Source organism: Camelus bactrianus, chromosome 10 (assembly GCF_048773025.1).
Source record: "Camelus bactrianus isolate YW-2024 breed Bactrian camel chromosome 10, ASM4877302v1, whole genome shotgun sequence".
Lineage (NCBI taxonomy): Eukaryota > Metazoa > Chordata > Mammalia > Artiodactyla > Camelidae > Camelus > Camelus bactrianus.
In genome coordinates, this window is record NC_133548.1 from 53355872 (window position 1) to 53427960 (window position 72089).

Here is a 72089-nt window from a genome sequence, read left to right on the forward strand (position 1 = left end):
GTGTGGCCGGGGTGCAGGGCCATTACCTTCATACCTCAAAACAAAGTCCGATGTGAGTGAGACAGAGGAGTACCCAGAAGGCCTGTCGTAGCAATTGCTCTAGAAGATTATCCCACCTTTTTTGTTGTTTTTGTTTTAATATTCTGGGTTCTAGAAATAAAATACATTCATATTCCTTCATCAGCTGAATTATTTAGAAACAGCAGGAAGTTTCTCATCTAACACACTGGATGATTCACATGGCCCCTACACTACAGTGATATAAATTTTACAGCATTTTTGCTCTACCTCAGATTTGAAATGCAACCAGTTTTTCTATTCGTTTTGTTGTTGTTACTGGGTTTTTGTTGTTGTAAATAGTAAAATAAATAGAAAGTAAATAGAGTAAAAAATAGCAAGCAAATAGGGTAAAAGTAAAGTAAATAGATCAGGGGAGGAGAAGTCAACTGAAATTGGAAGTGGAAGGTGGGGAATCAACAGGTTTGATAATGGAAAGTTGACACAGGTGGGAGCACAGGCTGAGGCTCTACTCCAGCTGCACTGGCTCGCATCCTGCCCTCGCTCGTTCTGGGCCAGGAGAACATGGGCAAGTCAGTACCGCTGAGCTTGTTTACACACCTACAAAAAGCAGAGAATAATAATACTAACTCCGCAGGGATGGACGTGTTAGGGTCTCACCAAACACCTTAATGTGGGAAAAGCTTATTCCAGTGCAGGCATATAGTAAGAGGGCAAATTAATATTATTGTTTATTAATCATTATTAATCAAAATACACAGAAAATACCTCTATTCATTTATTTCTCCTCTACACACCCTCAAAAAATTAAACAAAATGAAACAAACAATAAACTAGTGATCTTGCTTAGACCAAGACCTAACTAACATAACTTTGGAGGATGAGAGTAAATCACATACAGATTAAGGACACATGAATATGTGTGTATGTGTGGATGGACAGTTAAAGTGGCTGTCAATTTTAATGACTAAAATTTCTCATGCTGTTTGAGAAAAGTTGGGTTAGCTATCTAAACTCCCCACTTCACAGATGAAAATACCGAGGCTCAATTTTACACGCACAGTGAATACTGGGACAGGCATTGCATCCAGGTCTGCAGGCATCCGTCACCCTGCACGTCACCATGATGTACCTCGCAGAGAGAAGCGGGGAGGAACAGGTGAGATGTAGCTGGAAGACGGAGCTGAGGGAAACTGAGGGGATAGGACTCCAGTAGCCCATCTCCTCAGAAGGGAGAGGAAGCCATCTGCTCCAGAACAGATGCCCCACATGAGGGGCTGGTTGGTCAGGAGCTGGGCAGAGGAAAGTAGTTGGAATTTAGGTTAGCTACTGAGGAGAATGTGAGAGGAAGTTAACACAAGAGGAGGGACGGCCAGTCATACCTGGAACTTTCTGTGTGATCTCTTCAGAGGCTGTCTTTTATTTTATTGTTTTAAAATTTAGTTAATTACATAATTAATTAATGCATTTATTCTACATACTTACTTTTTGCTGAAATAGCACCACTTCTCAGGAGAAGGGCACATTTTCCAGTCGTTCTCCCAAGCGTCACTCTAACTTGAGTAAGCGAGAGGCCCTGGCTTAGTAATGGGTGAGCTCCCTAAGTCCTAAGAACCAGAGACGCAGACACCTCAAGGGCTTGGCCTCTTAGCAGGGGGAAGACTGCGAGCCCCTGGGCGGGCTGCCCCAGAGGGCCTCACCCACATCCTGAACGGTGGCCCCCGTCAGGTCAGATTCCTTCACTGAAGTCATCTTTGTTCTGTCATCTGCCACCTTTCTCTCCTTTTGAATTTTGGGAGTTGGAAGAAAAAAGTTTCACTGTCCATTCATATATTTTTCATTCACTTATTCAACAAACACTTTTTCGGTATCAACTGTCGACTCAGTGTTTTCTATACAGCATCTCAGTTTCATCTCAAACCAGTGCTGTGGGATGGGTTTGCAGCCCACATTTCACAGGTCAGGCAGGAGGTTCAGAGCTGTGAAGGGATGTGGTCACTCAGGAGCATAGTGTGAGTTGATCTGCCCCTAGGCTTGTCCGCCGGCCTCCGCTGCCGGGGCTCTGGCCCCTGCGCTGTGATGGGCTGCTCCCCCTGGTCTGCCTGGCCTCTAGGACCCGAGGGATTGGACAGATGGTGGTGCTGAGCTTGTTCCTGGAGGGCAGAGAACCACACCGCAGAGTCTACAGCACTGGTGGGACCAGACATGTACTTTTGCAACCTTGGCCTCCAATTCGGTTTTGCCTCAACGTCAAGGTATTTCCACATTCTGAGCCCTGTGGGAATCTCCAAGGCGCAGACTCGGGTGGTTTCCAACCCTGAGAATTATTACAGTAGCTAAGTAATTACTGCCCCATTAATTTGGCATGCATTTGCCACTATGTCACTTGAGACCTGCTGTGAGGCTTTTGGGTGAGCTTTAACTTCAGGGTATGTGATTTTTATCCACAAGGCAGCTTCGCTTTTCTACTGGATCAGAAACATGCTGAAGAAATATGGAGGCCAGACTGAATAAAATGGCCTCCTTTAAATCTTCTTTTCTAATTCTATTATTTTCTCCTTTACTAAGTTTAGAGCTACCTTAGAAACTCTAATCATCAAAGTTTTGGCTACTTCTTTTGAAAAGAGGGACTCAGAATTACTTAATAGGACAGAATTGACTAATCTTTCCAGGTCACCTGGACTCCTTTCCAGGTAAGTCCTAATTCTTTTTTTTTTAATTGAAGTTGATTCACAATGTTGTGTTAATTTCTGGTGCACTGCACAGCGATTCAGCTGTACATACACACACACATACATATATTCCTTTTCATATTCTTTTTCATTATAGGCTATTAGAAGGTATTGAATATAGTAAGTCCTAATTATGAGTGTGTGTGTCTGTGTGTGTGTGTGTGTGTGTGTGAGAGAGAGACAGAGGTAGGGAGGGAGGGAGAGAAGGAGAAAATGGGATGAAATGAGGGAGGGAGCAGTAAGACAGAAAGAGGGAGGGAGAGAGGCAAGGACCCTTCCCTCGCCTGCACTACTCCATGCTCCAGAGCGATCTTTTCTAAAGTACAAGGATGACTGGTCATGTTCCTCTCCTACTTCCTGGTTCTCCATTGCCCTTTAGTGAAAGTCCAGACTCTTGGACACATGACAAGTAAGGCCCTTCCAAATCTGACCTGTCTACCTCTTTACCTCTCCTGCCCATCTCTGGCCATCACTCCCTCCCTCCCTATGTGACAACCATACCAAAGGGTCAGCACCCTTCCCGGGAAAGGTCTTCATGACCATACACCCAAGAGGGCTTCTGTCTCCCCTCATCTGCCTCAAGCTCTGATGTACCCTTCAAGCCCCATGTCAAACACCGCCCCCTCCATGAAGCCCTGCCTTGATTTCTTCAGTCAGACCATGGCCTTCTTTTCTATAAAACCATTGCCTTGTTTACACACCTTCATTCTGGCCAGACCTTCATGTAACAACACACATGCCTGTTTGTCTTTCTGCTTCTCCCACTAGGCTGTGAACCACAGAGGCAGGATCATGCTTCCATTTATTCTATGCCATCAACCTTAGAACAGTACCTAGAATGAAAATGGCACCCATGAACTCTTCAAATATGGGTGGGAGGAAGGGAGGCAGGCAGGAGGAAAGGCAGACACGTGAGTGAGAGTCAGTCTTTCACAAGATGCTCCAGGCCTGTGTCAGGCACTGAGCACGTGCGTTAGAGATGGCACCTTCCTCAGTCCTCACAAGAGCGTTTGCTGTTAATTATCTGGACCAAAATATCAGCCGTGCTGAGGCTGAGACACCCTGCAATAGCCCTACAAGTTTGGGATTAGCACTTCGGTTTCCAGATGAAGGCACAGAGATCCAGAATATGACTAAGTGCACACATTTAGTAAAAGAGAACTATTTCTTTGTAAAAAATACAGACCTGGAGCAGATGCTTTTAGAGCCTCCTAAGTCAATGTGTATGAGAGCAGCACACCTGTATCTTCATATGGTTGGACTCCTTTTTAACCTCTAGGGCTATAAACCAGCTTTGAGCCAGCATTGTTCCTGAATTTCAATCAGAAGTGAAGTCCCAGAGGAGGCCATTCAGTCATGAACTGTTCTTTGCAGAACCAGTGGAGTCACACACCACTTGTGCAATTCAAATCCCCTCAGACAAAGGCAGGGCAATTATTGTTTTTTGAGAAAATGAAAATCTAGATTAGAGTGTGGGCTTCAATGCCTCTTTCAAACCTTGCACAAATGAACAACAGGAATCTATTATTATTATTTTCCAATCACAGCATGGCATATGTAACACCATCTGCAACCCCCTTCTCTTTTCTCTTTTGATTCTATAAATACTTCTATACCGTCACTGTCTCTCTCAAAACAAAGTATACTGGTTAAAAAATTTAGAGATAAAATCCAAAACTTCTCAGAGTGGTTCATTCAATTCAAACTAACCAGCAACCAACCAAATACATAAAACCATAAATAAAAATCAACCTGTAACAAAATAAAACTCTATGAATTTTTTTTTGTGCAAGAGGTCGGGCTTTACTTGGCTCTATCACTAATTAACCATCTGATTTCCTCTTCAGAGCCGAGTGTTGGTTTATATAACATGTAGTTTCTAGAGTTCCATGGTAAACTGTGGAGGGAGTACTCAAAAGAGGAAGGGACATGCTAGAATGCGTTTCCTGTGTCAGATTGGAAAACCTTCCATCTAGTTTTGTTATTCATGAGGGCCCAGAGGACCCTCTATTTACCAAAGTGAAAATGAACGCTCTAGTTATAAGAACACCAGTATTATTGAGGAGATCAGTAACAGCCGTTCTCTGAAGTCTTGGGTTAACAGTAGCAGATGCATGTATAGAAATGAATTTCCCAATTAGAATTGAGGTAACAAAATCACAGGACAGCAAAGGCCAAGTGGTAGCATCTGACGTCCAGTGAGCACATTCAGTGTAAGGGAAACAAAGTCAGAGTGGCTGCCAGGGGAGCCATCCCTTCAGAGAGCTGCGGAGGTGACTGCCAGAGCAAGCCGTTCCTAGGGGTAAGAGAGATGGCCAGCCAGTATGAGTGTTGATTAATATATACAACCAAGCGATCAGGAATGGATAAGCAGAAAACTGAGGTCAGCTGAGCTGATAAAAAGCTGCGACGTCCTGCCAAGTTTCTAGACATGCTTCAGTTCTTGAACCCATATTCCATCAATGGGATGAAAGGTGGAGTCCCCATGTGGAAGGCTTCTAAAGCACCATAGCAAATACCTAAAATAGTGACTCCCCAGTTCTCCCCCAAAGGAAACTCCAGCTATTTATTAGGTAACTTTAAACTGAGAAACATGAATACCCAGATCTTCTGAATAATGTTGGACACAGGGTGACGTCTGTAGACTCAAAGTGCTGTTATGGCCCCTGTTAGAGCAGGGGCATAGCAGAATCAAGTAATACATGAAATTCTGCTGCAGGTTTATTTTGCTGTGTGTTCGTCTGTGCTGTGATCACCTCCCTGGTTCCCTGATTGAAAAGGACATGTTTGGAAGTTGGCAGAATACTCACTGATACTGGATTTGTGGGGTAAGAGCAAGGGTGGCAGGAAAGACCAAGTAAGAGCTCCTAAAACTATTATTCCTATCTCCACCCTGGCCAGGATCGTAAGTGAAAAAACAAGCAAACAAACAAACAAAAACAATATTGTAAATACTTTGCTTGAGCCCAAGTGTCTGCAGGAGTTGTTGAAAGCAGCTGCAGTCTTATTATGAAGACTCCTTCCTGAAGTTAAAAGGAGCCATGGCCTAAGGCCTAAAGGTACGTCAGACCAAACTCATCACGTGAGTGTCCTGCCAAGTCAGTGTTAGATTGTGGTAATTTTGGAAGAGAATGGTCATGCGAAACCCTACAGATAACAACCATAAAATACTGGACACAACTTTAAAAAACACTGGAACATATGCAAAAACAGGCAGACTAGAGTGTTTAATTTAGAATAAATGCAACTAGAAGGGTAAGCATTGGAATCTGTTGCTTTCTGGCCCAAGGGCTGGCCAACAAATGTAGCTCTCATTGTAGAAACCATAGTAGGAAAATCTATAGTTCAGAAATGGAAAAGCAGCTGAAATTTTAAAAGAAAAATTCTGGCAGAAAAGGAACTTCAGGAGGGGTGAAACCTGATTTCAATTCATAAATGTCTAAATTGCTAGTTGGGAAACAAACTATGCACATGTGGAAGAAAATGCAGGGATTCCTGTGGTAAAGGAGAAAATATCTGAAAGGTATCTCCTCATGGAATATAGAGGTATGTGGAACCAGGTATGTGAATTTGATGTTTTCCATTACTAAGTGTATTCCTCAGCCATGAGCATCTCAGGTGGCAGAAATCTAAAATTTGACATTCTTGAAGTATCAGAATATGAACCACAAAGCTAGCAGAACAACTGAAAATTACGGAAATCTCTAGAGGCAAGGAAACCATAGAAGTGAGCAAACACTATTTTTGCCCAAATCTTTGCCTGATCTCCAAATTTCTCAAGCACAAGGAAGATACACAGGAGGCCAGACTAGCAGATCAGCAGAGGATGCCACAGGAACTGATGTCAGTAGGTATATGCTCTGGGGGAAAATAAGTTTGCAATTTGAATGTAAGCAACTTAGCCACCTAACAACCCTAATAATCCTCAAGAGAACAGGAAAAAATCCTGAGCCAATAGTGTATTACCTACAATGTCCAGTTTTCAACCCAAAATTACTAAACCAGCAAACAGAAAAGTATGACATATATTTAGAAAAAAGAGAAAAAGGGTGGCATAGAAATTGAAGCTGTTCAAGAGAAGGTGCTGACTTTAGCAGAAAAAGTCTTCAAAGCACATATTATGCATACACTTAAGGAAATAAAAGAAAATATGCTGAAATGAATGAAGGGGTATAAAATTTCAAACTATTTTAAAATGGAGAATCTAGAGCAGGAAAATAAAATAGCTGAAATAAACCAATTTCCCAATCCAAAGAAAAGAGGAAAAAAGTTTCATGAAAATTAGACTCTCAGAGACCTATCAAACAACACGGAGCCCCTGACATATATTTAGTTGAAATCCTAAAAGGAGATGAAAGAAAGAAAATGCCATACAGAAAAATAACTTACAGAAAACTAAATTTAAAACTAGATTCATGAATTTGGTTGAAAATACTAACTAATATTAATAATATTAAATAGTATTAAAATATATAACAAGTAAGAAATCTCAGTGAATCCCAAGTAGAATAAATACAAGAAAACTATCTTTAGAAATATCAAAGTCAAACCACTAAAAGATAACAAACAATGAAAAGAAGATCTTAAAAGAACCCCTCCAAAACGAACAAAGAAACGAGCAAGCAAAAGAAAAAGCCCAAATCAACGACAACAACGAAAACCCAACATGTTACCAACTGGGAACAGTGGTAAAAATCGTGGACTTCTTATAAAAATTATGGAAGCTGTAAGATATTGGGAGACTAGAGACAAGCAGAAACAGCCCATAATAGCAGAAAGGTAAAAACACTAGGAACATGTAAAATTATAAATATAAACGCATGTTAAACAGAACTTCAAAATATGTGACATCAACATTTATATAACTAAAGCAATGCTTATAGTTTTTTATACTCCCTCCCAGTAATTGGTAGAACACTTAGACAAAATATAGAAATATATTCTATATATAAAATACAGAAGATCAATCCTCTTAACCAAACTGGCATTTATAGAAAACTCTGCAGAGTGTACTTTCAAGTACATATGGAATTTTCACCAGTATGGACCATATTCTAGGGCACAAAACAATTATCAATAGATTCTGAAGGATTGAAATCTTAGAAAGAATGTCCTTCGGTCCCAACTGAATTTAAGTAAATAAAACATCTAGAAAAGCTCTTAAATCTGGAAACTATAAGTGACTTATTTAGGGGAAGAGATTGACTGTTGGGACATGAAAAAATACCATTGTTGTGGTTAATGATCATATATTTGTCAAAACTCATCAAATTGTACACCTGAAATTGGTGACTTTTACTGTATATAAGCTACAACTCAATTAAAAAACATTATGTATTGGGTAAATGGCTATTCAAGGATGCAATGCAGAGTTGATATTCCTTCTGTTTCTCCCATTGTACTCCCCATTCAGTGAACCCCTGCACACAATCTAGTGGAATCTGATAGACTACGACGTGTAGACTACCACAAACCTAACCAGGATTTAGCAGCTTTTTAGCTGCTATGCAAATGTTTATCTTTACTGGAAAAACAAAGCCTTTGGTTCCAGGTATGCAGCTATTGATTCTGTGAATACTTTTTCAATAGCTGTCGTGAAGGACAATCAGAAATAGTTCACATGCACACGGCTAGAACAACAAGGTACATTCATGGTCTTGTCCTAGGGCTACGTTGATTCTCTGCCTTTCTAAAACAATGTAGTTTAAAGAGACCAGGACCATTTAGACATTCTGAGGAATATCACATTTGTCGGCTATACGTTTGATATTTCAATGTATCTGATGAGAAAGTATTCTGGATGCCTTGATAAGACACACATTCTCCAGAGGGAAGGAGATAAAACCTACAAAAATTCAGGGCCTGATACATCAGTAAAGTTTTAAGGGTCCATGTTGGTACCTTGTTCCAAAGGACAAACTATTCCACGTTGCTCCTACCATTAAGAAAGAAGCACAATGCTTGGGAGGTCTCTTTGGATTTTAAAGGTTTCATATGCTGCAATTGGGAATACTGTTTTAACTCATTTAATGGGTGATGCATAAGATGCTAGTTTGAGTGGGACCCACAGCAGCAAAGACTGTATTTGAAGCACGTATGCCGCTGGACCATATGATTCAGCAAATTCTGTGGTACTAGAGGTATCTATTGTGGGTAAAGATGCTGACGAAGCCTCAGTGAAGCCTCAGTAGAAGAGTTGCAACACAGAGTCTTATAGCTCTGGACTAAGGCCATGCCGTCACAGCAAACAGAATTAATACATCATTTGAAAAACAGCTGCTAGGATGCCCCTGAACTCTGTCAGAGACTGAGTATCTGACTACAGAATATCAAAAGACCTTGTGACCAGAACTGCTCATCATGACCTGGGGGGTAGTCAACTGGTCACTCAGGCTCGGTTAAAAAGCAGTGGGACCAAAATCATGAAAAGTTTGGAGTGGATTTCGGTTTAGATGCAAGGTGAAACCCCTCTGGAGACGCTCATCAGCGCAGTGAGGGAAGTCAGGGATAAGACAAAAGAGAAGGAGCCGGCAACTGCCGACACAGCCGCGGGTGTGTGCAGCCAGGCGGCAGCATGTCAGGGAGCGAGCCCAGCCCTTGGGACAACCTGAGCTTCCAGTCCCGCCGCCATAGCCTGTCAGCCCAGCCTGCATTCTTCTGCCCTGTGCTCCAGTTGGATTCCATCACTAAAAATCCATTTGTAGTTCTATTTACTGCATGTGGGGTGTCTGCTCATAGGATTACTTCAATTTACTCAACCACGACACACCAGGAAACTCTAAGCTGGGCTTGTTGAGCCACACTGAATAGTTAAGGAAGGTGAGGAAGAGAGAGGTGAGACGACTTGCCTAGTGTCACAGATAGTATGTTCTGGAGCCAGGACTCTGAGATCTATTGCTCAAACCAGTGACCATTCTGGATGAGCTAACAGGTATAATGGTAATGTGCACAAGACTGTAACTCCTCAAGCGCAGGGATTTTTGTATTTTGGGTTAATGATGTTATTCCAAGGGCCTCCAAAAATGCTAGTCATGTGGTAGGTGTTCAATAAATATGCACTGAATTTGAATTTATCTTTCGTAATATTATATGGAGCCGTAATATTATATGGAGCCGTAACATGGTACTCACGGCTGCCTTTGATAGGTCTGTCACCTAAGAGCTTGGCACGAGATCTGGCTCCATCGCCTGTATATATTAGGACACTTCAGAGTCTTGCATTATTAAGAATCTATAAAAAGGAAACAACAAACCCCTCTATCCAGAGTAACGTGAAGCTAAAGTATATGAATGTGGTAACATGTCACTCACTGACATGTGATAAAAATTACTTTCATTCTTTTCCAAACCCTTTTCTAACAGCTTCTATCCAGGATTACCAGGTATGAGTATGCAGGTTGTACATCCATGACTCTAGGAGATGTCATTTATATCGCAGTCTCTGTAAACAGTGACCCTAATGTTTTATGGAACAACCCTTAAGGCTTTCCAAAGCAGTTCTGAATCTACAACAGTAACTGGAGCTTAATGAGAACACAGTAAATAGTTTTCAAGTGAATCATTCATCACTCAATGAATTAATGACACATATTATTAAGACGATCTATTTGACCCTAAAATGTTACACACTCCAGAATATCTTCAAATGTAACAAGTGCTAAGAGCCCGTTCAACCAATTCACAATCAAGTACACATCCAGCCCTGTGCTACGCAGCAAAGAAAGGAGACGACTGAGTTAAAAACAAGATTCGCATTCACGACACCGTAGAAACTTCCACTGTGATTTCCACCAGGAACTGCCACGTCACCACATCCATTGATCACTTCTCTGCTCTGATTTTACTTGGCCTCTCAGCAGCATTCAACAGCCTTTCCTTAGGAAAACCCATTTTTTCTCTCTTGAATTCTGTGTTTTTCCTCCTGTTTCAAAGATGACTATTTCTCATTCTCCTCTGCTGGCTTCTATAGTGGATTCTAAAAGTTGTGAGTGGCCCAGAGCTCAGTTCTTGAATCTCTTCCATGTACATTTTCTCCCTAAGTCAGTGGTTCACAACCTTGGCTGGAGATTAGAAACATACAAAGAACATTTAATGACACGGATGCTCAGGCTGCACCTGGGACCGATTACATAAGAATCTTTGAAAGTTATTGAAGCAACAGTATTTTTTCAAAGTTCCAGGTGGTCCCCCTGTGTAGTCAAGGTTGAAAGCCACTGGCTGGGTGACCCCATTCATTCTACATCCATATGCTGTTCATTCCCACAGTCATGATTCCAGCCAGGGGTCAGATTCTTAACTCTGATTCCAGTGCTGGCATCCGTCCCTGACTGATTCCATACACTTCTGAGTTGTTTTGGGTTTAGTCCTGGCACAAGCTTTTCAATTCTGGATGAGAACTGCCTGGACCCCACGTATGACTACCCAGGAGCTAATTCAGCTTCTTATTGACATTCCCTTCTCTACAAGCATGCCCCTAACCCCCAGCAGGGAAGACATTCAGACAGGCTGCTAATAAAACATTAGAGGCTCACTTTTATTACATGTCTACCATGTGACAGGTGCTGTGCATGGGGTTTTATATATTTTATCTCATTTAATCCTCAGAACAAACCCTTTGAGGGAAGTATTACACCCAAACTTACAGAAAATCAAGGCTTAAAAAGGTGAACACAATTATCCAAAATCACATGACTAGTAATGTGGAAGGTAAAAGCCTCAAGCCCAGGTCAGTTTTACTCCATAGTCCTGCATACTCACTAAGCATCCTGCTGCCTGAGTCTCCGGACTTTCCGACTAATGACCCATACTCCCCTCCGAGAACGCACTTTCGTTTTCTATCATTATATGCCAGCAAATCTTTGGAATTCTAGAAAGTTAGGTTTAGACGGGGCTGGCAAGTTCTTAGAATTCAGTCTCTCATCTACAGATGAGGCTTGGCAAGGTTTTGAGAAAGAAAGTTACTCTCTCAAGCTCCAACAATTAACTAGTGTCCAGGCAGGGATTTAAACTGGGTCTGCTATGAATCCAGTGCTCTTCCCAGAACATAATGTTGCTTCCCACTCACGTGGAGCAGTTCTAATAATTTATTTTTCCCTTCAACTTATTCAAGGACCCTTCATAAAACAGGCTATGTGTTGTGCAGCTGCGTGAAATAATTATTTGTTACATTTGCTGCACTCTTTTTACCTTTAATTTCACTCAATTCAAATAGCCCTTGCTCGCCAAGCTACTTTAACCACAGAGCCCTTATGAGGTTTATTTGTCGCTGAAGTCTTATTTTCTGAGGTAAATTAATGATGTGTTATTCCTAGAGATTTTATGGTGCTTATCACTATATTAACTCACATCAAAAAAATCACACCGCGCTATTTTTCAAGCCCTGACAAAAACAGCCTAGAGAAATCCTAGTGAATTGGGGGCTTTGAAATATAAACGCACATATGGATCGCATATTTCTCATAAAGAAAATGTCTTCATTTCACATTAGGTAAAAGCTTTCTTTAAAAAGTTGTCACTTAGCATGGGAAAAGATTCATTCCTTCGCAGCCTGGTTTCCAAGAGCAGAGGGACCGGTAGTTCCTTTGCGAACAAGAATTATGAATTGTAGGTGGTGGTTTAGTGTGGAGTCAGAGAGACTGCAGTTTGAATTACTGATCTTCTGAGGACTAGTTCTGCATCCTTCAGTATGTGATTGGAATTCTCAGTGCCTCAGTGCCTCATCTGTAAAATGGGTATGGGAATATTTCTTCAAAGATGAGGGAATTGAGTGAAATAAGTAATAAGTAATTAAGTGAAGCAAAATACTCTCAGTGTCCTAGACCATAATAGAGTTGAATAAATGTCATTTATGACAATAAATGTTGTTTTTATTAGCTTAAAGAAACTCATCACTTTTCCAAACTATTCTAGGTAAGTTCCGCCCTTTTCCTTTCATCATTCACTTACTCATTAAACGCCCCTTCATTCTGTGCCAACCACGCCAAACACTGTATAAGATGCTGAGTATCCTACCTCCTTCTAAGAGCTTGGGATCTAGGGTGGAAGACAGACCAGGAAACAGGAGGTTGCAGCCAAGCTCAGTAAGAGCTCTGATGAGTAAGTACCGGGCACGTGCAGCCCCAAGAGCATCTCTAACCAGGCCTTTTTATTGCGAAAGATTTCCCCCATGGAGTAACCTCTAAACTGAGCACACAATAACACTCTTCCAACTTTGGAACAGACTAATCAACCCAAGTGGTTCCTTTGGGGTTAGGGTAGGTGGACAGAGTATTTCTCATAAAGCTAAAGGTAACTGTGAAGAGATACTGTTTGTGTAAGACATAGCAGTATGTGTGAAAGCTCTGTTGAAGACCCCAACTCAACAGCAGCAGTCAGAGAAGCAGAGGGGGGGTCCAACCTCCTAATAAAGGAATGCAGGGCAGGAGAATTGAGGCCGTTAACCTTTACTTGAAAGCCAAGAACTGTCAGAAACTCTGTTTAACACCATTTTCCTCTCTCTCTCTCCACCCCTCTCTCACTCTTGCTTTCCATTTTTTAAAGAAATTTAATCACCATCATAAATTAGGAAGGCTGTGTTATCCTCATTCTACACAGGAGAAACTACATTCCAGAAAGTTCATGTTACCTTGCCCAGGGCCACACACTAGTAAGTGACCAAGGCAGGAACCGGGATTCACCCAGGCTGGCTGTGCTGTGGTCCCTCTGCCTGGCTATCAGGGTCTCAGCTAAGCTGGCTGGGTACGGGGCAGCAGGTCACAGGACCCAGAACTGCCCTGTCCCACCAGGCAGGGATGTATGGCCCAACAGTTTTCCCCAGGCACGCCATGAATCATAAAAGCAGCAAGACTAAATCAGGACTTGCCTTCTGCTCAGCGGCGGGACCTTCGCAGAGGGCCAGGCAGGCTGTCATTGGCTCAGGAACGGGCGGTGCCGGGGCAGGTGGGGAAAGACCTTGTCTCATGTTGGGAATGCGGGAGAGGCAATGCGGGGGTCCTGGTCTCACATCCTTGGGCTGTTAGGGCAAACCTACTCAAATTGGCAGCAAGCTATTTGTGGCAAGAAGGATTAAAAGGGTTCTTCCTTATTTTAAAAGGGGAGGATGAAGTTGCTGACTGAGATAAGTTGTGGATACTGAGAAAAGGGCCTGGAATAAAGGAAAAAAAGTGGAATTGGGATGGAGAAGGTGGCAAGATGCCGAATCAGCTCTCTGGCAGCAAATGGAACTAAGGGGTTTTCTTTCTCTTTCTGACACGACGAATGTAGAACCTTCTTTGCATTTCTTTTTCTTTACACATCTAAAAGTTCTCTTTAGGAACAATGCATTGGAAATGCAAACCAAGAAATCTGACCAAAACTCTTGACAAGACAGACAGTGGGGAGGGGGCAGACACTGATACTCAGTTTGGTCCAGAGGGATGAAGAGTGTGTCCTCCTCCTGTGCTAAGGATGAACCTAAGATGTGTGAGTCCCCCTGTATGATGGAAAGAGAGGGGAAGACAGAAGAAGCACATTGATATTCACTGAGTATTAACCGTGGTCCAGCACTATACTCAGTAAAATACAATATTATATAATTTAATCCTCAGAGAAAGCCCTGCTGGGTATAGTATATTGTACCCATTTTACTGAGAAGGAAAACTAAGCAAAAAGAGGTGGTCCAAGGTCACCCTGCTGATAAGTGGCAGGCGGGGACTGGCCGGGGACACAGATCCAGGGCATCCAGCTCCACAGTCCAGGTCCCTGTCACTGTGTCTGATCAGCAGGATGACATCCCTGCCCCCTCTGCCCTCCTCGTGCATTGGAGACGATGAGCCCTCAGGTAGCAGGTAACCCTCAGGTCTCTATCCCATCCACAGAGTCAGAAGTTTTAGTTTTGCTCCTTAATCATAAAGGAGAAGTTTGGAAGAGAGAAAGAATAGTTCTGAAGTGGATTCTGAGTTTGAAGATACCTCTGTTTATGAAGTCAGCAATTTCTGCATTTCTCCCTAAATCCGAACCTGAAAGTGAAGGTGGCTGGTCCCTCCCCATCCACTCATCCCATCCATCTATATGACAAACATTTCATGCCTGCTATGTGACTGACCTCATTCTAAGTAAGGGGCAAATGTCTTTTCCTTCTCTGGTAGAACCTCCCTATAAGTTAGGAGGATCAGAAAAGGCACACCCACTGTATAATGGGGTACAAAGTGATGACTTGTATAATGGCAGATTATCCAAGATCTGTTTGAACCCCAAAGGAGCAGTGATACACACAATCTGGGGGATGGCATGGTAGAGGAAGCTTCTACAGAATGATTTCAGATTAGAGTCATAACAATGATTTGGAGTTGGCCAGGCGGGAAGAGAGGTCAGTGGAAGTAGCAGGCACAGAAGGAAAGGAGGAAAGACGTGGTTGGTTCGGAGAACTAGACGTGGGTGCCCTTTGGATGGGGGTCTGGATGCGCACAGGGGCAGGAGAGCAGACAGTGGGTGGGTCAGGGAGGCCTGTGGGACTTGCTCAGAGCCTTAACCATTCTACTGAGGATGAGGCGCCACAGAGGAATCTTGCTCAGGGCGTGACTGGATGAGATCTGTGTTTTAGGAAGTTCTTGCTCACACATGGCAAGATGCGAGATTCAGGCATGAGCTAAGTATCCCAGTCTTTTAACAAAAATTTTAGGTGACATTCATTCACTCATTCATTCACTTATTTATTGTTTGTTTGTTTGTACTTAATTATTATTTGCATTTAGGTATTATCAACTATATTCATTTGTTCACTCCTTCATTAAACATTGATGGAGTGCCTGATAGCTGTCGGGACTGAGTGAGGTCGACTCAAGGGATATAAAGATGAGTGCAACCAGATGTGATTCCTGCCAACGTATAATACTGAGTCCAGTTGAGAAACCAGAAATTATTCAAATAAGTGTATAAGTAACATTACAGCTGTTACAAGAGCTTTGGAGGGGAGGGCATGGTCCCACCATAGCCTGTTAGTGGAGTGACATGCCCTGAGGTTTGCAGGATCAGCGGCAGTGAACTGAGAGCCACGAGGAGAGGAGAGTGGCCCAGACAGGTGGCCAGGGTGAGAAAACCCTGTTTGCGTGGGAGGATGGAGAAGGTGGGGATGGCTGGAACCTAGAAGGTGAAGGAATCAGGGTGTGACGTGAGGCTAGAGGATCACGGGTTTGGTCTGTGAATTGTCAGCCAACATGATGCAGAAGGAGGTTGGAAACGCGCCTGTGCACCGGGAGAACACACCCACCACAGGAAGAAGATGAGCCGCACGGAGCAAAGCCAAATCACCCAGCCCGTCCCAGCAAAGGCCATCCTATCATCGGCAACAACCCAATGAGCCTGAGCATGGGAGTAAGCCCAGCTGAGACCAAACGAACCACCAGCCAAACACAGCCTTCAGTTGCCAATCTTCGGTCTCCTGTGAAATAAACGCTTATCATTTTAAGCCACTAAGTTCGGGTGGTTTGTTATGTGTGCATGTGGAGTGGGAGGTGGAGGAGCAGACAGGTGTCAAGAATGATTTTTAAATTCTTAATTTATACATCTGGACGAATATTAGAACCATTCTGTGAGCTGGGACCATGATTTAAGGAGACAGGGAAAGAGCACTATAATCACGACCAGGAAAACCAGAAGGTTGCTTTGCCGTGACGATGGACACTGCATTCTGAAGCACCAATTCAGCCAGTTTGGATGGAATACAATTCTCAGATCATTCTTTTGCTCCTGAGTCTAATCAACCTGGGTTCAAATTCTAACTCCGATACTTAATTTTTACGTGTGACTATGGTTACTCAATTAACTTTCCTGAATTTAAATTGGAAAAATAGAAACAAGTTCAATTTGCAAAGTTTCTGTGAGGACCACGTAAGTGGCAGTTGAAGCATGAGCCGCATTGCTTGGCCTTTATTTCATGCCCAGAGCACACCTGCTATTATAATGTAATTACACTACTCTGTGTCCAGGCTGTTTTCCATCTGCTGGCACAGTCTCCTTATCTTTCCAAGTCTTCTTTATGCTTAAACTTCTCTCTAGAGTCACCAAATCCTTGGAGACCTCCCAGGTGATTCTAAAACTCCACTGACTCACTTTTCTGAATGCCTGTATCTCTGTATCTATTCATTCATCATACATTTATTGAGCACCTACTATGTGCTGGTCACAAAGAAGAATAATTACAAGACACTGCTTTGCCCTATTCACAGGGGACAAATTCCCCATGATTTTGTATTTTCATCTCAGAAGGAGTATTCATTTCACATTCCAGGTTACAAATGGCTCTGATACACAGAATTTTATTTCTGGCTCACAAAAGAGAACTCTGCTGTAGAGAGGCAGGGCGAGTGCTGGCAGCCTTATATCCCTTTTGTAGATGAGTGTCAGCTAGCTGGCCATGCCCCTAACCTCCTTGTCAACTGGTAGGCAACTTCACCATGGAGCTTATCAGATTTTATTTTGTAATGTGTTTGCCTTCCTTGATTATACGGTGGCTTCTGAGCTCAGGGACCTCAAGTTACTTATCTCTCTACATCTCTAGTGTCCTATAGTGTCTAAATGCCTATTATTTAGCACCTAAAGACTAGGTACTTAATAAATATTTGCTGTGTGAACTAGGGTCAGAGAGTTTGAAGGATTTGCTCAAATCCTCATGATAAATCAAAAGCAGACCTGGGGTTAAAATATAGTTTTCTTTCTTCCCAATTCAGTGCTCCCTCCACTATAACACGCTGTCTTCTATTAACTTCAGGTTTTTGTGGCTGGTTTTATAAAGCAGATTAAAGATGTCCCGAAGAGAAGGCAATGTGTTAAGAGCGTAGTATGTGTTAAGGAATGGAAGGAGGTGGGGGCCAAAGAAATCATATTTATTGAGGGTCTACTACTCCTATGAAAATAACTTATGTAATTGTCACAGCAACTTGACAAGGTCCACATTATCACTGCTTACAGATGAGAAGACAGAAGTTCACAGGGGTAAACTTGGGTTGGTTTCCACTCAAGTAAGCAGGTAAGTTACAGGGCTGGCATCATAACCCAAGGGGATCTAAATTCAGCTCCTGCTCACCCTTTATTATAGCCTACAGCAAAAAGTGACCATGGGGACAAACTGACCAACAAATGAATGGGTGAATGCTGTATTTTTGCAACTGACTCTCAGTTGAGAGAATGGGCCTGAATATGACAGCTTTTCAAATTCAGAGGCTGAGCCCCCTAATCCTCAGACTGTAATTCTCACTCCTGTGACTTTGTAAATAATGTTTTTTTGTCATTTCATAAAATGACTCTGATCAGGAAAGGATTGATCATTTCCTAAGACTGTTTTGTAAGAAATGCCCAAAGCCACTCGGTGTCCCCTGTTGGTGCTTATTTCTCTGTTTTTGATAAAATATAATTGTCTTAAGTCTCTCAGGATTGATTAGATGGAATGTTCAAAAGGAAAGCTGTCTTATTACTGACCCTACATCCTTTAGTTAATAAGTTTTTTTTTTCTAATTTTACTTCAAAGATGAAAGTTTCTTAATTAACCATCAGAGGTTCTCTGAAGCTAAGTATATTAAAATCATATTATGCCTTTCTAAGGCTCTCCTTAGATTTTTATTAAGCAAAGCTATTGGAAATAAAGATATGAGGATAATTTTATCTATATATAATAAAGAAAGATACACTTACGAGTTTTCTATTCTAATCAACATCCCTGTCACACTGAAAAAGTCAATTAGTTTGTAATATTTAAGAATGCTAATAAAAATGAACGTTATTTAGCTAAATCTTGTTAGCTCTGGAAATGAGAAACAAGAAAATCAGGATAGAAAAAAAAAGATCAGAGCTTAATTCCAAATGTAATTTAGCAAATGTGCATCAAAGCAACTCAATCTGTTTCAACCATAACTTACTGATCACTGTCATATGCCAATCTTCCTTGGCTCTGCGGTAGAAAAATTCAGACACTGACCCTGCTCTCAGCAAGCTCCCAGCTTCATAGGAGAGAGTGATTTTCACTGTATCAAGTAGGAATGGACAGGTGCTGTAATAAAGGCACATGCAAAGCGATGATGTGGTGGGAACCTGGCTCTCCTGAGGAAGGGGGAGCCCTGATTCGCCAATTTCCATGGTGTAAATATTTCCACCACAGTTAATGTTCATGGTCCCAATTAAAAAGCTCCCAGTTTGAAAATCAGCTTAGAAATTATTGAGTGTTTAACAGTTGAGTCTCGGGAGCTTTATAAGCCAGCTCCAACACACCACTGAAGTGTGGGGAAGGCATAAAGGAAATCAGCAATGAATTCTGCCTGGACTGGAGCAGGAGCAGGATTCTGACCAGAGGAAATGGGAGCTAGTCCCAGAGGATGAGCAAGACAGAAGAACTGAGAACAGGGAGGAAGAATGTTCCACGCAGAGGGAATGTCTTGTGCAAATTTAAGCAGGCTGAGAAACAGCAGTGTGCTGAGGCATGAGTGATCTGAGTCCCTGAGGCCGGGGCTCTGGAAGCTGATGTGACACTGGGGCTGGATTGTGAAAAACCGTGAATGCCACACTAGGAGTTATAATCCCTCTCTACAGAAAATTGGAGTCTCTGGAGGGGCTCACAAAACATATTTGAAGAAAAAAACTACTGAAATAGCCTAGGCACAGATGGATACTGCCAAATGGTCAGGCATTCTGCAAACAGTTATTTTCAAAATGACTGATTTCTTGGCTAAATTTTATTGTTTTTCAAAGAATTTGGCTTATTTAGTAGCTTGGTCATAGGAGGAAAGAGAAAGCAAAGGAAAGAAAGGCAGAGGTAAGAAATTGAAATTCAGCTATCATAGAAATCCAGGATTATCTAAAAAAAAAAAAAGCAATGGGTGCTACTTAAGAATAGAGAAGATATAGGTATGAAAAAGACAAAAATAAGAATTATCTGTCATCCCGTCTTTTTAGTATCTTATGTATATATTCATAATGCACGTATTTCTAAAATTGAGAATCAGCTTATATTATGTATGTTGTACTAAAATTACTCATGAACAATTCCCCAGGTCGACATGTACTATTCTACACCCTTATTCCAAATGATTGAGCAGTACTCTATCACATGTAGGTAACTTAATTTGTTTATCAGATCCATTGTTTATGGACATTAAGATTGTTTGCAGTTTTCTACTCTCCTAAATGGTGCTCTGATAAAAATTCCTTTTTATTCTTGGTGCACAATTTGACAGAACACATAAATAGATGTAGATTTAAAATCTTTGTTACTATAGGGAAATAAGAAAATAAAACACTACTTTGCAGTTACCACCTAATCACTTCCACGTCCTTAGCCCTTCCTTGCTCTTTGAAAGAATTTATTGTTGAGATGTCTTCAATATTTTACCTACGAGAACAAGTTCTCACGTGTTTCAGGATGTATGTAATCTTTCTCTAATGACAGCTAAGCACTGGGTTCTGCTGCTTACCTCTCCCTTTAAGCTATACCTGCAGCACAAGGTTTTATGGCAGATATCTCTATGGCCAAATGTCCCCCACTGAAAATTAAATATCACACTTGGGTTAGTGTGAGGGGTTTGCCTGAGAGCTCGTGGATGTTTGGCACATGGTTGGAGGTCCCTGACACAGGAAGTGGATGGTTAGGTCAGCTGATAGCCAGTGGTTCCTTCTGGGGCATCATGGGAAGTAGAGTTCACACAACACTTTCTGATTGAAGGCTTGCTATGTGCCAAGCCTGGGTCTGGGGACCCTGAAAATTCAATCCAGGACCAAGCTCTGGATAGCCCTGGACTTCAGCTTTACGCATTTGGACTTTACCCTACAGCTTACATTAATTCTGAAAGGGTCTTCTACAGGAAAAAAAAAAGTATGTGGATCTAAGCACAAGAGAGAAAAATCATCTCTTACAAATGACCACTCGAGCATCTTGGAAGAACACTTTTCTTTTCTCCAAGTGATATATTGCATTGCTCAAGTAATGCAACAAATTTTGAAAATATGTACCTGCTGTATAGCAGATAACCTATGAGAAAGAGAAGGGAGGCAAAATAAAATCATTGCCTGTCCTAAAAGAAATGCACAGTGTATTTGGGAGTAAAGTACATAAGCAAGTAGTCACAAAGCAACACAGTAAGTGTCATCATAGAAACACATAAAGTACAGAGACATGAGGGAGAGTAGGACAGACAGACTGGTGGGGAGATGGCAAGGAGGGTCACGGACTGCCTCATACCGTGGTGATGCTTGGAGTGGGTTTTAAGGTAGGAATGGAAAGTATTTAGAAGGACAGAAGGCATTTCAGAGACACAAAGCAGTCTGTGCGAAGGCAAGTAGACTTGAAAGAGCCTATATATTTATCATGAAGGGTGTTGTATGTCATGCAAAGAGTGGATTCTGGCTGTAGATTTAAACCTGAAGAGTGATACACATGGTCAGACCCGAGCTGTAGACCAACAACTCAGACAACCTGTGGAAGATCGGTTATAAGGTGATAAGGCTCCAAACGGGAAAAGGAGAAATCTAGCTGGAGAGAGAACGGTGGCCTGGATGAAGGCAATGACAATAGGGGGAAGCAGATGGGACAGATATGAGAGGTACTGAGGAGATACAAATGGAGAGGGCATGGTGACTTAATTAGATGAGTGGATGGTGAAAGACGATGATTTCTGGCTGGGGTGGCCTGGTGGATGGTGGAGATTTTAAAGAGATTGAAAACAGCAGGAGAAGCAAGTTTCATGAGTTCAGCTTTGGACATAATGCTTTTGAGATACTGGGAGGCATCCGAGTGAGGATGTCTAGGTAGCAAGGGCTTGTATTGCTAGATCTTGCTGAAGATTACTGGGATATTGTGAATCATGAGACAATAAAAGGTTAGCACTTTTTAATGTTCCAATTTTTTTTATCAAGATCATAGCTTGTATCTCCCACCATGTACAAACCAGAGGCTAAAGGACTTTGCAGCTTCACAGTTGGAATCTGTGGCTTTTCTCATCAGCAGCAGAGTCCCATAGACTCTCTGGAGTGACTGCTGAGAACTCAATGCAGGACATCCCCTAATTAAAGATCACTACCAAGTTCAGGATGGCCGGAAGCAGGAAAGAGGTAAAGCGTGTTTATTATCAAACAGAAACTCTCACCAATTCTAGCAGTGATTCTGACTGAAGTGCTAGCAACTGCCTTGACTGGCTTTCATTTTCCTTCAGAGAGCTGCACTTTGCAGGAAAACATAAATCGTTGTCTTTTTAGCTTGCATCTTCAGATGAAATAGATTTACATGGTCAATTCACTCATTCTTTCAACCAACTTATAATTGAGTGCCCATTATTTAAGGTTCACCTTTTTTTATTTGGGGGATCAGAGATGAGTAGGAGTTAGTGCTAAGCAAGACATGGCCCTGGGTCTCCAGGAACACAGAGCAATTGTTTTTCTTCATCATTATTGCTGTAGTTACTATGACTGTCGTTAGTGAACAAAGATAATGGTGATACTTTGTGGTTTTGCTCGGTCTCCCTCCCAGGTACGGTGCACATACTGCTGGGTTAAATGAGTATCCATGGGACTCCCTTTGACCAGGGAGAATGCAATGTAATGCAAGGGTTCCTCCCGACCATGCTTAAGGTCATATGTGGGGGACTTGCTTTCATGCAGACTTCCAGACTCAAGTCTGGAAATTCTGCTTCCTTAGGTCTGAGGTATAAATCTGGTAATTTTTCATTTGTACAAGCACCTCCAGGAAATTCTGAAATAAGTGGTTTGTTGGGTACACTTTGAGAATGCCTAGTGTCTTGAACACAAGGACGGTGAGTTCTAGCTGACCATAATGTCAACTCCAACATTACTAGTGGCAAGCTGTGTGACCTTGGGTAGGTTTTCATAAAAAATAATTTGAGCCTCAAATTACTCATCTCAGAAAAATGGGGGCATTTTTGTAGGACTAAATGAAATTTTGTGTATAAAAGAGTTAACATTTAATTGACACTTAATTTTAGGTTTTCTGCCTCGTTTCCCTTTTTATACCCCAATTAGCACTCTGTTTTGGGCTTCTAATCTAGCATTTACCCTTTCTTCCATATTAGAATTCCCTGTGGACCTGTTTTCTTTCTCACTGCACTCTGCACTCCTTGAGTACCGGGATTTGCACTCATTTTATTCCTATGTCCTCAAAACTTGCACACAGCAGGCATACACCAAAGTCCTTTCTTAGAAAGTTAGCCTTCTACCCTGGCACGCACTTTCCTTTATGATCTTCTCCCAATATAATCATGAATGTGTTTGCAAGAGTCACACTTCCTACAACTCACTAATTCTTCTTTGTCTTTTTATAGCACAACATATTTAGCAAAAAATAGGATCACACATGCTTTAATTCCCTAATCAAGAGGAAATGCCTAATTTAAATCAAGGAGTGATAGAATCAAATGCTTGTTTTGACAGTTCATACAGACTCACTCATTGGTTGCTCCAAGAATGAACTGGTGACTTAGGTTAGAGCCTGGAAGCTGGCAAATGTATTTATTATATCAAATTATGTGTTTCACTTGGGAATATCTACTGAGCTCACTTTGTGTGTCAAATACAGTGTTGGGTGGTAGAGATACAAAATGAACAAAACAGTTATTAACTCATGGAACCTATGGGTTCGTAATGATAGCAAACAACTCTACAGACAATTTCAACATAATATGGTGTATACTCATCTAGAGGAAAGTGTGAGATGCTTTGGGCCTCCTGACCTACTGGAAATGGGAGATGGAAAGTTTTATGAAGTTGATTATATCCAAGATGAAAGCTGACGTAGATGGTGGCAAGGTGAAGGGATTAAAATGTGCTCCAGGGAGAAGTCACAGCACGAAGGAGATAAAGAGCTCCTCATGCCATGATAAACAAGTGGCTCCGCCTGGTTTTTAGGGAAGAGGTTGGAGCAATGCATGTGGAATCCTGTCATGGAGAGACTTACTTTGCTCAGGCTACGGAATTAGCTTTGCCCTGAATATGAAGAGATGCCATCAAAAAGTCCTAAGTGCAGATGTGACATAATTCTAATTTTAAAGTCCTATTTTCTGCCCACTGTAAATTTTTCCTTTAACTGATTTTAAAAAAACTTTATTAAATACATTTATATATTTCCCTAAGAAATTTGAGCTTAACTTTCACACTTGCTCGTGAGTTGAACATCTAATAAGAGCTGGTGACACTCAAGAGTTGGATATCATAAAAATGTCATCTCAAAACAGAAGGCTGTTAATTATTTATTTAAAAATAGCACACTGTCTTTAAGATCACATTAGAACATTCTAGTGCAACATGGCTTCTTGCTGGTATCACCTCACACAGCCTCTTCTAACCTCTCAACACTACTGGTCGGGATAGGCTAGGTCACGCTGCAGTGATAAACAACACCCAACTCTCAATAGTTTTAAAGAAAGCACAACAGTATCCATTCTATAAGTTTACTGTGGGTGACTGTCAGTGGAAATGGCTTTGCTGATTCTAGTCTCATGCGCACTCAGGTTAATGGAGAAACTGCCTTCTTAAAAGTTGCTGGCCAGTGAAGCAGAGAAAGGCAGAGCTCTGAAAAATCAGTGCAGCTCACAACACATTACCCAGAGTTGTCCTTACTCAGCCACAAGGAAGCCAGAAACTTCTAGCCTACCATGTACCCTGGAGAGGAGAAAACCAAAAATACTTGACAAAGGTCATCCATTACTGTCACACTAATGAAATAGCTATGAAGCCTAGGAAGAAAGACAGAAGCTCATACTACCACCTGGATCCAAGAATGACCAACATCCTTTCGCTAGAATCTTGAAGAAGGCAATCCCTGGAATGCCTGAAGGCAATGCCTGCCATGCCCGTCAACATTCCAGTCCTACAAGGATCCAATCACCAACCACTGCTGCACCACCACCTGCCACCACCCCTGCCCCAGGGCAGAGAGGAATTTAGGGTAGAGAAAAACAAGAAGCATTCTGTGCTTCTACCAATAATGGCCCTAAATAATTAAAATGCATATCTAAGGAACGATTTCAGTGAGCTCAGATTCTTGCATATTCCCATTCAAAGAAAAGCACTAAAATCTTTAACTTGAGATGTTTGGTTTCTGTGATTAGTAGTAATCTTTGATGCTCAACTACATGTTGGTTTTGCTTTTGTTTTTTCCAGTAAAAAAAACTACTATATATCCTAGCTCTTCCCTTACCTCTTTGGAGCAGTTCCTCAGAGCTATCTGAAAGGCTGTCTTCCAGGATATAGTCCTCAGAAAGGTCCCAGAATAAAACTTAACCCACAACTTTTAGGTTATGCATTTTTCTTTAGTCTCAATGCTTAGAAGGCTAATGATGTTTCATTGTGGGGGAAACAAAATGGGTGGCTTTTGTAATTTTTGGCTTGTGAAACCGAGAAGCCCTATGTGCCTCAAGTTATCTGAGCTCTCTCCATCATCCCCAGGCTCTGTTCCCCTTGGAATGCAGACCCCTGGTAGGTAGCAAAGGAGAACTCAGTAACTGTCCATCTATCTCAAGGTTTCCTCTTTTTGGAGTGTCTAGAGTCCTCCTCTCTCCCACACTTCCACTTTTCATATATAATCAGAGGCTGTGATCACTGTAAGAAGACAGGGCCAAGAGTATGGTGCTGAGTGAGGTACAAATCTTCATTTCTTTTGGCTGCAGCTGTGTTCCAAGGAAGCTAAACACTAGCAGCATTCCCCAGACTCTCATTTCCTCTGTCATGGCCAACAGGGTGCAGTCCTGGAATTTATAATATGAAGGCAAAGTGGTGGCCTTGTGATTTCTGCCTTTTCCCAAAGGAACAACTTCTTCCAGCTGGCAAAACTGAAGAGGACTTGAAGTGGAGTAAAGGTTATGGGAACAGATAGCTATAGATTTAAATTCTGGCTGTAGCTGTGTGGACTTGACAAAGTTACCCTCTCATGCCTCAGTTTCCCCATCTGCCAAATAAAAATAATAATAGACCCACACCCTGAGGTGGTTGTGATAAGACAATTGCACATGTAAAATATATAGAAAACGTCTGGCTACAATTATGAGTACTGTTATCACACTTCACAAGCAGCCAGAGAGTGTGTTTCTTGAGTTATGGTCTATTTATGTCTGAACTTTGGGTGAAAAATAGAATTCTTCCTGTAATACCACATTTCTTGGTCTTCTAAGGACACCACATGATATCCCTGACAACCCTGTGCAGAGATTTGAGTGTTTGTTGCCCCTGAACTTTATTCTAGTAAAAGCCACTTCCAATACCTGCTGCAATGGGCAGCAGCTCAAAGCAGATCATGAAACCAGAAATGGTTTTGTGAAGGAAAAGCTGGGCTGGTCTAACAAGATAACTCACAAGTCTAGGAATGTGGAGAGGCTGGGCTGGGCTGGCAGGATAACTCACAAATCTAAGTATCGGGATACTGATCTGAGTTCTGCTGGACTAACTTGTAAATCTAAGTTAATTAGTGTTGGTTTGCTGTTTATGTTTTTTTGCTAGCCAGCTGGATTTTCAAAGATACATATCTGGCTTTGGAATGTTGGTTTGCTGCCTCCCTGCCTCCACTTTTGTGATGATAATGCTGCTAAAGCTGTTCCATGCCTATTGGCCGAATACCCCATGCTTGTACTTTACCCTATAAAACCTCACATGCACGTCTTGGAGGTGCTCAGAGCTTCACAGCAGAAGCCCCTCTGAGCCCGCCGGCGTAATCTGAGTACTCCAACCCTCCGAGTGGTGCTTGTTTCTTGACTGGCCTGTCATTTCCGTAACAGTAAAATAACAATAAAAATAGTAATTTTTCATTTTCTGATGCCTCAAAGGTTCAGGGAGCTAATTATGAATGAATACAGACCAGGTACAATGTACTAATCTAAGTTTTTCCCCTGTTAGATTGTAAATTCCAGAAATGCAAACATCATGTCCATCTTGTATAGTCTGGACTTAGAAGTGGGTCTGGCATGTGAGAAGGTTCAGTAAGTATTTGAATAAACACTTTATTAAGTCATCTAGCCCCATGCTGGGTACATGCCTGACCTGAAATAGATGGTGACATTACATTTTTCTTAGCTGCAGACTTCTTATCTGGTAAAACAAAGGAGTGTGTCTCAAGGATTGCAAACTCAAAAGTTTTGAGTGGTCTGGTAACATTAAAATAAATGTGTAAAGCACCCGATACAATGCAGGAAGGAGTGGTGGGGACTGCGGCTAATTAAAGAACTGCCCCAAGAGATTTATATACAACCATTTTTTTTTTTAACAGTAAGCATATCAAAGAAAACCCATCCTCTGAAGGATTAACTCTCCCTGCAGGCTGCTTGTTTGTGACCCTCAGTAGTGATAGCTCAAGTCCTCTCCTACACTAACATTCTGTGGTTGTGTGAGCCACCGTGCTTTTGTGAGCCACTGTGCTTTCGAAGCATTGCTGCCTGTTCACAGTTTGGCTGCTGCCAGCCTTGTTAATTTCTACATTTTTTTTAATAAGATGTTGAAAAAAAACGTTGGTATGAAATCCTAGATGACTTTGCTGCCTTATTTATCAAGGATGCCTGTCTCACCAGTAACTGATTTTGAATTACAGATAACACTACGTCCTATCCTGGACATGAGGTCAAATGGCTAAACTCTTGCTTATTCACTTACATCCCAGACATAAGGTATCACTAGACCCAAAAATGAATTATCCCTAGTGGGGGTCTCTTTGACACATGGCTCCAGGAACTCATCATTTAGATGTCAGTTATTCCCTCTCTCCCTGGCTCTGATGTCTCACAGGTTTCCTGACAACAATTAGGGGGACTGAAATCACTCATAATCACAATCACACCTGTCTTCCTTATTGGCTCCCAGGCAATTTACTTCCCTCAGCTCTTCTGTCACATAACACACCCTGGGTGTTACTTTTCCAAACTTCAATTACAGACATTCAATCTGACAGCTTCCCTGCAGTCATTATTCTGCCCCCTATTTTCTGTTATTGATCCCAAATGTTTGGGTAAAAGTGTAAAAAAAAATGCAGTTGGCTATCTAGATGTTTAGGAAGACCTAGATGCATATCATACAGAGACATGCCTCTGCGTGATGGTTGTAATTTTGTATGCTTTGACGTTGTATGGAATCAGAATATAAATATTCTACCTATTGCCTGTCTTTCTTTGCATATCCAAAATGCATTAACATATCTGCTAACAGAAAGGTCCATCTATTGTGCTGTACTCCAGAAACTGACACATTGTAAATGACTGTACTACAATTAAAAAAAAAAATCCATCTCTACCTGTGTCATCTCTTCAGCCACTCATAGACATGGCAGAAGGTTTGAAATTCCAGGTTTCTTTCTTCTTCCACAACCCTTTTCTGGAAGAGGACTGGAATAGCTTTGACATTTATTTTCCCACTGATATGACTCATGCTGTCAGTTCTCTTAGAAGGCAAAAAATCAGCTAGTGTCAGTTTTATTTGAAACAACAATTTTCTTTCCCTGTTATGACAACAGTATCACCGACAACTACCACCACCAATTCCTGAATATCTAGAATGTATTAGGTACTCAGCCAGGAGCTATAGATCTCCGATGATACTTAATTTTAAAAAAATTGAGATGTTGGTCTTTGTTTCCCATTTTATAGATTAAAAACCCGAACCCCATCAAAGCTCACTTTCCTAAGATGATGCATAAAGGATCCAGATGGAATGCAAATGCAGTTCAGTCTAATCCCAAATAAAAATATGAACCGGAGCAGCTCTATGTGCTGCTTTGCTGCAGGTCAGGCCTCAGCACACACTATTTCACGAACCCTTGCAACAAACTTGAGTTACATGTGCTGCTTCTCGCTCTGTGGATGAGCTACTGTTCATCTATTTTTATTTTAGTTCCTTCCAAGTTTGTGTCTCTGTGAGATTTCTTCACTTTCACACTTCTTTCTTAGTTTTCCTCAATTTAAACACTGGTTTTATTAGTGTCTCGATGCATTTTTTTAATTTAATGGGGTGCTTTATGGACACAACATATTGCTTGGGTTTATATGGATAGATTAAAGAGATTAAACCTCTTGGTGGTATTTATTTAGTCTTCAAATCTTTCCCTATTTAGCATTTCCATAAAACCCTACTTTTTGTGTGAAAGTGTCTCCCCACAAGGCTTCTACATCTCATATCTTAAAAAAGCATGATAGAAAACAAACAGGTCATTGGGAATCTGAAGGCCAGCTCATCTTCTGATTAGCTGTGTGATCTCAGAAAATTAACCTAAGTTTTTGAATTTCACATGGACACATGGTACTTTCAGACACACACACACACAAACACACACATCCACGCACAGATACACACAATGACCATAAGGGTTCAATTAGATTATGAATGAAAATGTCCATCCCATAGTAGTTGTTCAAAAGTGCTACTTGTCACCCTAGAACACATCTCTGTGCATTTAGTCTGGGCTCACAGGACATCCATCCTATAGTAGAAATGTCTCTTGTGTTCAGTCTCCATCCAAATACAAATGATTTTGTAAAGTGTCTGACACAGTACCTGGAACTCAATCCATATTAGTTCCTCCTTTATTTTCTCTTTTTTTCCTAATTTTTGTAACCTGCCCATGATGCTTGTGACAAAGTGAGTATTCCAAAAAACATCACTAAATAAATGAAATAGATAAACTAGATGTGTCCTTTGTGTGTTTCATCTCTACAACAATAAGACATGAGATGGCAGCTATTACCTCCATTTTAATAATGAGGAAACTGAGGCCAATGGTTATTGAAAATCTCCAAGACTACAGAGCTAATGATTTCCAGAGGCAAGGTTTTAGCCCTGGTTTTCCTGTCTTATTCAAAGTCCCCTCATCTTCCTAACATGTAAATCTTTCTCCATTATAAATATAACTCAATTGATTCTGTACTGAAAAATTTGCTATTTTATCATAAATGTTTACTTTAAACATTAACTTAAAAAGCATTGCATTATGAACTGTGTATTGTGATGACTGAAGTTTTTGGCATCCCTTAAATTTGGCTTCTGGTGAGTGAGACACTCACGTCACCCTAGTCCCAGCCCTTTACACAGTTTCTCATGCCAACTGCCAACCATCATGTCTTCCTGCACCGTTTCATTCATTCACTCACTCACTCATTTATTCAGAAAGCTGCACACAAACCCATGTTTCTGGGCTGTCAGTTTTCTTGTAACCTGGTTATGAAAAGTCCTCTGTGTTACGGAGCCTGGGGCAGGCTCAGAAACCCACACTTGAATATTAATGAGTGGGAAATGGATGATTTTATGATTCCTGACCTTTCCGCTTTAATCCATTAGGAAGTATAGATTGGTTAGTAGTTAGCACAACTGGGCAAAAGCTGTCTAAGTGGAAAATTGATCCTGGTGAGTGCAGGCCTAGTGGTTCCACCGTTAATGCTTCCTATTTTAGCATTTTGAACTTTTGCTCAGAGATGCCTTGAGTTCAGGTCCCAGCATGCCATGCTGAATGCAGGGCAGGCCTGGCACGAGCTGAAGGAGATGTCATGTTTTCCCATGTTAACGAAAGGGGTAAGTTAAAAGAAATGGCATACAAACCAGCAGATCTGCACCAGGCTCTAGCCAGCAGCCCTGGGTGTCTCCTCTCCTCACGCAGCTAGCCTCTCCACTGTACAAGTTGGGCAGATACTTGCAGGCATCAGTGCAAGGCCCATTTTCTTCAGCTCCATAGGAAACCCCAGACCTGGCTGCCTCCACTTCATTGTTGATGAGGGCACGTCAGGCTGAGGGAACACATGGTGGTCTGGAGGGAAGGGCCTGGGAGACCTGAGTTCTCGACTCAACTCTGTCTCATTCACTCCCTTTGTCTGGGCTTTCAAATCCCATGTAAAACCTTAGAGGGGTTCACTGGGTGATCTTTAAGGACCAAACCTAGGACTCTATGATCCCCTCCAGTTCCCCTCAAGTTCTCACATATGCCTCGGGGTCTGCCTTTGCTCTAGACACGGGTAGGAAATAGGTTTCAATTTAAGTACTAACTCCAATTAATTGGTTGTGTCCATCTGGAGCTCTGTGTTGAGGGATCTCTGAAGCTGCGTATGACCCCAGAAGGACAAATCCTACAATGTGCCCACAGAGTGGAGTGAGACTAGGAATGGGGTCACAGTGGTTTCCTGAATGCACTGTAATTGCCTTCCTTGCACTGAGACAGGAATTCTGTTCTTTCATCTTTATACTCCTGGCATCCAGCTCAGGGCCTTGAAAACAGCAGATGTTCAATAAGCATTGAAGGATCCTGAAGACACGAAGGAACACCACTTGTGTTGCTCCGAGACTCTTAATTATCTAGAAGATAGAGGGTGTGTGTTTGAATGCCTGCATTCCCTTTGCCAAGCAACACACAGTCTACTGTAGTTCTTAATAACCATGGGGTGAATTTTGGGTGAAAAGACAAATTCTATAGCAAAACGACTATAAAGAAGAGGTAATGACATGGTTTCTGAAGTCAAAGTGCTTGTGTTCAAATCCAAGCCTATTGATTGATAAAGAGTTATCCTCGGGCATTTTCCTTTACTTTGCTAAGCCACAATTTTTTCACCTGTAAAATGGGGATAATAGAAGTACCTAAATCATTAATGTTATAAAAAATGAATACTGTGGGACTCCATGCTAGAGTGTATGTCATATATTAAGTATGTAGTACATATTAGTTATTATTATAATTACTAGTTACTGCTTGACTATGACAATTTATTACATACTATGTTGGAGCCAAGAATATTTCATACTTTCATAGTACTTCTCAGAAAATCAAGGCTATTTTGAGGAGAAAAGCAAAATATATATATATCCTTATCTTTCCTGGAGAGAGTTGAGTGTTGGAAAGGGAAGGTGGGAGAAGACAGAGCACGGGGGGGTCAACAACTCAGAGCCTCATAATTATCTCCAGATGATTTCCCAAAGGCCTTCACCCACTAAGTTTCATAGATCTGTTAACATTCCTTCTTTGAGCCAAGTTCAGGGTGAGAGGCACTAAATGATTCCATTACTGAATCCTGGATCTAGGCTGGACTGTCAAAGATACATATGTTCTTATTTAAATGATTATTTTCCTAAAGCTTTCATACTCATCACATTTTTAAAAGGCCATAATCTAGGCAAAAGGAATTCACCAGAGATGTTGGATTATGGGCTTGTAGGACCGTGAAGCTGTTTTCCATTGTCTGATCACTACGTATGTACACTAAGTGGCATACCTGACTTATACATGGGGTGTTTGAAGGGATCTGTACGAAAATGTCTGGACTAGTGCAGCAGTATGGCTAACAACAGAAGGAAAGGGAAGTATTGTGGCATGGGTCATAAAGCTGAATAGCTGGCCAAGTTACTGAATATCAAGATGGCTGGTGGAAAATCTGAAATACAGTAGATGACCAGTATGTTCCTTGTCTCCTTTGACCCTGGATGTTATGGCCAAGATTAACACCAATGATACTCTTGTTCCTTTCACTCGATTCAAGAAATTATTTTCATAACCACCTTTACAACCATCTCGCTCAGTTCCTTCAGTTGCTAAGTAGGAACTGAATTTTCTCCCCACCTACTGACAAACAACACACACGCAACACACCTCTGTAGAATCTTTTCTCTGCATCTGACACGTGGTCGGCACTGTGAACCAAATGAACCAGACATTGGTCCTATTTACAAGGATTTTAGAGCCTAATTAGTCTAGTGTGGAAAGACGGCATAGGATCAACTTGGATCATTATAATACAGAATAAAAAGAAATCCAGGATGTGGAGACTTGGACATGAAAATACAAGTAAGAAAAAAAAGGAGGAAGGAAGAAGGAGAAAAAAAGTAAACTAAGATATACTTAATAGCCACTATCTACCAGGCCTGTTGTAGCCACTTAACCACATTTATTACATCTACATCTCCACCTGCGCCTCTGTCTACGTCTTTATCCATTGTACCCGTCATCTAGAGCTGCATCCTGACGTGCGTCAGCAAGTTATTATTGTCTCTATTTTACAAATGAGGAGGTTGAGGGTCAGAGAAGGTAAGCAGTACAACTAAAATATATTCTGAGAAAAAAGGGAAAAAGGGCCATCAGTGAAACTGACTCTCTGACTCACCTCTTGTTTGTTTCCCTGGTCTTCATAGCCTTTTCCAGAACAGCAACTGATGGCTTATTAAATGTCAGGTCTGTGCTAACCTTTTTATACACATTGTCTTACTTAATGATAACAATAACCCAGTGACGGGAATGTGGTGGCCCTTCCCCATCTCACAAATGAGAATACAGACTGGAGCAACTTACATTGGAGGGATTTCAAACAGAATTCCAAAATGAGGCATTCTCTGTTATCTGGTGCTTCCCCTCCATTCTCTGAAAATGTATGTTTACAATACATATGTGTGTATGAATGTGCATGTACACACACAGACACATATATGATGATATTTGTATCTATCATGTGCTGAATTTTAAGCCAAGATCTTTCCATGTATGATAAAATTTTATCCTCTTGAAAATCCCATGACAAAGCCCTTTCATTTTCCCCATTGTATAGAGGAGAAAACAGGCTCAGAGAAAAAAAAATTCACTGAAGGTCACATAGTAGGTAAGTGGCTGAGCAGGGATATACACACGTTGGCAGTCTGACTTCAGAGACTTCGCTCTTCAGAAGCTGAAAGGAAAGGGCTGGAAAAGGATTGGGCACAGTGTGGAGCTGTATTCCTCTTTGGAAGGAGGATAAAGAACTAAAAACTTCATAAAAAATATGGCCTGGTTCTGCCATGAGTCCCTGCAAGCCCTAGACAGAAATGTGAAGTATGCATTTCAGTTCACAGTTACATATCTTGAGCGCCTGCTGTGACTTCTCTTACTCAATTTCTCTAAGGTCTACATCAGCATGAAGCTAGAAGAATGTCCTAGTTGATGCCCCACCAGTCCTGTTAGCTAGCCGGACACGCTAAGCTCACATTTCTGAGAGTGACAGACAGTGGCATTCAGTTAGCCTTGTGTAAGCCCTTGTCACTTTCTCTGCTTAGGGAGGCCTACTCAATATACTGACACCCCCAGTCAGGAAAGCCCACTCTAGTGTGCCCGGGGCCAATATTCAGATAAAGCTTTGTGCCTGGAGATAAGGCCAGAGCCTCACTTGGTAAGACCGCAGGGTGAGGTTTAAGAGAACTTCTGGGTACTCAATCCTTCCACCTAGAAATAGTCAGTGTGCAACTGGGAGCTAGGCAGACTGGGGTGAGATCAAATCTCGTGACCTTAGACAATTTACTGAAAATTTTTGAGCTTTAGTTTTCTGAACGATCAAATTGTGATACACTGAGCAGTATTACAGGGCTTAAATGAGACAACTGATACATAGCAAGTGCCTGGCATATTTCCTGGCACAGAGTAGGTGCTAAAATGTGGTCGCTATGATGATTATTGTCTTCCTCGTCTTTACCACCTGCATCATCGTCACCCTCATTTATCAATAACACAGGGTACTGGCCACAATGCGTACTGCCCCTTCAGACTATCAGGATCTACCACTTACTGTGGGAGAATTTTGTCGAAGACCTGTCGTAAACTGCAGAAAAGATCCTCTTTCTCAAGTTCAAATATTTGTTCATCCCGGAGGCAAAGGAGAGCTTGCTTTAGAGATTAACGTGCATTCCAATTTTAAATTTCCCATGTTGGAACTGAGGATTCTAAATAATGACCTGGAGATTTGAATATCAACATTCCCTGGAGAGGACGTAGCCAAATGGCATTCTCTATTGCTTTCAGCAAATCCAATTAGTTGAAAGCTCAATTTACAATGAATCATGGGAGTGACTTGCGGAAAGAACACTGACTAGAAATAAAGACAGCCATGATCAAGTCAAAATAACACTCATAATTAATATGTGCATTACTCTATGCAGTTTAAAACACATTTCATAATATTTGATCTTTATAAGAACTCTGTGAACATATGTCATTATTTTCCCAGAATCCGGCGTCTTACTAAGTCCCGCTGACTACATGCCTGAACTGTATCTGGGATCCAACTCTTCCTCTCCGTAACCACAAGTATGGTCCTGGAGGGTCAGTCACCTCTCACCTGGTGCATTTCACCACCTCACTGATCTTCCTTCCTTAGTTTCATACCCTGCGTTTCATTTCATACCCTGATGACAAAAGTCTCCTTCTAAATCGCAAACAGGATCCACTGTTTCACTCCCCTATGTAACACCTTTCAAATTCTATACCTCTCAGTTATCATAGTATCTTTCCTCCCTCCCCTCCCCTAACTTCCTTCCTTCCTTCCTTCCTTCCTTCCTTCCTTCCTTCCTTCCTTCCTTCCTTCCTTCCTTCCTGTGTTCCATTGGCCATGAGTGTCACTGGAAAGTAGCAATGAAAGGGGCTGCTTCAGGGAAGAACCCGAACAGCACTTGTTTGCCAGCCCCCCGCTCCCCACCCTACTCTCTATTTCACCACCCCCCTGCCCAATCCAAGCAGCCTATGGAACACAGTTTGAAATGTCACTGGCCTGTAGAATAAAGTTCAGACTCTTTATCTGAGGAAAGAGTCCACATTGAACCCCCAGGCTCTCAGTGAGGAATTAGTCTGAGTTACAGTGGCCATCCAAGAGGTGGGCCTCCCACGGCAGACAGCTGAGCTGATACATCAGGGGAGAGGGGAGGGCAAAAGTGAATGGCTAGGACACCTATCTTCCAATCTCCTTTTGGATCAAATGGAAACTTTTGCACTTATCTTTACAAAACATACATGCATACACTTAAGAACCTTTGCAGGAGTTGTTTTTTTTCAACCCAAGGGCACAAATACGCCCTCCGCGTAATCTCTGGGACTTCCCTGTCCTTGCTGTCAGCTGTTTTATCCTGTATGTGCTTTTTTATACCACTTTCTGCTTTACTCTATGACACCACATGTCACCATGCACTGACATGGCAGTTTCATGTCTGTCTCTCCCTCTAGACTTTAAGAACAGGCAACACGTGTCATTCATCTTTTGATCAATACCATGGTGGTTGGCACACAGTAGGTGCACCATCGATATTTGCTGAACTGAAGGTAAGGATTTATTTCACTCATAAACAAAGTACAGAAAACATGCAAACAAAGGCTCACGGTGTGGTTGAGACTATAACTTGTACAAAGGTGATTATTTGTTTAATAAAAGGATTTGATGGACAAGAACTAAATTAACAAACGACTCTTCTCAAAACAAAGCTATTGCATTATGAGAGGTGAGCCGCTACCTCACCAATAAAGTAGACTGACTAAATTTGGGGCTGCAAACTAATTCTGGAAGCTGCATGGAGCGAGATGATGTATCTGAAGGGAGGAAGAAAAGAAAGAAGAAACATGTAAGCAAGATGCAGGGCTTTCTGGCAACTGTAAGCTGTGCCCTCAGTAATCTGAGCTTTAGACCAAGAAAATCAATGCCTAGCAGCGGAGAGCTGATATATGGGTGATCACCATAGAAACAGCATGGCTCTCAGGATAGGTCAAGACTTGATTGTATCCAAACTAGGATATTATCATATCTCAAGAAAGAATAGAGAGAACAAAAGTGGAGGAGTCCCCTTATCATGGGAAGTATGAAGAGAAAGAAAATCGACAGCACTGCAGCAATCCCCAAAGGAAGAGACACTGAATCTAGAAACATTTCAGTTGTGGACAGAGAAGCTTCTTTAGACTCTGTCTTAGCTCTAATGAAAAATCCTTCGTGACAATCTTTATTTCTTCATTTTGTTTATATTTTCCTTTTGATTTTTATTCATTTATTTAACACAGTGTATAGAAACAGTCATTAAAAGCATGCACTTTGGAGTCAAACAGACTCAGGTTTATGTCCCAATATTGTCCCTGATGAAATATGGGAAGTTGAGTGGAACTTTTCCAATGTCACCTTAGCCTTTTCCATTACAGTGCATTCTGCTTGCCGACAAACTGCATGATGGCTGAGCCTGCTCTGAGAAAGACTGGAGAATCATGCCCCAACATCCTCCTGCAGACTTCACCCAGTGACTTATGGCAGGTAGAGTACAAATACCCCAAATCCCTTGCACCTCCAATGGGCTAACTCTCAGGTATGTGTTCTCCTGACTGCTTGCATTTTCCCAGTGGGATTGAGTTCTAGTCACCCACGTGGGCTCTGGCCAATAATGCACCCTTTATTACCTGTTTCCCTTTCCTGTCTTACTTCCTCACTACCCCATGGTGGTTCCCTAGAATCATCTCCCAAATAAACTACTTATTCCTGAATCCTGCTTTTGGGATTTGATTCTGGGGGACTCAAACTAAGAGAGGAACCATCTCTGAGAGCTTCATTTTTCTTTCCTGAAAATGATGATCATGGTACATGAATACAAGTTGCAAAAAGTATATAAGATGATGCATGCAAAATGCTTAGCACAGCCCCTGGCACATTTCAATCTTGTAGACATGTCGGCCAAAATTTGTATTGTTGTTCTTAAGAGCAACATGTATGCTATTGTATGTATGTATTGTATATGTTCTGGATATGCTGCCTCCCTTGTGAGGTGCTATAGAGAGGAAGGCGGATAAGATATGACTCATCTCAGTCCACAAATAACTTACAGTCTCCTGAAAAAATATAAGTTAACTATTATTCCTCATGATAAGTGCTCTATCATAAACATATAGAAAGCCACATGGAGAGAAGTGCGTGATGCTTTGAGATCACATACTAGAATTTAGGTTGGTATTGGGAGAATACTTTGTAGGAATTGGACATTTAAGGAATGGATAGGACTTGGCCAAAGGGTATGTGTGTGTGTGTGTGTGTGTGTGTGTGTGTGTGTGTGTGTGTGTGTGTGTTTGTGTGTGTAGGTATGGGGAGACAGTATTATAGGTGGAGAAAATCATATCTCAAAAGACCTGCATATACGAGAGAAAAATGGAGGCAGGTAGAAAGGAAGCAGGGATAAAGAGAGAAAAACTGTCCATAATTGCCCTCAAAGAACAAGAAAAAGTTCCCTTTAATCTGATCCCACAGGCATCAAACAACCAGTACTTCAGCTCCCAAAGCTGTTTTGTTTATTTGTGTGTTTTTTGGATACTGGGAAACCAGTCAGACATCTGACGAGCTAACATTGCCATGCCGTCACTGGAAGGACAACCTTTGCTCTTTAAGTGGATACACTGATAGCTACTCTGGTTTAATGTTTTAAATTATTTTTTTTGCCTTTTTTAAAAAAATCTTATTTTTATTGAAGTGTAGTCAATTTACAACATTAGTTTCAGATGTATAGCAAGGTGATTCAGTTCTATATACACATATTTTCAGATTCTTTTTCATTACAGCTCATTACAAGATATTGAATATAGTCCCTGTGCTAAACAGAAGGTCCTTGTTGTTTATCCATTTTATATATAGTAGCTGTTAATCCCCAAATCCTAATTTATCCCTAGCCCCACTTTCCCCACTAATTTGAATGTGTGTCTTGGGAGTTGGGTCACAGTCCAGCAAGCCCCTCAAGTTAACGCCAACTCTCGGCCATTAACAGGATGGGGTTTATGGAGCCGGAAGGCTGAGAATGCTACCCCGAGGCCAGGCCTGTTCACAGGGTGATGGTGCTCATAAGCATTCCTGGCGGTCTCTTCTTCCTGGGACGGCTCCACCTTGACCTTGTGCCCTTATTCTATGTCAGCACCCAACATCAACCCCATGACCTCCATTCTAGATTTTAGCTCTCTCTCTTCTACTGCCAGGAAATGTACGCCCTCAGCAACTTTATCAGCCAAGACCATCAGTGAAAGCCTGAGAGACCTTCGTTTCTCAAGTCTTGGGCCCTGGAGAAGTTATAAATCAGATAGCAGTTGTGGGGCGAATTAAATATTACACGGTCAGCTCTTTGAACTCACAGAAGGGAAAGTGCTTGATAAATGCCTGTTATTATTATTGCTTCTGCTTCTAGACAATAGGGCATCTGATACCCCTAACTTTTTAAATGGTTTCTTTATTTTCTTTCCTGGTGGTTATAATGAGACTTATCTGCTTGTGGGTATTACCCTGGTTGTCTATCTTGCCTTTAATGTTGAGTAACTTCAAGAGCCAACGACCACTGGAACCGCCAAAGCTCAGACATCATCAAGAAGACATATGTTTTATTCTTAATTGGGTAGTATGGATTATTTTTCTTTTCAGTATTACTGGAAAGGCGTATGAGCAAATTTTCCAGAATGGTGCAATAAAAATAAAATTTGATTGATTAACTCAACAACTATGGCTAGGAAGCATCTTGTGCAGCAGTGGAGAGGAAGTATACCCTGCCCTCCAGATGGAGGCTGCATAACTCATGCTTGTTTGAGAGCCAGAAGCCTGAGCTAGATCCTGGCTTCTTGGAGAATAGCTCATTCTTGGAAGGACCAGTCAGATTGAATGGCTTATTTTCCTCCTGAGCTTCATCTAGTGAATTATGACTTTGGGGCTTCAGGGTGTAGATGGTAAATCGTATTTGTAAAGCTCTTTAGCAAGTCCCCTCCATTTTTGCCATGATTCTACTGGCAGAAGCACTGAGCACCTGCTTGTGGGTGGGAATTTAGGGGAGTCCTGACCCCAAGAGAGGCCTGATGAGGGTATCACTGGTTCATTCTGTATGGTAGGGAATTTCAGTTAGGCATCACAGAACTCACGGCACTGTCTGCAAAACTTTTATGTGCACATTTTTCCATGGAAAGGATGATACTGGTTTCTCCAAGATGTCTATGAGTCCCCAAAAGGTTAAGGACCACTGCAGTGGGGTATGTACTCATGATCTTGTGGCACTGAAAGGCATATGATGTCTTTAATATGTATTTGTGAGCCTAAAATAACCATTTGACCTGAAATGCCATTTGTTTCCCGGAGGATATTATCTAAAACTTTAACTGGATTTAGAAAAGGTACTGAAGGAGAGGGTATAGCTCCATGGATAGAGTGCTTGTCTAGAAAAGGTACTGAAGTCTGATTTGGTTTTTTGCATTTTTTTTTAATTGAAGTATAATCAGTTTACAATGTTGTGTTAATTTCTGGTATACAGCATTCCATGATTTGTGTATATATATACACACACACATATATATGTATATATTCTTTTTCAAATTGAAGACTGATTTAAAAGGATGTGTGAACAAATGGGAAGTGGTGTGGACTCCTATTTATCCCTCGGGGCTCACTTTAAATGTAATTTCACCGTAACACTTGGCACACATGTAATACGCATACCTTTCTTTCAAATGTCTGCTTTCTGATTAGAGTTCCTTAGGGACAGAAACTGAATCTTTTTTAAGATTATGCTCTTGGACCATAGTGTCAGATAGACGCTATAAATGTATATGGATTAAATAAGCAGAAAGATTCCCCGTGTGATGGGAACTATGTTAGAAGGGACCTAGGCAGTCAACGTGGGGCGCTGTATTAACCACATAGCTTTATATTGTGAGTAACAGCTACTCTGCTACTTTAAGTCAAAGTGGGAGATCTACTAATTACAAATGGTGGGAAAGGAAGGAATGGGCTGGCTTCAGAAACAATTGGACACAGAGCTCAAATGGTATCAAGACCTTCCCAACATCTTTCTTCTCTGCTTCTCTTTCTCCATTGGCTCTATAATGTTCTCCCTACAGAGAGATTTCTTTTTCCCCCTCCAGTGATGAATAGTTAACTTCCTTCCTCAGTGTTTCACATTCATGGTTTCCTCTGAATGGGCAGCAACTTTTTCAGATAAACAGACTCAATCTACTTTCTTTTATCTTGCAAATGAGGAAACGAAATCAGAGGGGTCAACTAATCTGGATAATGTCACAGAGCCAGAAATTGGGGGAGAAAGAAATGAAACCTTTCAAAAACAACTTTTGTGGACATGGGATAGCCTGAGCTTCAAGATTACTTATACTCTTATTTAATATTGTGGTTCCATTGTCTGAGTGATAGTAAGCAAATAACCATGCCTTTCTGAGCTTTGGTCTTCCTAGCTAATAAACAGAGGGCATAATAACATCAACTCCTCTGAGCTGACTGACATCTATCTATCTCTCTCTCTCTCTCTCTTTTTCTCTCTCTCTATCTCTCTTTCTCTCTCTTTCACACACACAAATACATCATCTCATTTGATATATATTATTAATATATATTAATATACATACATATAATGTGTATAAATATTTAAATATAAAGTGAAATGATGTATTTGAAAGTTCTTGGCACACAGTAGACTATCAAATAGATACAGACAAAGTCAAGTATATAACCCATCCAGCAAAGTGCAAAGTATGATTATGAAATGGACTTCATGGAAAACCCTTCCCACTAGTTTAATTTTTATTTGCCAACATTTATTTTCTCTTCTCTCTCACATTCACATATACTTTGTTTGGTGTACCTTATTGCATTGTCTTTGGCATGCTGTTCCAAATACAAACACACATCCTTAGAAGAGCTTACTATTCTGTTATTCACCCAAAGATATTTATTGAGCACCAACGGCGGTAGGTGCCAGACGCTGGAGGACACACCAGCAAATGAGCTAGATCAAGTCCCTGCCCATCTGGAGTATAACTTCCATAGGAGAAACAGACTACAAACTAGAAAATAGATAAATAATACTTATATTAAATGGATATATGTGTAATAAAATTTCAGATTGCAATGATGCAGAATATGAAAAAAAAAGGCATCAAGGGAATAGAGAATGATGAGAAGGTAACATTCTAGGTACAAGGCCATCAGAGTAATCTCAAAGAAGCTTCTACTTGAATAAAATCTTGAAAAAAAAAAACCCAGAAGAAACCAGATGATATATTGGAAGAATATTCGTGGCAGAGGACACAGCAAGAGCCAAGGGGGTAGGGAAAGAGCTTGTCTTTCTTTAAGATCTACAAGAAAAGTACAGTAAGTGAGGAGGTGGTTGGAGATGAAACTGACAAGGCGGTCAGCATCCCGATCATGCGGTAGCCTTACAGGCCGTGGCAAAAGGTTTGTGCAAGCTTCTAAGTGCACCCGAAAGTCTTGGGGAGTGCCTGAGCGACGAAGGGACTTGCATGATTTCCTGGGTGACGGACACACTGCCTGGGACAGCAATGGGAACAGAGATACCAATTCTGGTGCTATTACGAATGAAAGATGATGATGGTTCAAATAAGGAGTCCCGGACACAGTGAGAATTGATCAGGTATAGGAAATGCTTTGCAGGTATTAGCTGACAGGATATGAAGACGGAAAGGAGGAGGGTTTAAAGGTTAAGCTTTAAAGAAAAAGAGATAGACATTTAAAACTCCATTTTCTACTAATAGCCAACATTTACTGAGCACGAAATGACATTCCCTGTGTTAAGTACTTTATACTCATTATGTCATTTAATACCGGTCCCCCACCACAAAATGTTTTGATTTTGTTTATTTCATTTACTTCTATTTTTTAATGCTACCTCTCTGTTTACATAGATCTTAATCTCACCAGCTTTGTCTCCCATTTCTTGCCCTGGGCGTTTAAACTAACATCAAATTCAACTTTTAAAAACCTTTACCCCCTGAGTTTCTCAGAGGAGGCCTTCCTGACACACTCACCCACTAGTTCTCTGCTCTTGTATCTTCAGATACCGTCTACCCTTCCGAGCCTCGGCCTGCCTCACTCTGCTGGCCCAGACTCCCAGCATCCTTATTCCCGGTATTACCATTATTCAGCATCGTGAATGTAGTTACTCTTATTACTGTTATTTTGTATATTCGTTATGCACGAAAGAATAGGCATAGCAATTTGCGCTGCACAGAAACATTTTAAAACAAAAGCTTTCAAATAACGTCTCCAATAGATGAAGTGAAAATAATGTAAGTTGCATTAAGTCCAGCTCTTGGAGACTCAGACTAACCTACTAGCTGGTTTCTATACCTGAACATTCGTATAGTAAAGTGCTGTCCTTGCCATGTTTTTTGATACAGGCAAGGGTGAGTGTCAGAACCCATGTTCGCTTTGCCCGTGACGTAATTTCATGGTTGGTCTACAGGATGGCAGGCATTGATCATTCGGGGTAACAAACAGCCATCTTCGGAATCAACGAGATTGATCTTTACCTAGGCATAATGCAGTTCTCAGTCCTTACAATCAAACCTTCAACATTCCATGTTTTGGTAATTTTCATATGAATAATAAAACAAATAAGTAACACCCTCAACTGGGTTTTGAGCAATGCTTCATAATGAAGATAAGTATGTAAACTGAAGGGAGAATTAAGGACCACAGATAGTGCCTAGGACTGCTCCTGTCTTTCCCTCTACAGCAAGCGAGGTCTAAGAAGTTTATTGATTTGATGATCTGCCCCTCGAGAATAGAGCTGAAAGGCTGGCAACCATATCCATTAGGCTGCTGGACACCATGATGGTCTTGTGTACCAGCCCACACACAGTGGAGGGCAGAACACTTGGGAGCCAGCAGTGGGCAGTGGTTCTGATGTCAGCAAGGAAGGAAAATATATGTATGGTGCTCCACGGCTATGTTTAGTTTAAAAAGACCGTCTGTTAGCTAAGTTGAGCTTGGTTTTCTTCCGGACATTATAACTTGTATAAATTGTTTCACCTGCTGACACCTCAGTTTTTCCATTTCGAAAATCAATAGACTAGACCAGATGATCTCTCACGTTGTTTCAGGCTGTGTTTTTTTGGGAAACTAATTGTTCCTAAAAGCATAATTTCAAAGATAGCACAGTGAAAGATAAATGGATGAACATGTGGGCCCAAATCAAATATCTTTTATAATGAAGTCCCAAGTTAAAAAAAAAAAAATTAAAAGAGCAAATAAAAACCCTCATAAATTCTACAACATAAAGACATATGCATTCACAGCTGGGCAGCACACACACACCTCCTCCTTTAACTTCTAATTTTCCCAATCTAATAAGAGATAACCAAGTTTGGAAAGTTACAGAAGAAATGGAAAATCAGAACAGACTAATAACTGAGGAAGAATCACAGGAAGCCCTTTAAAAGCTGCCCAAAAGGCTTTAGATCCTGAGACATTAAATAGTGATTTAATTCAAACATTCAAAAAATATCTAAATACATTTATTATAATCTATTCTGGAGAGTAGAAGATGGAGAAACTATCCAGTCCATTCTACGAGCCAGATTCAGTCCTGATCCCCGTAGGTGATAAGGTATTATGCAAAAATAAAAGGAAAACAAAACCATCTAAACCATCTGAACATAGATTCCAACCTGGAAATTAACTGTTTTAAAATAGAGTTTAATAATCTAATATTGCTGATTCAATAATCCAATAGGCATACACCCAGTTTCAATATAAGAAAATTGCATAATGCAATAGAAGTGTATCAGTAGGATGATAATAAACAACAAAAGTAGATGGTTATTTTAATATCCTCTAAATACATCTGATGAAATTTAATAACATTTCCATTTTTCACATTGGAATAAAATAATCCCTTCTTAATATGATGAACATTCTTATTTTAAACTCTCAACCAAATGATTCTTTATTAGGGGGCACCTGACACAGATCTCTAAATTAGGAATAAAACAAGTTTGTCCACACTGTCCACCACTGTTTAATGTTAATTATATAGGTCTAGCTGGTGCAATAAAGCAAACACAGAAATAAAACTAATATATATTAAAAAGAAAGAAAATAGCATCATAGATCCACAAGTCTTCCTTGCAAATTTGAGATCCAAAATATTCTGAAAACTAAACATCTTGCATCACTCATTTGATGCAAAAACTGATTTGAGCTGCTGTGAAGCCTTTTAGTGTGATTGTTTATACTGCGGCAGAAATATTAATATGTTTGATTATGGGTTTCTTCCCTGGACTCTGCTGGGGGCGTTATGTGATATATGGAATATGCACTGTATCACCATTCAAAATTCTGAATTACAAGACATATGTGGCCCCAAGGATTTTAGACAAAATACTGTAAATCTCTATTATGTGTAGATTATACACCAAGGACATTTTATAAATCAGATAATATTTGTTAGAATTAACAAAATTAATAAAAATATTTATTATGAATGGTTGTAGTCAACAAAACCATGTTAAGATTGTTTGTTTATGTATCTGTCTACCCTCTGCATTGCTAAGGTACTTGAGGGCATGGGTTACACTTTGTTCATCTCCCTATCACTTATATTTAGAATATTACTTGGCATAGAAGACATTAACAGACATTTTATTTTAAAGAAGAGATGAATGTATAAATAAGAAAATTGTCATTAAGTTTTCTAATTGTTTCCCTTAATGTATAGGTTTTATACAATTCAAATAGGAATTTAAATTTTGTTTTGCTTTGTTTTAATTTCAAAACCCAAGAAGTTGATAAAAATTTGTATTTGAATGGGGAAAACAGACAGAAATAACAAAACAACATTCTTTAAAAGAAAAAAAAAAAACTAAAGAAAAACCAGGTTTATGCTGGGATCTTCCAAGTACTCTTTGAGTGATTTTTTGACAAGTTACTTACCTTGTCTAAATACCAATGTCCATGTGTATAAAATAATAATCAACAACTAGACACCACCAGAAACCTACTAGAGCTCATCAATGAATTTGGCAAAGTTGCAGGATACAAAATCAACACACAGAAATCTGTTGCATTTCTATATACTAGCAATGAACTATCAGTGAAAGAAATGAAGGAAACAATCCCATTTACCATCACACAAAAAAGAATAAAGGACCTAGGAATAAACCTACCTAAGGAGGTAAAAGACTTATGCTCAGAAAACTAGAAAACACTGATGAAAGAAATTGAAAATGACACAAACAGATGGAAAGACAGTGTTCTTGGATTGGAAGAGTTAATATTGTTAAAATAACCATACTATCCAAGGCAATCTACAGATGCAATGCAATCCCCATCAAAATACCAATGGCATTTTTCACAGAACTAGAAAAAATAATTTTAAAAATAGTATGGAAAAAAGGAAGACCCCAAATAGACAAAACAATCTTGAAAAAGAAGAAAAGAGCTGGAGGAATCATGCAGCCTGGCTTTAGACTATACTACAGAGCTACTGCAATCAAAAGTATGGCATTGTGGATATACGTCACATCTTCTTTATCCAGGCATCTGTTGATGGACATTTAGGTTGTTTCCATGTTTTGGTTATTGTAAATAGTGAAAAAAGAATGAAATAATGCCATCTGCAGCAACACAGATGGACCTAGAAATTATCATATTAACTGAAGTCAGACAGAGAAAAACAAATATCATATGATATCACTTATATACAGAATCTAAAAAAAATACAAATTCTACTTACAAACCAAAGACAGACTCACAGACACAGAAAACACACCATGGTTACCAAAGGGGAAAGGGTGGGGAGGGATAAATTAGGGGCTGGGGATTAACAGACACATATAATTATATATAAAATAGATGAACAACAAGGACCTACTGTATAGCACAGGGAACTGTATTCAATTTCTTATAATAACATATAATGTAAAAGAATCTGAAGAGAAAAAATATATGTGTATGTATATGTGTAACTGAATCACTTTGCTTTACACCTGAAACTAACATTGTAAATCAACTACACTTAAATAAAAAATTAAAACAAACAGTATGGCACTGACACAAATAGTACAGACAGCTACATGTAAAAGAATGAGGTCAGAACATTTTCTAATACCATATACAGAAATAAATTCAAAATGGATCAAAGACATACATGTGAGATCAGACACCATAAAACTCCTAGAGGAAAACATAGGCAGGACATTCTTTGGCATAAACTGTAGCAATATTTTTTGGATCCGTCTCTTAAAGCAAACAAAATACAAGCAAAAATAAACAAATGGAATCAGATTAAACTTAAAAGTTTTTGCACAGAAAGGAAACCACTGACAATATGAAAAGACTACCTACTGAAATGGCAAAAGATGAAGTATACATGCACAATGGAATACTACTCAACCATAAAAAATCAAATTTTGTAACTTGCAACAACATGGATGGACTTGGGGGGGTATTATGCTAAGTGAAACAAGTCAGACATAGAAGAGACAAATAGTATATACTATTACTTATAGGTGAAACCTAAAAAAATACAAAAAATTAATACATATGACAAAAAGAAGCAGGCCCAGCTTCCCTTACAAGAAAAGACCCTCCAGCACAAGTCTTTTCTCCATGTCCTCCTGCCAGCCCCACCATACTGATACCCAGTTCTGGTCAGTTCTTAATACTAAAGCATGGTCCAGGGACCACCAACATCTCTTATCACCTGGGAGCTAGTTAAGAATGCAGACTCTCAGGCCATACTCAAAAGCTACTAAGTAAGAGTGTGAATTTTAACAAGATCCCTAGGCAGTCACATGCCCATTAAGGTGGCCTTCCATGTACTACAGAAGGTTTCACTATGGAACTTGGTGGCACTGTGACGGAAGCCCATCTCTCACTCAGCCGGCATCCACTGCGAGCAGGACAGACAGGCGAGAGGAAACTGACACCCTTGAGGGCCAGGCCCTAGGTTAGTTAATATCTGAAGCCGGTGGGCTAGAATATAGCATGTTATTTCATCTTCTAGCAATCTTGCTAGGGGAGTCATATCTTACAGATAAAGTGAAATTCAGAGTGTCTAGAGCAACACAAGCAGGATTATTTAATCTCACTATGTGTTCTCTTCTCCAGAGCTCTTCAAAAACCCCCAAGAAGAATGAATTTATCAGCTCAATGGATCCAAAATACAAGACCCCAACCCAGAAAGGAAAGATACGTGTCAGTCCTTCAATAACCAACTCTCCATCCCATCAGCCTAGAAGGGCCAGCTCTGCATCTCAGCCAGGCTCAGTATTCAGCTGAAAGGCAAACACTGTCTTCCAGACTTAGAGTTCTCTCAGGGTGTCCCTCTCCCCTCCATCTTGCCTTTTCCTCCTACACAAACAGTGCAGGTAGATATAACATCCCACGTCGCACACCTGTGTTCCAGATTCTCGGTGAGCACGGTCCTCTCTCCCAGGCAACTCAAACTGCAGAGGAGCAGACTGTTCCCAGAGAGGGAGGGGAATTTGATCTATAATTTGACATAACTGCCTAACAAAGTGTATTTATGAACATCATGGGAAAAAATGTCTCCCCATAACTGCAGCCATCATCTCCTAATGTCACATCGTGGAGACGCTGGGAAACAGTCGAAACCGCAACCTGATTTTCTATCAGCTGGTGATGGCATCACCCACCTCCAGCCTCCCTAAGTAGGCAGCATATGACTCACAGCTTCCTTCTAACTTCTAAAACACTTTGGGATCAAAACGAAAAGAAATAAAACTATATAAAAAAAACCACACATACATTCCATCAGTAGCTTGTTTCTGAATGCATCAGGCAACTAACTGATCACCACAGATGCCTTCAAAGGCGTTGAAATGAATTACCAGGGGCTTAAACTCCTTGGAAATTGATCTGACAGTGGGAGAAATGCAGCCATTTTGATTTGGATAATTCAAAGCTATTCTTTTCTGAGAGCCTTGATTTTCTAAGTTTTTAGCTGTCCCCTTTCTTAAATTTTCTTTTCACTCTCAGCTCAGATATTTCCTTTCTCTGTTTCTCTCCATTTCTGCTGCCAGTGACCTTATCTAGCCCTCTCCCTCCTTCTCTCACTGGGAACGCTGCAAACATTTCTGCTGGTCTCTCTGACTTTAAGCTCTTTTCTCTCCAACCTGCCCTCTGCTCTGTATTATTATAGTTCACATACTTGCGTGTTTACTTTTTTTTTTTTTTTCATTAAGACTGTGAACTCCTTAAAACTACAGACCAGCCATGTCTCTTACTTTTCACTTCTAGAACTTAGCATGGAATATAGCACAGTGATGTGAAATGGAATTAAAACTACTATTCAAAGAATATTTAAAGAACATGTTATGATGGTTGTGCTCTGAGCACCAACAATGTGTCCTAGGAAACCCAGTTCAGGACCAGCCTCTATCGATGAAGACAGATATTATGGATGATGGAAGACCTCTGCCCCATTGTATTGGCTGCCCCTGCTTCTCTTCCAGTCAGGGCTCATTCGGAATTTACAGACATGGGGGAAATCACACAGTCCTTTGCAGGTGAAATTCTACTAAAATGAACATCAATCTTTAAATATGTAACAGGGAGTCACACAAGCTCTGACTGAGGGGTGTGTGAAGGTCGGACAGGTGCCCGTCCTGTCAGTCTACGGAAGCAAAAAAACCTATGGACTCATCATGTGTATTTAATTCAAATCTGCTTCATGGGCTGCAGACATATTTATTTTAGGTGGCAAACTTCATGGATTCTAATATTGTAGAATTGCAGTAGTCTCTTCCCAACTTGAAGTTCTTATTAAATGCAATTCTGGTTTACATCAGTTTACTTCTTCATACTTTCAAGAAAACCCAAGAACTCCTGTTTAAAGTTAGATGTTATATATTTATCAATATTATCATTTCTTATGATGTAGTGAGAATGTGCCAGGAACTGCCTAAGTGCGTGCCATGGTGTGGATGTGTGTGTCTCCCTCAGTCCAGATGCTGGATTCATAACCCCCAAAGGTGACGGTATTAGTAGGTGGAGTGTTGGAAGGTACATAAGTTATGATGCAGAACCTTCATGAAAGGAATTTGTGCCTCATAAAAGAGGCTCCACGGGGAGCCCTAGCCCACATCTACCCACTGAGGACACTGACTGGGTGCTGTCTGTGAACCGGGCAGGTGGCCTTCACTGAGTATGCTGGCACCCTGATCTTGGACTTCCCAGCCTTCAAAACTGTGAGAAATCACATTCTGTTGTTTATAAGCTACACAGTCTGTAGCATTTTGTTATAGCAGCTTGCACTGACTGAGAAAGTTCATTTAATGTATAATCTGTAACTCTACAACAATTTAAAGATAGATACAATAAAACTCCATGACAGAAATACTCCTTGGTAACACGATTTCCTATAACGTGACTGGTAATTAGTGCTCCTTCTCTGCTCAACCCCACTTTCAGACAGAAACAGAGGTTGGTTAAAGTTGTTATTTTCTGCAGATGGAGGTGAGATCAGGCAGTGACGTTTCAGTCAACCTTGTCTTGGAATTAGAGGCTGAAGATGGGTCTCTAAGTCTCCAACATTCTCCTTGCCCAACAGGCGGAGACAAGACAAGCCACATGAAAGTGGGGAAAACTCCAGCGAGCCACAGTCTGCAGAATAGCCCCCACTAATATTGACGCTGCAGTGGACGCCTGCCACCTGGGGGCGCCAAGGCACAGTCAGAAGCGGGATAGATTTAGGCTGCCCAGGTGTGGACTCTTCAGCCTTCTGGCCAGCAGGCTATAAAGGTTTACCCCGGTTATTTCACCAATAAAGCCCCTTGTTTTATGGCATTGAGTTTTTATGCCCCACTTTTCCTGTTATGACAGGACTCACTGTACTATTATCTTCCTATTAGAGCTGAGGAAAGTGAGGTTCACAGAAGTCACCTTGCTCAAAGCCTTAAGGGTAGCAGGAACTTACCTGGATGAGTCTCATTCCAAAGCCCACACTGGTCATCCCTACATTCATGACTCCTAAAAACGATGCTCTCTGAGCACATTCTATGTGTCTGACACTATTAAACAATTCGTATGCATTGCATCACTTAATTCTTACAACCACCCAGCAGAACTGAAATAGTACTTTCCCATTTTACAGATGCTGGAACTGAGGCCATCTGTGGTTCGATAACTTGTCCAAGAATTCACAGCTCGTAAATGTCAGAGATGGCTCAGTGTTAGATCTCTATGATTCCAGAGCTACTGGGAAGTAATTGGGGGTTGGGCTAGATTAAAGAGTTAAAGAGTTAATTTTGAGGCAGAACAAGAATGAGAGCCTTTAATAAGTATTGAGAGAAGAAAAGGGAATTGAGTGTGAACTCCTCTTCTTATACCTTCCAGGGTCAGCAGAAGGGCCCTGGGGTGGGAGAGGGGCAGTGTAAAAAAGGTCACAGCACATGACTTGAGCCTGCATCTTGGGCACATAGGGGGCCCAGGAGAGCAACAGCATTAACCCTGGGCCATAAAATCAGAAAGTCCCTGAATATCTAGATGGAGGACCAGACACAGAAAAACAAATTCTTCTTAGCACGCACTTGCCTACAACAAAGTAAAACACACAAGCTAAAAATTTCTCCTAAGGAAGTGATGGTCCATAGAACTGAATTGTTCATTCCTCTTATCTGAAGTTGAAGATGAGTAAGATGTCACTGACATGGCCATTTTAATGGATTTAATGATTTTATTGAATCTGATAAAATATTTAAAGCGCTTCTGAGGGTCTTCACAACCTCAGTCATCTAAATACCACTATTTCTTACACTAACTTAAGATCTTGAATCTTCTTCAGATAAGAAATCAAGAATGGCCACAGGTATTTCTCAGGACCTAACCCTGTAGGTAGGGACAGGCTGCTGCCCTTGCATCTACTTTGACTGAGAAATATGCCCTAAAGTGCTTTGAATGCTGTGCAGGTTGCCAGCAGCTGGCAGGGAGGCGGGGTCTTAAATACAGCTGCGGGAAGCAGGACCAGCATCCCTGCTATGCCCTGTCAAGCTGCATCCATCGGATTAGGTTAGGAGTTAAGATGTTACACAATGTGACCAATGGGATCAGAAGCAATAACACAACCTGTCAGCCAGTGCTTTCCTGACAATTCCCTGGTAAGGAGATTGCTTCCTAGAGTCCTCAGGCGGGAAGGGGAGCGCGTGGCAAGGGGGAGTGGGGGAAAGGGCTATGTGGTTCCTTATTTGCAAAAGTGGTGCTTGGTGGGGAGGGAGGGGGTAATCAGAGTTAGTTCTCTAGTCTTATTTTAGGATTTTGCTTGCAAGCTGCAATGCTAAAAGCCTTTTCTAATAGGACAAGAGTTGCAAAAACTTGCATGCAATAAGGAGCTGGATGGTCTCCCAGGAGCAAAGCCAGACAAATTTGTGAGACCTTCTGTTTCGTAAGGGTGAGAGAGGGTCACCTCTGCCAACCCTGCACTCAGACAAGGCCAGGAAATGCAATTGAAGGTGGAGGACACTTGGCGCCAGCTCAGAGGTGATTAAATCGTGGCTTCTGTTTGTTGGCGTTGGGGCCACGGGGCTGGCCTCAGCTTGGCTCCCACGAGTATCCTGATGTTGGCAGACAGGAAAGAGATACAGCTCAGCTCCTGCCTGAATGGTGGAGATGCTCCCCTTGAACAAGTCTGCTAGGTCTGACTTACAGACACATCACCTGACAGACATCCCATTGGCGGAAAATGCAAATGAGGAAGGGATCATCAGAGAGAGCATCTCATACTCAGAAATGTGATAAGCTCCAAATGAGCAAGGGATCATTGCCTGAATTCCCGGCCACTAGACAATTCTCTGCCCCCTTCTTCTAACATCAAGCCTGCCTGACACACACTGACTACACACACAACCAGAAGGGCAACCTAAAGGCCTGATATCATTTGGGTGACTTACCCTGGATTCTCTTCATTTGCTCAAGACTAGGTCCAAACCAGTTCCTTTGAAGTTCCACAGGCAATATGCAATGTCACCACTGGGAAGATGGGTTCTAGAGCCATATTACCTGAGTTCAAATCCTGACTCCACAGCTTCCTAGTTGTGTGAGCTTGGGAAAGTTACTTGAACTCTCTGTGCTTCAGTTTTCTCATCTGCAAGATGGGGATGCCCTTAGCATCATTCTCCTTTAAATAAGTTAATTTGTAGATATTGATCCGTGCCTGGCACTTACATGGTAAGGGCTCCATCAATGTCAGACATTCTATTTCTGTCCCTGGGCTCTGCCTCCTCTTTCTGCTTCTAATGGTCACTGTTGCCCTTCAGACTTAGAGTTTATATTTTGTTGATGTTGCTTAACACCTGGTCATCTCTCGAGGACGTTGGCTTGGAGTTCAACAGTTTGATTACCTAGATAATGTTCATTCTCTCTAGCCTGCCATTGGGAAACCTGCGTTCCAGCATTAGCCTTATAGACAAGCTGGTTCCCTGAGATCAGACATGGATTTCACCATCCAGATCTCTGTGGTGGAGAACTCTTACTCACGTCCATTAATTTGGAGGCTTCTGGACATGAGTCACATCTTGGATTCTTCCTACCAGAAACTGGCTCTCCTGATTCAAAAGATCAGCCTAGAGACTCTCCTCTTCAGCTGACTTGATTCCCAGGGCACAGGGCAGGTACTCAATACATGTTTTTGACCAACTCTCCTGTTTCTTTCCTAGACTTGGTCAACTGGTTGTGAAGTGCTTTTAGCTTTTGTTTTTTAAGAGCAGTATCAGGTCATTCATTTGCTCTCTGGCTGGGGACAGTTTCCCCAGAAATGGGGGTCACCTCCTGACCATCCTGGGCAACTCATCTAGTTGGCATTTTCTTGAGTTTACCATGCATCTCAGTGGGCTTGGTTATCTAAAGGCTATCACCTAGCAAGCCTCAACTCTCCGGTAAACCTAGGGAAATAGAAGCCTTTGCATGTGAGAACTTTTAATAAAGTTCTGTAGAAAGATGTTCTGGAAAGTACAATCAACAATAACAAATACTGTATCCACATGTGGGAGTCGTGCATGAAAACTATGACCCTGAAAGGTGGTTCTGTACGTTGTCCAGGTGGCAAAACACCTGAAAGTCACAGAGCACCATGATCACTGCACAGCCCCATCACAAAAGACCCTGTTAATCCCAGTATCTGAACTAGGTATGAGTAGAAAATATGACTAGATTGCTGTGTACAAATGCAACAGAAAACCAGAGCAAGGTAACTTAAATCTATTAAAAAAAAATGCATCATGACCTAAGCATGATCACCAATTTCTGAGTCTTTCCATCAGCATCATTTGCAACTTTTCATTAATTTGGTCACTGGCAGGTGCGTGTAAAAGGCTGAATAATAGAAGACCTCCAAATTTCAAGAGAAAACAGGGGAAAGTTCAAAATGAGAAAAGTTTATCCCCATTAATTTATTTTGATGTGAAATAAGAAGTCTGGTATGATTTGATTTTTACCGAGAAACACTTCAGAACAAGAGGAGAAACAGCGGTGTTTGCTGTCTTAGATTGCTCCAAGTCCTTAGAGGGCTGGGTAGAGAAGAAGGAGAGTAGGGCAGCCTTCATTAAGTTCCAGCTCATTCTCTCTCTTGAGTTACTGGGTCAAGTCCCTCCTATCTTGGGCTACTCTGTGATCCTTTGGGGTGGATGAATCAAGGGTCTTCTTGAAGTTGCCTGTCGTTAGTTACTTTCAGGTTCTAGGCCTCCAATTTGCAGAAAAGGGCATCTCATTGTTCCTTCCACGCTCCCACAAAGGACCCCAGACTCTCTTCGTAAAGCAACCCCCATGGAAAAGCCTGAGATCACCTACATCTCCCTCCCGGGGCCTTTCTTTTCTCAAGCATCTCCCCTCAGTCCCTTCATAAGTACCCCTCCCTTTCCTTAGTCTGTCCTGCATGCTGCTCCTTATAGCTTGTCTTTTGTTTTTTTATGGTCCAAGTTTGTGCTTTACTTTTCAATGGCAGACTTTCTACTGGACTAGTCCACGTAGGTTGCAGTCATCTAGACACATATGAACCAGGGGAATTCTGCCTGTCTGGTATTCCTAAAAGACATTGCCATGAGTGAGGAATCAGCAGTCTGTCGTCTGGTCAGACCAGAAACCCAGCATCCAAAGAACGGGAATTTTTCTACAAGTGCCTGACAGTCCACAGCCCCTTCCTGGGAAAGAGGCCAAAACTGCACCTTGCACTTTGTCAGGTTTAAGCCATGTAGACTTGCTACCCTAACCATAACTCATTGGAACATGTATTTGCACAACAGCCAGGACATAAAGGAATCCAGGGACCGAGAGGATGTTTCACAAAAGGATTCTTCCCACTAGGATGTCCTGTAATGGAGAGTGGCAAACCAACTCAATCTGATCCTTCAACACTGGGAACGTGGATGCATGGAGCACTTCAGTATGGCACAAAAACCACAAGACAGACTGCAGCAGAGGCAGCTATGCTAGTGGGAGTGAAGGGCGAGACTCACCCCTCTCCAAGTGCTACAGTCAGTAGTGGTTCTCAGCAGTTAGCAAGTTTCGCCAAGGTGAAGTGGTCTAAGCTATAGCTCTGGGTCACAATTACACGCTGAATGTCCTTGTTCTTCATGAAGCCTGACTGTGATTGTTCAGAGGGTTTCTTCTGTTTCCTGACTTTTTCAAGGTGCTTCCAAAATAATCTCCCATCAGCTGGTGTAACTTAAATATCTGTCTCTCCTTGGTAACCTGTAAGAGCGTCACCATCACAGGGACATACCACAAAGTTTCCTTTAGAATTCTCTCTCTCAGACGTGAGCTGTGGTTACTCATGAGTTCCTATTAAAACGATACTGTATTTTCAGCTAGGCCAAACTAAATACTGATCGTTCTAAGCTAAAAAGATAACTGACTATAAAATGTTAACAGAAAAAAAGAACAATACAGAAATATCTTCTCATAGCCCGTATCGGGACCCACTAGGAACACCAGAGTTGGTATAAAGATTATTTTCAGCTGAAGACATTTGAGATTCAACAGATGCAGAAAGGAGCCTTCTTAGAGATTCTCTTATCTGATAGAATAAGGAGAGAATCAGAATAAAGCAGGAAGGCCTGAAAAATGAGGACTGCCACAAATTCCCTCTTCAGGGTGGGTCTGCTCCCAGGAGAGAGGAGTAAGCAGCCCATAAATCCCCTCTCCTGTGGAGCTTTATGGCCCTGAAGAAGACGGAAAGACCACTCATACCTGTACAGACAGTCATTATCACAAACTTTCTTATCTCCCATTTGTTCTCCTAAAAAAACACTGTCTGTCCTAAGAAACCTATTTGTTCTTCCCATAGGAGCCTTCCCTGCTAAGTCAGGCACAGAAGCCCCCAAATATTACCATGCCTTTGAATTACTCATCACTGAGCACTTTCATGTGTGTCCTCATTGCATATGTAAATAGCCTTTTTTCTTCTATGAATCTGTTTTTTTTCCAGTTTAATTTGTAAGCCCCAGACCATAAACTTGAGAGGGCAGAGGAAAAGGTTTTCATCTCATATACCAAGCAACTTACTTAAGTTTACTTAAATTTAGCTCATCTATGTTCAATTATAATCTATTTTAGTTAAATTAAACAGAGGGAATCTCAGTAAGAATCCTCTAAGTGTCAGATCTCCCCCCTTGCATCACGAATAAAGGTTAAGTCTTCTCGTTTGGACTTTGCCAAAGATGAAAAACAACGCTTCACAAGAAAGAAAACCAGCCCATTCAAGCCACAGAGATCCGCACATGCAATACCAGTCACCCCTACCAACTGTGATGGACTCTACTGACAAAACTCTGCTGAGAACACCACTGCTAACCCTCAGGATTTTGCTTGAGACAAAACAGAAAAGGATAACACCACAGTTATTGCTCTTCCGTTCCCCCATCGTCCACCAACATGTTTCCGCAAACCATAAACACTTGACCATAGATTATGTATAAGAAAACTCAATCTCATATATATATATATATATGATTTTTCTTTACCTTAATTAGACATTTCCATCAGTGTCAAAGAAGAACATCATGACTCAAGCTTCCTTCTGAGCAGCAGCAATGTTTATCCTAAGAACAAAAAAAAATAGAGAAACATGTAAACTCGGAGATTGTCTACTTTAAATCTGGTAAGTCACAGTTTATAGAAGGGAATAAAATAATAGGAAATGAATGAGAGTTCTTTATGGAAATGGGGTAAGGCAGCTAAAAGCCATAGTTGGCCTGAAAACTGAGAAAACAGCAATAGAGGGTTTTCTTGGATCTTTCTTCTAAAGATTCCTGGGTATACAAGCTGGTTCTCTTGGAAACAGACTTGTACTCAGTGCATTCCTGATGGGTAGGAACTATATCTTAGAAGAGGAAAAAAAAAAAAAAGACATTTTTACATGTTAGAAATGCCTTGGCCAAATGATTTAATGACTCAGAGTGTCATTTTCCTCATCTGTAAAAGGAAAGTGGTAACATCTACCCCATAAGCCTGTGGTGAGGATGAGGGAGGAGACACGCTAAGCTGGCCCCACACTGCCTTGCACACAGCCGACACTACATATACACCAGCGCTTGTTTTCTCTACAGCCTCCTCCCCCCAGTCCTTGGCTTATCTTGCAATTACTTCCAACACCTTATCATAGTGTTAGCTCCATGGTATTTAACGGAAAAGAAAAAAAGAAAGAAAAGAAAATATAAAATGTCTCAAAGACTTCAAAATAGCTGCTTTAAAAGTGTGAAAAAAGAGATGACAGTCAACTTCACATTTAAAAAGAACAGTTAAACGTATTGAATGTTCCCTACATGCCAGGCCCTGTACTAATAGTTTGATGTCAATGATTTCTTTAGCCCTCACAACCATGATACAGAGAAGGTGATATTAGAAAACTGAAGGGGTGGAGCAGTTAAGTCCCTTTGTTCAGACCGCGCGGCTCCAAGGTGATAGAGCTGGGATGTGCGCCCATGGGGTCTCACCTCAGCCCCCGCCGACTTCACCACCCCATCACGCCTGCTGCACCATACTCTGCACCGCGGGACTGTCAGGTGCTCCAGGTGCTGTCATACACTTGAATTTTCTCCTCCCTTTTCCTCCCTCCTTCCTTCCTTTTCTTTCCCTCCTCTTCTCTTCCTTTCTTTCAACCTTTATTTTTAATCTGAATTCACTCTTTTGCTTATTTTGTTCTTTTTTTGCATTGAGTGACTGGGACAGAATATTGATCACTGCAGGATAACGGAGTTCTCCTTTGGGCTCAGCCGTTTACTAGTTGTGTCACTCAGATGAGTCATTTAACTTCCTGGAACCTTAGAGGATTTTTCCTCTGTAAAATGATGCATTAGATAATATGATACCGAAAGGCCCTTTCCAGTTTCCTGGTCATTTCACTGGCTACTTTGGAAGCAATTTTAGATCATGTTAGTGTCAAGATCTTCCTGAATACATCACAACTGTGGACTCTCACATGGTCACAAGTTTGTTTGCTTTAGCTGAGGCTAAAATTCAGGGAGGAGACATTTAAATTTACATACACTCTTTATGGAACTTAGAAGTGAGGATACTGATGCTCAAAGAGAATAGGGAACTTAGCCAAGGTCACACAGAAGTTGGAGAGCTAAAATCTGAATCCAGGTTTATCTGTCTAGAGCCCGTGTTCTTTGCAATATCCAAACCTACCAGAAAGTACTGTCCAAGAAAGTTAATTGGCCTAGGTTAGTGTCATTTCTGAGATGTGACTCACAGTTTAGGGTGGTAATAATAACAACAGCTGTTATGCACTGTGAGCTGATTACATGCTGGCAGCGATGTCTGAAATTCACATATAATATCTCACTTAGTCGTCCCCATCAAACCAAAAGCCAGGTGCGATCATCACTGTCTTTCAATAAGTGAGGAGACTGAGGCACTAGGACTAGCATTCCTTGCCCAAGATACAGAGCTAATATGAAAGGGATCTAGAATTTAAACCAAGAGCAACTAAAATTTTGGCTGAGGTTATGATTTATGATGCTCCCTGGCATGTGACAGTTAACGATGCCCTGTCAAGTTAATAAATCGTAGTCATGAATACTGGGAGAGAAAGCTGGAGAAGGTTAGTGTGAGGGTGACCACAAAGACAGCCCTGCCACTTAGGAATTCACTGGCTCCCATAAAGGAGAAGGACTTGTTTTAGAAAGATTTGCCAGACACTCTGAGACCCTGCCTCCTGCACTGTCTCCCCATTAAAAATCACCAGCTACTGTCATCCCACTTGACAATGAAACAAAAATGACAAAGCGAATTTCAGGGGACCATGTTTGTCAGTGAGGTGTTCAGCACGTCCTTCACACTCAGGGAGATGGACCTACGTGCTGCCTACCTTTGGGAATAAGGAAACTAAGCTCCGGGAAGAGAGCAGGTAAAGCGAACAGCCAATGAGTGCAAGAAACCCTTTGTACACAGCTGGGTTCAGAGTCACGGAGGAAGATGCTTTCCAGATGCATTCCGAACACGAGGACGTGATTAGGATGGGGAGGCAGTCAAGTCTGTTTGGCTTCTGCAGGGGATTTGTTTGTATATTCTAATTGCATCATCATTTAGCTTTATTTCATCTGGAACCTGGCTGCCAAATGAGTGTATTGATTACCTGTCACGGATGCATATTTCTCAATTATAAGCCATCATGGCTTGTAAAATCGCAACCACGTCAAGACCCACGAGTGGATTTCACTTCAACTTTGAGTGGCCATGTTAGTCATCTTCTAGGGAGCTTCCACTACAAGGCTGGTTTATTTAAATGTCACAGCTCCCTCCAAGGGAGACCTCATTGTCTTTCTGTCTCTCAAATGAGGAAACAGAGGTTCAGGAGGATTAAACCTTGCCCAGGATCACAAGAATTGTAAGTGGTAGAGTAGGGATTTGAATTCATATGCAACTTCAAATTCCACAGGGCTTTCTGCCACACTCAGCCAGTGAATGCACTGGCTCAAAGCGTGGACTCTGAAGTAACGTGGCTCGGCTGGAAGTTCCAGCTCTGCAGCTTACTAGCTCTACGATCTTGAGTAAGTTTCTGAACACCTCTGCCTCAGTTTCCTCATCTGCAGAACCAGGGAAATACTATCTCCAGAGTTGTCAGGATTAAATGAGCTGCCATATGTACTGCATTTAGACTAGCGCCCAAGATCAGGAGAGACCATTATTTTTACATTCTCTGAACGCTTTGGAAAAGAAACTGTAAATCTTTGACCTTCAAAAACTTGCTATAGGCACTTTATATTTCTAAAGACTTTGCAACAATTCCATTTTCTTCACAGCAGCCTCGCATTTCAGGTCAGACCACTGCCTCTCACTCTCAGGCTGAGACGGGAGGACCTACAGAGTCAAAACATTTTCACTTCATGCAGTTGATGACCTTTCTCATCACATCTGAAGACACACATAACAACGCTATTTATTTTTATTCACCCGCATGCTTTGGGTGCCTTCGGTTTACTCTTCGCAACCTCACACTTTGGTGCTTATTATCTCTATTTCACTGATGAATGTGGTATGAGTCATGCAATTAAAATGGTTTTCCCAAGTCCACCTAGCCAGTGTGTAGCAAGACTGGGATTTGAATCCTAATCTGGATGTATCCTAAATTTGTGTGCTTGCCCCCCAGTCGTGACACTTAGCCACTGATGGTGTCTCCTTGTCCCCGAGGTGAACTTGTAAATATCAGATTGTCTTCAACCCACACAGCTATCACCTTTCCTGATTTTTCCTCCACTAAACACATGTTTTACAGAGCCCTTTCCACATCCCACTCCCCTCCATGGGATGTTGTGTGAACAGAGATGAACAGAGTGGGCGTGGGGTAGGGGGTGGTGACAGTCAATTACACATTTGAAGTATTCTAAGAAGGAAATGAAGATGCTAGGATGGAGAGAATGGAGAGCAACAGTCCAGGGGATGACACAGGGGCTCTCTGACAAAATGTCCTTTAAGCTGAGATGACCATGAGAAGGAGGCAACATGTAAAAGGTGGTGGTGGTGGGGGTCCTGGCAGAGGAGGAGTGGGTGCACAGATCCTCAGACAAATGGGAGCCTGGGAAGCAGAAGGAAGCCTGTGCCGTGTGGGAGAATGAGAAAGAGGAGGGTGGAGACCGGGTTAGGGATTTGCGGAAGAGGCTGGAGGAATGGGCTGAGGCCACATCATTCAGGGTCCAGGGGGCCACAGTGAGGTGCTAGGGTCTCAGTGCTACATAGCCTCATATAGCCTCTGCTGGTAGAAGGGCATTCTCACATCTCACTGTCATCACATCATCCCCTCCAGAGCATGAGCTTCTCAGCGGCCCAGGACAATGTTCAGGACAAATTGCACATGCAGCAAATTGAACAAATGAACAAATAAATTCCATCTGGTGACACTGCAATTTGGTAAGATGCTTATTGAAAGGCAGATAAAATTAAGACTGGAGTAAAATAAGAAATAAGCATTTTTGATCCTGGCTAAGAATCAAATAAATCAGGTATATATATATATATATATATATATATATATATATATATATATATATATATATATATATATATATATATTTTTACTTATGTAAAAATAGATAGGTATTATATATTAATAATCATAGCCACTATTAATAGTTCGGCACTGGGCTCAGTGTTACACATGTAACCTCTTTAATTTTCATGACAATAAACATGAAGTCATTACTGTTAATCCCCATTTGAGAAAAGGCAGCCATAAGAGCAAAAAACAAAAATACTGCGGCAGCCACCCAGGGTGACAAAGGTAATACTTACGGTGCTAGAATTTAAACCTGGATATTTTACTCAAAGTCTGTGTATTTAGCAACTTTATGATATGTCTTTTGAGGTAGTTATCTTTGGAATTTTTTAAACTTTAAAAATGTAAAACATAATATATAAAAGTAATTGTCCTTGAAAAGAAATGAGTAATAGTAGACATCAAAAATAGAAACAGAATTCTTAACAATAATGAATAGTTAATAAAATATGAAATTTGATAGAATCTCATTAATAATAATTAGAAAACAACACAGAAAAAAGAAAGCACTCTGTGAAATAAAATGGTGTTTTACGGACGCATTTGTTTTAATTTTCTTTTTTTACTTTTTCTAAAATTGAAGTATAGTCAGTTTACAATGTTGTCTCAATTTCTGGTGCACAGCATAACGTTTCAGTCATACATATATTCCTTTTCATATTCTTTTTCATTGTAGGTTACTACAAGATACTGAATATAGTTCCCCATGCTATACAGCAGAAACTTATTGTATTTCTAGTTTATATACAGTAGTTCATATCTGCAAATCTTGGACTCCCAATTTATCCATTCCCACCCCCTTTTCCCCCTGGGTAACCATAAGTTTGCTTTCTATGTCTGTGAGTCTGTTTCTGTTTTGTAAATAAGTTTATTTGTGCTGTTTTTTTTTTTAGTTTCTGCATATGAGTGATATCAAATGATATTTTTCTTTCTCTTTGTGGCTTACTTCACTTAGAATAACAATTTCCAGTTTTATCCATGTTGCTGCAAATGGCATTATTTTATTTTTTTTTATGACCGGGTAGTATTCCATCGTATAAATATATTACAACTTCTTTATCTAGTCACCTGTCAATGGACATTAGGTTGTTTCCATGTCTTGGCTGTTGTATAAAGTGCTGCTACGAACACTGGGTTTTAATTTTCTTTATTTTCATTATGTTGCTTTATATTACACAAAAATTAGCAAGAAAAGGGAAGCAATGGGAGATACAATTTCTTAGGAATGACTGACCAACAAGCTGGGAAAGCAAGCCAACGTTAACATTCTTCACACCTGTTCTGCTACTAGTCTTAGTTGATTTCATCAGGAAGGCCTGCTCTCTCTGCCTGCTGTCTGGATACTTCCTGCTTATTCTTCAGCATCCATATGGAAATTCTCTCAGCCTGGGGAGCCCTCCTTAACCCTCTGGGATCCTACTACACCACATCCTTTTTCTTCCTACAGTTTATAAAATGTTATAGTATAATTTTTCTGTTTCATCCAATGCAGAAACCTAAGCCCTACTCTTAGTAGGTTGTTTATAAACAGCTGTTGAGCAACTGAGTAAGTTAATTACTCTGCCGAATCATTCCCTCTTTTACTCATTTTCTTTTAAAAAATATTTATTTACTTTACATTGTCTTTTGTGGGGGAGGAAATAATTTGGTTTATTTTTATTTACTTATTTTTTTTTTAACGGAAGTACTGGGGATAGAACCCCGGACCTCATGCACGCTAAGCATGTGCTCTACCACTGAGATATGCCCTCCCCACTCCAATTATTCTCTTTTAATTCAAAGGCTGCCAGGCTGTGAGCAAAGGGAACAGAAATACACACTCACTCAGATGTGCCAGACAGTGGTCTGGACACTGGAAATGACTACATTTAGTATTCATAACAGCATTTTTGAATATGTATCTTGATTTTCATTTTAGAGATGGGGAAACAAGCCCAAAGAAGAGGAACTGCTCACATTAGCAGGAATTAATTTATCCTCCCTAAGGAAGACAGGACAAGTCATGGGAAAAGAATACTGAGGATATGAAGAGACATTTTAAAAATCAGAGGAAATGATGCTGAGCAGCATTTGGAGCGAGCGTCTGAGATGAGATCTCTGCCCCCTCGCCCTAGGTTGCTCTGTGGGTTGGGGGTCAGCATAGAGGTTAAGAGCTTGAGGGCTGGGTCCAGCCCACCCCGGTTTGAATCCTTGCTCTACTACCATCTACATATGTGACTTTCCACACATTGGGGACCCTTTTTGAGATTCCGGTTACCCATCTGTAAAACGGGGCATAATAATAGCATTTGCCTCACGGGGATATTATAAGACTGGAAGGGGGTGCTATGTGTGATGAGCTTCAGCTGCCCTCGGCACTCAGAAAGCTTAAGGGCACGAGCTATGGTGACTCAGTGCTTTCATCAGGAACAAAGAAAAAGACAAAGTTACGTATTAAACAATGAGTATTGCCTTGTGGGACACAGATAAATTGGGGCCTGAGCAGAGGAGGGTGAGCAGGAAAGAGGGGGGCTTTCCATATATTGAAGGGGTCTGTGAAAATGTCATTTATTACGGAAACAGAATGTTCAGGAAGGATGTGGCATCTGCTCATTAGGCAACGCTGAGCCTCTGCAACGCACTCACCACCGTCATCTTGCTTTTCCTCACAAGACCACTGTGAGATCAGGCCTCTTTTAAACTCTTTTTTAAAGTTATATTTAAGTAAGCCAGAAAGAAAAAGAAAAATATCATACGACATTGCTTATATGTGGAATAAAAAAAAAAAAAGACACAAGTGAACTTACCTACAAAACAGAAACAGACTCACAGACACAGAGAACAAACTTACGGTTACCAGGGGGTATAGGGGGTGGGAAGGGATAAATTGAGAGTTCGAAAATTGCACCTCTTGGGGAGTGACGGAAATGCGAGGTCTCTTGATCGTGCTGGTGGTTTCATAGGTGTATACATCAATCAAAACTCATTAAATTGTGTATCTGAAATATGTGTGGCTTACCGTACAGGAACCATACCACGATAAAGCTGTTTAAAGAAAAGTTATATTTTTTTTTTCATTTTACACCAAGGAAAACAAGGGTCAGAGATTGATAGGACTTGACCATAGTTACACAGTAAGTAAGTGCAAGAGCTAGGATTCAAGCCCAGATTTCTCTTGTGCCAAAACTCATCTCCACAGCAGCATGCTGCGCTACCCGCCAGGTCCACTTCTTCCTTGTGAGGCTTCGGCAGCTGTTACATCATCCTCACTATGAACACTGCCCTCCCACCACCAAGGCAGGGGAAGAGGAAATTAATGCAGTCTGTGTCATTCCAGAGGGCAGAATGAACACAGCATATAGGAAAGGAATTTTGGTTCAACATTAGAAAAGATCTTTCAGTATAATGAGGCACCTGTGGAATCAGGGAACTATATATATATTTTTTAAATAGACTATTCTTTTAGAGCAGTTTCATGTTCACAACAGAATTGAGCAGAAAATACAGAGATTTCGCACATAGCCCTCCCCACCCACACAGGGAACTATCTCGATGAGTCTGCTTGTCTGCAAGCATTTCTTACCTCCTAGGACAATATATGTACTAACATTCTCTAACCTTCAGTTTTCTCATCTGCAACATTAATAATCAGAATCCTTAATTCACTTGGTTGTTTGGAGAATAAGATTATCTATGCAAACTGTTGATAGTCAACATGTGTTTGCTCCTTCCATTTACACATTTTTTTAAGCAATTAGAGCTATTCAATAATGCAGTGGGAGGTATAGAATGGAATTCCCATTCTCCATCCCTGGAAATGCATCAATAAAGGGTGATGGCGAAGTGATAGGGCTTTGTAGCACCAACTCAAACATCAGTGGATGGAAGACCTTCAGGGAACGTCTAGCCCTAAGCTTCTATGAAATTAGGAAAAATAGATAATATGGTGGGTGATAAAACAGGACTCAAAATGATCTCATTGTTTTGATCAGGGTGCTAAAATTAAGGCTATGCAATTGAACAGGGTATGTATAAAAAGACAATATTTGCATTTAAAATTTAAACAACAGCAGCAGCAATAATACCAGCCCAATCTTGCTTGTAGAGGACGGGGAGGCAGAGCTTGGTCACGGTGCAGGGAAAAGCAAGCTGGGATGTTTCGTCAATCACCAGCTTAATGTGTGACTCAAATTCTAAAGCAAACAGCAGCAAAGAAATAATCTGGACTATCTAGGCTGCATTGCACTTTTAAAGATTCAGGATCTAGACCAGGGATCGTATTGTCCCGCTATACCATGCATATCTTACAGGGAAAAAACTTCCTTTTACAGTCAGTGTACAGGTGAAAAAGTTCATATAGCCAAAACCAATTTTGAAATATACATAAGGTCCAGTATCCACGGTTTAGGGTATGCACAATAGTATTTAAGCACTGCAGAGATAAATGACGTCAAAATCAAAAGTCTAACCATTTTACCTTTGAAAAGTCTAACCATTTTACCTTTGAAAAGTCTGACAAATCCCTAACAGTGAATGAGAAATGGATGAAGGATTATAGTTTTACTGCTTGTCCTCAAGGTTTATTCAATTAAAAAAAATCATTAAGACTTTATAACTTATAGATTATTGTATAGATTAAATGAGATCATATATATTGATCTTAACTAATCATTAACTTTTAAGAGGCAAACTGACAAATCAGACTGGTGCCCAGGATCTTGATGGACCAGAGACTATGCCAGAAAGTAGAATTCAGCAAACTGAATGGCCTGAAGGCAAAATATGGCTTGTAGTGGTTTTTAGATTATTAAAATGTGGTAGAAAAGAAAAAAAAATAAAAGAGGAAGAAAACTATGTGGCAGATATTGTATGTGGTCAGCAAAGCCTCAAATATTTACTCTCTGGCCTTTTATTAAAAAAAAACAAACAAGTTTGCTGATTCTGACCACAAAGGAATGTCATTGGAGACTGGCCCCCTGCAAAGGATAAGCCAGCCTCTCCCACCTCTGGGTTTAGGTTCACACTCCCTAACGTGCCTCACAAGCCCCCTTCTCCATTTCATCTGCTCCAGGATCTCCAGCGCCATCTCTTGCTCTTGTACTAAATGGATGCAGTTCTCCACCCTAGGGCACTGTTTCGCTCCTCTCTGCCTTTGCAGGTGCTCTTCCCCAGTAAAACTCATCCAGCCTGGATGTTTCAGCTTTCCCCTAAAGTCTTCACTCACCCTCTCTCTGCTCAACCACACGCTCAGACTTCTTTCTTTTTAAGTGAACTCATCTACTTGAAAGAATCTGTTCCTTCCTGAACTCTCCTTCTAGTACTTAGACGCTAGATGACAAGTTCCTACAAAACAGGGACACAAGTTATTCATGTGTCTCTTTAGCATCTAACACTGTTCCCAGAACATGATGGGCTCTCAGGAAATGTTTTCTAAACCAAGGTAAATATCAGCAGAACTGCTGGTGCAGGAGGAAGTCAGCGGCTTTTAGAAGCCTTCAGAAAGCAAAACTGAAAACAAAGAGGAAAAGTTATCAGTAAGAATGAAGAGATTTGTTCAAATTCCTACTGAGATCCCAGAAGGGATAAAGGGACAGATTTCATCGCCAAGAAGACTTGACTTTGAATCCTGACACCAAGTCAATTTCAACCTCAGACTTTAAACTAAGGAATTCACCATCAGAGCCACTTTTCTCATCTCTAGCCTGGAGATTTAACACCTGCCTCGTAGGAATATGGAAAGATTCAGACCATGTACATTAGAAAGACCAACACAATATCTTGCACAGAGGAAGTGACGGACGAGTTCCCTTTTACCCCTTCCTAATTCCTCATGCCCTCGGGTTCCTCCCCCATGCTGCATCTCCCCTTACTGCCTGAAAAGAACAAGTGAATTTCCATCAAATTGCTCCAAACATTTCATCCAAGTTTCCCCTGACTTATTATACCACCCCAGGAAGATAAACACTAGGTTTCTGTCAACGAAGGCAGGCTATGCATCCAGAGAAGACAGTTCATAGTAATTCTGTCAGCCAAACTGTAACAATAAAGGCCCAGCCACACGTCATCTCCCTGTCACTTGTCCTGAAAGGGCAGATTACTTTTTCCTCAACCTTGGCACATCCAGTTAAGGTAGACTTACAAGCCAGGCGGGCGTAAAGTGCAAGCCGGCACTTGCTCACATTAGCAATTATCAGTGAAGCTCCACGAATGCAAAGGCTTGGCATTATGGTTGCCCTGGCAACCATCAGCCTGCAGAGACCCAGCAGACATACACGTGAAAGCTCGACACCGTTGCCCTAAAAAAAAAAAAAAAAAAAAAAAAAGGCTTCTCTTTCTCTATTTCCCCCGATCACTCTGTGTTTGTCTTTGCAAGCCCCCAAAGGAAGCACGTCTTATCATCTACTTGGCTTTTGGGAATCTACCTAAGACTTAAATTGATGATTAACTGCCTCTGATGCATACATACTGAGCACCTATTGTGTGCCAGGCACTGTGCAGGATAAGCCAATTTCAAGCTAGAAAAAAGAAGCATGTTGATTATTTTTCTTTTTGCCCCCCTTCCTTCTTTTCTTTCGTTCTCTCCTTATCTGTTCATTCAGTAAACATTATTCAGGGAATCATGCAGACCAGGCATTGTGCAGAGATGCATAAGAACTAGTTCTTGCCCTCAGGAAGTTCTCCGTGTCATATTGATGAGTCTGAAGAACACAAGAACCAGAGGTGGAGGCAAGTGTGTCTATGAGAAAGGCAAAAACAATCTCTTCTAAAGCTCTGAAAAGGCCAGTATAAGAAAATACTTGAAAAGGTTAGAGGTAGGATGCAAAGTATAATTCTTATAACTCATTTACTAGTTCATTCTTTTATCTCTTCATTTATTTCTTCACACACAGATTTTTAGATGATGTAGGGAAAGAGAAGCCCAATGAAGAATAATACGTGTGGCAAGAGAGAGAAAAAGAAATAGAGAAAAGATGGCTGAGGATAGGTTGGGAAGGGAAGCAACATTTAACTTAGCTCCAGCTACAAACCAGACACCACATCTGATCCAATTTGACCTTTGAAAACTTAGTAAGACAGCTGTATCCTTCCTCTTTTTCTTCTTTCTCTTTTTCTCTTCCTCCTCCTCCTTCTTTTTTCTTCTTGTTAATTTCACTTTATAGATGATCAGGTGAGGAAATATCTCAGGAAGGATAACTCACTTGGGATCAACAAGTCCACATTCAACCAAGTGTCTGACCTCAGAGCCTGTGTTCTTGTTACCAAGTCATAAGAGAATGAGAAAATGCAAATTTACGAAATATAGACAGAAAGAAATGCACCACAAACACGGCACTCAAGAAAGAGATGGTCATAATCGCTGGCACTGGGGGGTGTCTATTTCCTCTGGAAGGCCTTGACTTTGGAATATTTAACCTTCAATTTAGCAGAGACTCTGACAACCAAGAAATGCCAGTTGCCTCTGGACATTGTTTTTCGTTCCATAACAATCCCCATAAAAAGAGCTTTCTAAGAGCCTTACAAATAAAAGGAAAGGTAACATTAGTGAAAGGAAAATAATTGTTTTAAAACAGACCTGCACAGCACCCTGAGACACGTGGTTGACTGAAGCCACACACAAGGACAGTGTGAGTGAAGCAGGGCTGGAGCTGGCCCGACGCTTGCTTTATGGATGAGAAACCTGAGCTCAGGGAGGCTAGTGACTCTTCTAAGCTCACGTGTCTCTTACTTGATTAGAACCACCAGGCACTGCTCTTTCCATGTCTATTAGCAGAGATGAATTTACAAGTAAATTTTAATTTAAGAAAATATGGTTATACACTGTTAGCAATGAATAGTTTAGGTATAGAATTCGTACTGTAGGGTCTTACTGCTCAAAGTGTGGTCCATGAGCTGGCAGCACTGGCATCACCTGGGAGCTTGTCAGAAGTGCAGATGCCCAGAATCTGCATTTCAAGAAGATCCCCAGGTGATGTGTGTGCATGTTAAAATTTGAGGAGCCCTGAGAAGAAATGACATATGCTATAAAAAGATGATGGGCTTTGGGGCTAAATTCACCCATGTTTAAATCCCAACACAAATATCGAGTCATGAGCATGATTTGGGTATTGAGGAAAGAAAGGGAAAAGCATTCAGGGAGAAACAGCAGCTTGGGTGGAAGTGCAGATATGTGACTGGACTTGGCATGTTCACAGGCCTGCAAGCGGCTTAGTGTGGTCTGATGTTCTTCCCAAGTTGTAACAATATGCTAGAAATAGGACTTAGGAGCCAGGATGAATAGTCACCTGTTATTCTCCTGTGAATGGGAAATAATCACTGGCTAATACAACTACAACAAAAACAATTCTTTGCGTCTAGTGTATTACTATAGAGTTTAACTGTATCTGACACATAGGTACTCAATAAATATTTGCTGATTGACTGAATCAACATCAAACATTTTTATGTCTTTAATCTCATGGGGTATTTTCAATATCTCTGAGAAATAAAAAGGGCAGGAGTTTTTTGGGTTTTTTTAATGTTTTTATTACTATCTTCCTTCATGTTATAGAAAAGCTAAGTTTGGGTGGAGAAAATACTTTGCATGAAATGATACTGCTAGTAATTGCTGTAATCAGGTTTGAAATTCCAGTCTTAGGACTCCAAAATATACCCCTCTTTTAGCCAATAAGGCCTCAGTTCTTTGGCTTCATACTTTCGCCAGTTAACATCTGAGATCTCATCTTGAGAACTAAGTACACACAGAGAATGAGAGAATCAAAAGATGTCCTAGTGTGTCATGATTGCCAGCCCTTCTCTTTGCAGGAGTCCACCGCGTGGCTTTCCGTGGTACTAACCCTTGTATCTCCCAAGGTGGAAGAGTGGCATTAGCTAATCGGAGCTGACAAGCTTCTTTGCACACCCTGCTCTGCCATCATGGTGGGCACTGTGTCTCCAAACAATCCAAGAACCCGCCTCCTTTCTCCAGTTTTGATTGACAGTTACTGTGTTGCTTTCCTACTCAAAGATAATTACATTCTTGGGACTTAAGGTAATTCAGCCTATGGGGCAAGACTTACCTAGAGAGGGAAAAAGTTAGCAAAGCAAACAACTTAGTGACCAATGATTTAGTCGGTTTACCAGGAGGCCGTATGTCATCTCTCTAAAGCATGTTTCTGATTACTGATGAATCAAGTTGCCTCAAGTTGCCTCTTTCAGGTAAATCACTAGTGTATGAAAAGAATGAAACCCCAGGGAGAGAAATGGTTGTTCTGGAAGACTGCGTGGTGTCATGAAAGACTTGGACTAGGGAATCAAACAGAAACAACTGTCTGGTCCTGGCATTAACAGTACCACCTCGCCACTAAGTGACTAGTTAACGTTACCAAACATGTATGAGTGTCAGGAAAAGTATTAAGTACTTCCCCAGGCATTACTTCATTGAACTATCATAACCCCCCTGTTATCATCCCTGCTTTGTAGCTGAAGATGTAAGGTTTTAGGTTCAAGGCAGAGTTTCACATCCAGTCCTGTCTGTCTCTAGGCTCACTCACTTGACTAATACATTATGTGCCTCCTATGTTACTTTGATGACTTGGAACTGGTTATTTAGCCTTTCAAGGGCATGGTTTCCCCAGTTTGAAAACAGGAAGATAACGCATGTGAAGATCAATAGCTCATGTATATGAAAATGCTAGAAGAGGGGACGGCACACAGTAGGTACTCAATAAATATTAGTATTTTCCTCCTTCCCTCTTGAGAAGTCCCAGAAGGAAAAAAAAAAAAAAACCCTATTATCTAAACATTAGCTCTGTAATGCTTGTGATGGTTTTGATCACAAACAGCATCATTTTCCCTGGAGCTAGTCAACAGTATTTTGAGTTCTCAGACTAGCTTTGTAGGCAGTTCTGACGGGACCATGGGATCTGTTAGAGAACATAGGAACTCTTTTTTTCTCCCCCAAGTGGGAGTTAATAGCAGTTTAGTGCTTGAAAGGCTCTGCGGTGCCACATGCTTGCTAAGTCACACCAGAAATGCTATTGACAGGCTTGGCACAGCAGCCTCAGTTCAGAGTGCCTCTGATGTTTACCCTTGGCTCTAGACGTGCGTGATCTGTGGCATAGTCTTCAGCATCTTCGTGACTCTTTTCCTGTCAATTTACTCCACTTCTTGAGAGAGAAGTAATACAAAGGAGCCACTGCCAAGACTCTTCCTTACGCAGCAGTAAAATGCAAGGATCACTCCCCTGCTTTCCAACTTTGCCGTGAGAAGCAAGTGAGATAAATGCTGTTGCTTGTCTCAGTCATCGTGGTGGGGAACCAGTCCTTCGTTCCTGCTTTCCAAGCTATTAAGTCACGAGAAAGCTGTGGACCAGCTCTTTCTTTGCCTCTAGGAAAGTTAAGCCCATGATCATTTCAGAGAAGATGTGTATGTTAAGGATTTTCCTGGGAATGCCTGTTTTGCTGTGCACATGAGGAGTCCAAAGATAGCTTTCCCATTGGAAGATCAGAGCTAATGGATGAGAGGATGGCCAGCTCATCTTCAGAAACTTCATGATAAAGCCTCATAAGGACCAGAGTTAATAAATAGAATTCAAGGGGAAGGAGAAGTTAAAGCATCGAGAAGAGGTATCAGGGATCTGTATGCTCTCATTAAAAAAGTGGGCCGTTGTTCTAAGGAGAAGGCCAGATTTGGACAATGGACCAAAGTAAAGACAACTGGGTCAGCGAAGCATGGTTACAGGGTATGAGACGAGGTGAAACAAGACTTACTGAGCAATGTAAGTGATTACACTCTAACACAATTTAATAAGGAAGGTCAAAATTCATGGACCTCTGAAATACACCTGTGACCCACTAGGATACAGCCCTTATCAGGGAATTTTAAGATTTTTATCTTGATCCTCAACTCTGCAATTTCAGAACTCTAGGAACTTGAAACCATCTTGACCCTCAGTTTGCTTCTCATTTATTAAATGACGATAACGCATGATGTGACCCTTTACTGGGTGCTTATTATGGTGAATGTCCAGGAGATTTTTAGATGTGATGTCACTGAAATCTCCATAACACATGTCTGACACAGCTATTCTTATTTCCGTATTTCATATGGGAAAACTGAGGCTCAAATACCTACGTAACTTACAAAGCCCTAAATTAGCAGATGGTGGAGCCTAGCTGGTTGGCTCAGGCTGTCTGACTCTAAACTTGGGTTCTTTTCATGATGTGACACTCGTCCCCTCGGAGAACTGCATAAGATGGTGCACACGGAAGCAAGTGCTGTTGTATCTGGCACATCAAGGGCACTCAATCCATGTTTGTTGAATCTGAGGCCAAAATGATAAAGACCCATCCAACTTATATTACACACAAC